The sequence below is a fragment of the Camellia sinensis genome, chromosome 4 (genome assembly GCF_055761805.1).
Source record: "Camellia sinensis isolate YWXY chromosome 4, ASM5576180v1, whole genome shotgun sequence".
Taxonomy (NCBI): Eukaryota; Viridiplantae; Streptophyta; class Magnoliopsida; order Ericales; family Theaceae; genus Camellia; species Camellia sinensis.
This window is the reverse complement of record NC_138964.1, coordinates 145,375,698-145,447,786: the sequence shown is the minus strand read 5'-3', so window position 1 is coordinate 145,447,786 and position 72,089 is coordinate 145,375,698. Positions and strand designations below refer to the sequence as shown.

The following is a 72,089-nucleotide window of genomic DNA, read 5'->3' as shown; positions in this document are numbered from 1 at the left end:
CGAAGATATGGGACTCCCGTGGTGGTACTTACAGAAAATAATTACTTATGAAATCATTGTCAAATAATTATAAAGATTTAAACATACATATCCATGGGTTTCATTTTAAGCAAATAGAGTTCAAAAAATAATCAACGTAATTGAAATATCAATATAATTTATAAAACACAATTTGCGTAAAATAAATTATGGTAACTCAAAACATACGTAAAATATATTATGGTGACTCGAGGTATAATATAACTCACCTTAATTTTAACCCTTACTAGTTTCTTTTTCCCAATCCCTCCGAGTTCCCCCTTACTTTTACTTTTTTTTCTTCTTCTTTGTTTTTACTGCTTCCCTCCTTCGTTTTTCACCTTTCCCCTTTATATACTTAAGCCTTACACTCCTTAATGAGAATGATTCACTCCCCCTACACACAGTGACTCGCTCCTTAATAATCATTATCATGGATGATTCACTCCCCCTACCTAATAGGCATAACAGGTAGCTCTCCCTTAGTGTGCCAACGAATAGTCCACCTTTCTCATATTTCCTTTGTGGCCCCACTTTTATCTTAATTCCGTAATAGTGTTATATTGGCCCCAAACCATATATTAATCTCACTTTTATAACCCAATGCCGAATTCAATTACATGCTTAGCATGTATAATTATGTAATTAGATATATCATTCATATATTTATTTATATTATTATTATTATTATTATTATTATTATTATTATTATTATTATTAATGATCCCTAATTATAAATTAAATTGCATTTTAACACCTACACTTGTAAAAATATTCTTTTCCAAGTATTAATTTAACTATTTTATATTAATTTAGCTTAAAGTATTCAAAAATAGGGATGTTACAGCAACTGAGAGGGAGATTTATAATCTGGCTTTAGGCCGTGGAGGAAGTCGGACTGGATAGGGCCGAGCACGTTTGGGCCGAGCTAATTTGGGCCTGTTCCGAGTGGGTTTCACTCGGTCGTGGCTCGGGCCCCCTGTTTAGGCCGAGCTAACTGGGGGTTCCCTGGAGTTGATCATGCTCGGTCAAGGCCCAGGCCCGAGGTCCAGATCCCATGTTTGGACCGAGCTTACTTGGCCAAGATGACCACCTGCCAACCCGGGTTCCATGGGTCGCACGCGTAGCTCGGCGGGAAATGTCTTTTGTTCACCGGCCGACCTGTCTTGAGCTCGGCTCTGTCGGAATGCTACCGAGCTCGGCCGTTATGGGGCTCAGCGAGTTAAGAACTCAGGCACGTTACGCAGCACGGTCGTGGAAGGCCGAGGTAATGCCGTCGGGCTGCCGAGTTCCCGCTAATGTTGTCTGACGGTTTGCTTATGTGGTGTTCGCTAGATTTGTGCTGACAGATGGGAGAGCAGCTCCACGTGTCGAGAGACTAATGGGTGCAGAGTTGAGCGCAGAAAGTATATAAGCATGACTGCGCCCCCCATCCTAAGGATGAAACATTATTTGGTGAGAAACACTCATTGTGATATATCTCTCTCTTCTTATCTCTCTCCCTGAATGTGTGTGCTAACTTGACCGTCGGAGGGGTTTTTCGACCACACACCACCAGGTAGCTTACCGCCGTTGTGCTCGTAGGTCGATCGGATAGACAAGGAGCTTGGACGAAAGGAGTACAGGCTCCGCGAAATATTTGTTCCCCATACAATTGGCGCTGTCTGTGAGAAACTTGATAGACAAAACCTTGTCTTCTAAGCTCATCTGATCACCTTCCATGGCGAACAACGATGAAACACCGTTGTCTGCCATCGACAGTGTTACCCCGTAGTCAGCCAGACGGAGAGACGGACTCCCCGCCATTCCAAACATGGCGAACCTGGAGACTTCCCCAGGTGGACATTCAAGAGACGCCCGTGATAAGCGCGCTAGAAGTTTTGGTCACTCGCGGAGCCCAAACGGACACCATCGGCGAAGAGAATCGCACGCTAGACGTCTGGAGCACAAGTTAAGGGACCAAGACACCGTCATCCGGAGAATGGCGGCGAAGATGAAAGCTCTCAAACAGCATGTCAAAGGGAAGGGTGTTGCTGGAGTGGGAGACCACAGTGAGCGCACCCAACCACGCTGTTTAGGCAGTCAGAGCCAGCGACACACTCCCTCCCTTTCTATCACCAGAAGTTACAAGGTTGGAGATTCTGACGCGCCTGTAGAGGAGTCTAGCGCGCAAGATAGTACCTATCAACCCTTACGTCCGGCGACGACGTCAAGATATTCCTACTCCACTCGCTCAGAGGACTTGCCGGTAGTCTTGAAGGAGCTGGCTCGCCGGCGAGAGACTCAAAGGGTGCCGGTGCTCCAGCGGCTATCTTACGGGGGTCACGCTAGTGAAGAGGTCATAATGCCACCACCCCGCCCAGTCGTGCCTCTCCTTCTAGACACAAATTTGGCGAGGCTGAACGCCACCCCCTTCTCTCTTGAGATAGAAACCACACCGCTCCCCACGGACTTTCACCAGTCCAAGTTTACGCTCTACAACGGAAAGACCGACCCATACATGCATGTAAGCCACTTCCGGCAAGTCATGGCCGGACATAGGCACAATGACGCTCTTATGTGCCTTATCTTCCCGTCGAGTTTGGGCGAGCCGGGCTTAAAATGGTTTGAGAGGCTGCCGGAGGGAAACATCGAAAGGTGGCAGCAGTTGGCGGAAGCCTTTGTGACTCGTTTCAAGACCAACACTAAAACGCCAAAGGAGGTGGACCACCTTCTCAGTGTCAAAATGGAGTCGAGCGACACACTCAAGGCATACAACTCCAGATACTGGGAAACCTTCAATGAGATTTTAGATTGCCCGATCAACCTAGCAATCACCCAATATAAGCGCGGTCTCCTGATCGAACATAGGCTGCAGGACTCGCTTACCATGAACCAACCGACATCCATGGGCCAACTAATGCAGCGCATCAATGAGCACATCTGAGTAGAGGATGATGCAGCGGCGTCCACCGCAAAGACAACTCCAGTGGTAACAGACAAGAGGTCGGCTAGCAAGGTACACGCGGTCGGACAGGAGACTAACCGTCTAAATGATCGCGCCGATGAATCTGACCGTGGGTCAAATCATCGAAATCGGGAAAGGGGTCGTCGGAATGACCGAGCTGAAAACTCCCGCGATGATGTAGCTGATGCTAACAGAAGGTTAAAAGCTCGGACGGGCATCGCCACGGTCTTTAAGATTCCAATCTATCGCATACTTAGTGAAATCCGTGACGAGGATTACGTCTGGTTTCCTGCTAAATTAGGCGACGCGCAAAAGGACTTCAATCTGCGGTACCGCTGCACATATCACCAGGAGCGAGGACACCGGATAGAGGACTGTTTGCCTCTGAAGCAACACTTGGAGGAGTTAGTCGCAGCCGGACACTTAGATTGAAGGCCGCACATCCCGCCCCGGCTGATCCGCATGGACCGGATGACTTGGAGGGGCCCCCTCAAGGAGTGGTTAATGTGATCCACGGCATCGTGGAGCCGGTGCATGTATGCAAGCTCCGAGGAATGATCAAAAAGACAGAACACATAAGGAAAGTTTTGTCAATCCAGCCCGCGATCAAAAGAGAGAAGACCGAGGAAAAAGACGTGATTGGTTTCTCCACAAGGAACCTAGAGCGCATTCAAACGCCACACAACGACGCCCTAATGGTCACCCTCCGCGTCAAAGAGTTCGATGTCAAGCGCATCTTGATTGACCAGGGAAGCTCGATTGAAATTATGTATTACAATGCGTTCAAACAACTCAAACTCCGAGATACTGAATTGGCTACGGTAACTTCGCCACTAGTAGCTTTCAACTCGCAACCGGAGTGGCCTTTGGGAAAAATAATTTTACCAGTCAAAGCCGGATCCGTGGTCAAGCAGGTGGAGTTCTAGGTATTCCAGGTGTCGTCTACATACAATCTGATCCTCGGTAGGGGCTGGCTTCACGCTATGCAGGCTGTAGCGTCGACTTACCACCAAGTTATGAGATTCCCCTCAGCTATGGGGGAAATTGAGGAAATTTGGGGCAATCAAGTCATGTCGAAACAATGCTTCGTGGCAGTGAACGGGAGCCGACCAAAGGCTTCGTGCAAATGATTGAAGGCCCAGTAGACCAGAGTGTTCTTGATGATGTGGGCACTAGAGCCAAGGACAAAGCTGTTGAAAAATTGATAGAAGTACGGATCGACACGGAAAGTCCAAACAAGTTCTTTTTGCTCAGATCAAGCCTGACCGCTCAAGAAATGACCGAGATGGTAAAGTTCTTGATGGCAAATATTGAAGTCTTCGCATGGTCGCCCTACAACATGCCTGGCATCGATCCAAGTTTTATTTGCCACCAACTCAATGTTTTCCCTGATGCATAGCCAGTCATTCAGAGAGCAAGGAGATCGGCTCTTCATCACGCTGAGGTAGTCGCAGAGAAGGTAAGGAACTTGCTTGAAGCACGGGCTATTCAGGAAGTGCACTACCCTCGGTAGATTTCAAACACGGTCGTAGTACCCAAGAAGAATAGGAAGTGACGAGTTTGCGTCGACTACAAGATCGTCAACCGAGCTTGCCCAAAAGACAGTTTTCCTCTGCCCAGAATAGGCCAGCTGGTGGATTTAACGGCCAGAAATAAAAGGCTCAGTTTCTTGGATGCCTACCGCGGTTATCATCAGATTGCCATGCACGACCACGAGATAACCTCTTTCACCACTCCAAGGGGACTCTTTTGCTATCGCGTCATGCTTTTTGGTTTGAAGAATGCCGGGACAACTTTCCAAAGGATGGTAACCAAAATGTTTGCCCCTCTGCTAGGCCGGACGATGGAGGCTTACATCGATGACATGGTGGTCAAAAGCAGGCATCGGGCAGACCACTCATCTGACCTAGCCGAGATGTTCGCCATTCTCAAACAGCACAAGCTACGCCTGAATGCATCAAAGTGTGCCTTCGGCGTGGGATCCAGAAAATTCCTAGGCTTCCTAGTCACAAACCGAGGCATCGAGGCAGACCACACACAAATCAAAGCCATACAAGAATTAAAGCAGCCCAACTCGACGAAGGACGTGCAGTATCTGGTCGGAATGGCCGCCGCACTTAATCGATTCATAAGCCGGTCATCAGATCGTTATAGCCCTTTCTTTCGAGCCCTGAAATCCAAGTTTTCGTGGGATGAGGAATGTAACAGGGCTTTAGCCGAGCTAAAGGCGTATCTGTCTTCTGCTCCATTATTGGTGACACCAAAGCCCGGCGAAGAACTCTACCTTTATCTGGCCATTTCTCAGCATGCAATTAGCGCAGTGTTTGTCCGGTCAGAAGGAATCCAACACTTCCCCATCTTCTACGTGAGTAAAACCTTGCTATCGGCAGAGTCGAGATACTTGCCGCTGGAAAAACTTGCCTTGGCGTTGATGATGGCCTCCAGGAAATTGACGCACTATTTTCATGCTCACACAATCATCGTTTTGACCGAGTTGCCGCTCAAAGCCTTGTTCGAGCGGGCTGATTTCTCTGGTCGAATCCTTAAGTGGGTGGTCGAATTGGGACAATTCGACGTCAAGTTCCAACCCTAAACTGCCATAAAAGCACAGACATTGGCCGATTTCGTTGCTGAATTCTCACCTAGAATTCATCCAATATGCCCGGTGGATCTTGCCACAGCAGCCGAGGAGGTGAATGCAGGCTCGCCAGAAATTGCACAGCAGGGCAATGTTGGCGACGCGGAACTCACGCGGCCCGCCATAGAACCTCCAGCCAGCATAGTACTGCAGCCCGACGATGCGACACCGGACTTAGGCATAGCAGATTAACCTGTTGGGTCCGGTGCTGCATCGTCAAGGGGGGATAAAATAGAACCAAACAGCAGCGAACCAGAAATCGAACAGCCGAGCGACCGTGATCCCATCGACCTTCAAGCCTCCCAGGACCCCTCAGAGTGTTGGAAGCTCTTTGTCGGTGAAATATGAAAACTTTTTGTAGATGGAGCCTCAAATCGTCACGGTGTTGGGCTGGGCATAGTTTTGATCTCCCCAGATGGTCTGACCATCGAACACTCTATCATACTTGGATTCCCTGCGTCAAACAATAAGGCTAAGTATGAGGTGCTGCTGGCCGGACTTAAGAGCGCGCTCCAGTTACGTGTATCCAAGTTGATGGTTTACAACGATTCCCAACTTGTTGTCAACCAAGTGTCTGGGGTCTACGAAGCTAAAGATGACAGAATGGCAAAGTACCAAGCTCTGGTAAGAGACCACATCAAGCGATTCCAGGCGATAAGGGTCCAACAAATTGGACGAGAAGAAAACGGCTGCGTGGATGAGTTAGCCGATCTGGCTTCCATGGTCGACAGAACATCTCCCAGTCCTCTCCTGATTGAGTTTCTTCCAAGGCCTAGTATTGAGGAACCCGAGCAGACAGAAGTATTTTGCACCGAGCTTGGCCTTTCTTAGATGGACCCTATTATCCTCTTCCTAAAAAAGTGGACCCTTCCGGCCGATAAAAAGGAAGCGCATAAAGTCCAGGTGAAGTCAGAGCGGTTTTGGCTCTCTCCATCTGGCGCTTTGTGCAAGAAGTCTTTCACCGGTCCGTACCTCAAGTGTGTACACCCAAACAGCGTGAAAGGTTTCCTGTGCGAGATTCATGAAGGCAAATGCGGCAGTCACATCGGAGAAAGATCTTTGGCCTACCGTGCTATCTCGCAAGGATATTGGTGGTCGTGCTTGCAAGCGGACGCTCAGAAATATGTTCACAAATGTGAGAAGTGCCAGAAGTTCGCCCACCAAATTCACCAGCCAGCCAGAGAACTTCTTCCCCTCACAAGCCTTTGGTATTTTACGATGTGGGGGCTGGACATACTGGGACCACTCCCAACGGCACCAGGCAATCGGAAGTTTTTCATCGCGGCTACAGACTACTTCACCAAATGGGTTGAAGCTGAGCCCTTAGCAACTATCAAGGAGAAAGATGTCAAACGGTTTGTCTGGCAGAATGTGGTAACACGATTTGGCGTCCCCAAGATTCTAATTTCTGATAATGGCACCCAATTTAACGGGCGCTTATTCAGAGAAATTTTTGAAGAATTGAAAATTGAATTCTACAACTCCACCCCGGCTCACCCACAGTCTAACGGCCAAGCCGAAGCATCAAATAAGACCATTCTTAATGGATTGAATAAAAGACTTGAGAAAACCAAAGGAAAATGGGCCGAGGAACTCCCAAGTGTCCTTTGGGCATATCGAACGACCTCGAGGCGATCTACCGGGGAAACTCCTTTTGCCCTGGCGTACAGCATGGAGGCGATTATCCCATTGAAAATCGGCATGCCCACCATCCGTAGTGAAAATTTTGAGCCCGAGTTGAATTCTGAAGTAGTCGCCCTGGAATTGGACCTAGCGGAAGTGCGTCGAGAAAAAGCTTTGATTTACGTGGCTGCATATTAACAAGAATTGTCCAGGAAATACAACAAAACCGTGCACCCCAGATCGTTCAAAGTGGGCGACTGGGTTCCAAGGAAGGTTATGGGCAACACATGGTGCCGGGCGAAGGTAAGCTAGGGGCAAACTGGAAAGAGCCTTACAAAATAACCGGTCTGGCGGGCAAAAGGGCATATCACTTGGAAGATTTGGAAGGAAAGGGCATACCCCAGCCATGGAATGCGGCTAACCTCAAACTGTACTATTTTTAGTTTTCATAGTTTTTATGTGATTCTTTTGAGGAAGGATTTATTTGCCTTACACTTCTAAATGTAATACTCTTTTTGTCAATATAATAGAAGTGACTTATCTTTGCTGAAACATTCTGTTGTTTTCGATGCTTACTTTGAGGTGATAACCGAGATATTTTATTCCAGTTAAACGAGTTGATGATTTACTCAACTGTGTTTTCAACCGAGATGTTTTACTCTGGTTGAATGAGTTGATGATCTACTCAACTTTGAGATTCCAACCGAGATGTTTTACTCTAGTTAAATGAGTTGATGATTTGCTCAACTCTGTGATTTCAACCGAGATGTTTTACTCCAGTTAACTGAGTTGATGATTTGCTCAACTCTGTGATTTCAACCGAGATATTTTATTCCGGTTAAATGAGTTGATGGTTTACTCAACTATGGTTTCAACCGAGATGGTTTATCTCGGCTAGATGAGTTGATGATTTCCTCAGGGCTTTTGCTGAGATGTTTTGTCCCGGCTAATGGGGTTGATAATTTGCACAACTCAAAAGGTTTAGCCGAGGTGCTTTACCCTGGCTAAAATAGTTGACATTTTTTTAAAAGTTTTTGCCGAGATGATGAAACACAGTACAACATGTAGTACAACAGTTAACGAAATCAGAGCTTTTCATTGATGTGAAACAGAATTACATACGGTGGGACTAGCAACCCGGTTACATTCTTAAAAACAAAAAAGAAAAAAAAAACTAAACTAAGGGAGATAGGTCGGCGAAGTCATCCCCGGTTGTAGTTGTCTCCAGGTTGACCGTGGTTGTGGTTTCTTGGACATCGATCTCAACTAGGTCGGCCTGCTTTGGGTGGTTATCTCCCTCGGCATTTTTCTCGGTTTCCTCTGTGCTTTCTTCCTCGGCCTTAGCCTACAATGCGCTGAAGACATCGTTGGCGTATGGCACCATGTACGTCGGCAAGAAGGCAGCTGGAGGAGAGGCAAACACGTCGGTTCCAGATCCTTGGCCGAGCTGTTCGCAAGCACCCTTCCAGCCGGCCTTGAAGAAAATGTCTTGGATGGCATGAACTTGCTTGGTGTAGTTTTCCTCGGCCTTCTTGAAACCTTCGTTGTTTGCCTCATCCAGCGCATCCTTCCTTGCTTGTTTCAACGCTTCTAACTCGGTCCGGAGAGTGTCTCTTTCTTGTTCGGTGGCTCTAAGTTGGCCGAGCAATTTGGAGTTGTCTGAGTTCGCAATCTCCAAAGAAGCTTTCGACCAACCCAGCTCGGTCTGAAAGTGCTCAACCTGGCCGGCAGCGTCCGTCGCCTTTTGCCGAAGTCTATAAATCCGCTTCATCACCAGATGTTGTTTCTAGATGGCTTGCAAGAAGAGAGTTTGATTAGAGAAAGGAAACCGAGCAAACACTTGGAAAAATTTGAATAAAGCCTGCGAAATTCTTACTCGGGTCATAAACTTGGCTGAGGACTTCACGAGCCAGGTGTCCGGCACGTGGTCGCTGCCGGTCACATCGCTTGGCAGAAGTAGGGCTTTGGTTAGATCGAAGGCGAGGAGGTGTTCTTTGTCCCCTTTGATCGAAGCATTGGCCGGGATCTCTTTTCCCTGGTGCTTCAGTTGGGGCTTCCATGGAGGTGTTGGGTTAGTTGTGACCGTTGGTTGCTCGGTGTTCAGCTCCGCTACGAGCTCGGCTGAGGGATCGGCGGTGCGAGGCCTTTTACCAGCGCGGCAGCTTTCCTTGCTTGTCTGCACCGCGGCGGTTGACGCCAACGTGACCATAGCCCCACTTGATTGACCGGAAATGGCTGTGCAGGAGGGGATGCTCGGTAGCTCGGTGGATGTGGCAGAGATTAGATTTTTGATGCGGCTTCGTTTCGCCATCTCCCCTGCTTCAGTCAACCGGATAAGGGGCACGTCCAGTAGTGTTGGGTTAGGAGATAGGGACGGCGCTCGGAGAAAGTCTGTCACTCTACTCCAGCGGGGAGTGGAGTATCTGTAGGTCGGTACGTAACCGAGAAGTTCATGGCAATCCGGGTTACTGTACTGAAGCACGGTTTTGATGGCTGATTCGTTGGGATTGTAGTAGTGGGCTTGCAAAGCTTCAATGGCTGCAAAGAGAAAAGAATAAAAGATATTAAGTACAGAATAATGAAGGAAAGTAATTTGACCGAGCAGTTAGCAGGCTTACATGTTGAACCGAAGTTCTTGCTGATATACCACCCTGGCACGTCGGCTGTTTCATAATTACCGGACACCCATAAAAAGTCATCGTCGTGCATGTCTTTATCTGGGGTGCCGGTTACTATCTTCTCCTTGCCCGGTCTGATTTTTAAATACTAGTTGAGACCATCGCCGGTATGCCCTAGGGTGTACTGGCGAAGTATCTCGGCAAGTCCTAGACTCAGGCCTAGCCGGTTGTTCAGCTCGGCTATCCCGTTAATCATCCTATAAGTGTTGGTTGAAACTTGGGTTGGTGCTAGCCCGGTGCGCCTCTAGAACTCGCACATTAAAAGGTTGACCGAGAAGCGAAGGTCGCCTTCGATAATGGAAAGCACGGTGAAAGGGCACTAGTCTAGTCTGCCCTAAGGGGTTGTGTCCTCAGCACCGAGCTCTAGATATACGTCGGAGGGGACACCGTATTCTTCCCGGAACGCGGCTAGTGCGACCGGCGTGTCAACCAGGAAGCGGTAGCACCCCATGTGTAGCCTGCTGGTTTTAGCACGGCTGTGTTGGTTTGGCAAATTTCTCGGTTGATGGCTGCTCGGCCTTAGAGAGCCTTAGTATTGGTGCGTGGTCCCCTTGGACTTTGTAGTAAAAGGAAGTTTAAGTGTAAGCGGGAGCGCGGTTGCGCAAAACGAGCTTGACTTTAGCTCGGTCAGATGGAGTGCCTAACCATCTTGGTCACAAGGGTAAACCCAGAAGCTCGGTTGCTCAAGCGGGCCAGATTTTAGCCGGTTGAGCGGTCCAGCACTTTGTTACCTCGGTTCATACGCAAGTTTTGAAAACCTACAACTTGCTCGGTGTTGGTGTTTTTTGGGATCAAACGAAGACCTGAAGCCTGGTTCGCCCCAGATCCTAGTGTGTTCATCACTGAGGTTGAAGAACAGTAAAGAGAGCAGGGGTAAAGGAGGGTTTCGGGGGGTTATATCCTAAAACCAATGGTTCGTGCCCAAAAATGTGAAATCCCAAATGAAAAAAGCAATAAAGGGGTTCGAAGAACTTACCAGAATGGGGCAGAAGTCGAGTCTTCAAGCACGAACGCGGTAGAAAGCAAGAATGGAGCTTGAAAAAGCAATGGAAGGCACTGCAAGTCGTCTGGAATGAAAGAGAGACAGTAAGAAGAAAATGAAGGGGGATGTAGCGTGTTTATAGGAGAAAAGAATCGCCTAAATTTGAATCTGAAGAGACGGCTGGGTTGGCTGCTCGAGGCCAATAAATGATCGACACGTGTCCCCATTGACGACAGCGTCAGTATTGAAGAGACAGGAAGGCGAGTTGAGACGTCAACCGAGAAAATCAAGAAACCGAGCTTAGGGATTAGCGTGGTTAACGTTTTGCGAACTAAGAACCGAGGGAGAATCTACCCCGGTCGGATCAGGTAATCCCAGACAAGCTTGCGCGAACGGAATTAATGGGCAATTGAGAGGGAGATTTATAATCTGGCTTTGGGCCATGGAGCAAGTCGAACTAGATAGGGCCGAGCACGTTTGGGCCGAGCTAATTTGGGCCTGTTCCGAGTGGGTTTCACTCGGTCGTGGCTCGGGCCCCCTGTTTAGGCCAAGCTAACTGGGGCTTCCCTGGAGTTGATCTTGCTCGGTCGAGGCCTAGGCCCGAGGTCCAGGTCCCATATTTGGACCGAGCTTACTTGGCTGAGATGACCGCTTGCCAACCCGGGTTCCATGGGTCGCACGCGTAGCTCGCGCGAGAAATGCCTTCTGTTCACCGGCTGACCTGTCTTGAGCTCAGCTCTACCGGAATGCTACAGAGCTCGGCCGTTATGGGGCTCGGCGAGTGGAGCACTCAGGCACGTTACGCAGCACGGTCGTGGAAGGCCGAGGTAATGTCGCTGGGCTGCCGAGTTCCCGCTAATGTTGTCTAACGGTTTGGTTAGGTGGTGTTCACTAGATTTATGCTGACAGATGGGAGAGGAGCTCTACGTATCAAGAGACTAATGGGTGCAGAGTTGAGCGCAGAAAGTATATAAGCATGACTGCGCCCCCCATGCTAGGGATATGGAACATCATTTGGTGAGAAACACTCATTGTGATATATTTCTCTCTTCCTCTCTCTCTCCCTGAATGTGTGTGCTAACTTGACCGTCGGAGGGGTTTTCTAGCCACACACCGCCGGGTAGCTCACCGCCGTTGTGCTCGCAGGTCGATCGGATAGACAAGGAGCTTGGACGAAAGGAGTATGGGCTCCGTGGAATATTTGCTCCCCGTACAGCAACTGAAGCCGAAACCCTAAGTGGTGCTGAATAGTTCTTCACAGCCCTTTCATAGTGAATTTTCTGAACCCTTCTTTAGCTTTGATCCAAAAAGTAGAGAACCCATAAAAGGTTTAGGATTATTATGGGTTTTGGGTAAAGTGGGGTTGCAATTGGAGCCTTGGATTCCATTGGAAAGTTTGCTGACTTGTACCATTTCTTCATTCTTCTTCTTTTTTCTCTCTCTCTCTTTCTCTGTTCCTCTCTCTAGATTGATATGTTACTATGATAAGAATGAAGAGAAAGAGAACAAAATCAAAATCATTACATTTCCCCTACGGTAAATGTGATGATTTATTTTGTGCTTGGAAATGTGATGATTTTGTGACTGGAAATGTGATGATTTTGTGTAAATTGATGAACTTAGAAAATGTGATTGAAACTCTTCTCAAATGTACAGTTCAATGAGAAATGGTAAATAAGGGTTATATATAAGGGTAAAATAGTCTTTTTACTTCTGCTGTTAACGGTGTTAGCTGTGCACTTCAATCCATTAACCACATGAGGGTTATGTGGTGATATTCGAATGTTAGGGGGGTAATCCGCACCCGCCCAAACCACAGAGGGATAAAGTAAAGTTTGCCCTAAAATAAATCTAAAAGGATCTCATGGAATATCTTTTGAAAACAATAGGACTTATGTGATCATAAGAAAAAAAATAGGACTCATGAGTATCCAAGATTCTGAGACAGGACTTTTGAATAAATTTCCCAACAATGTATAATAAATTAGTGTCGAGTTCCTCTTATATTTACATCTCAATATGAGAGAATTTGAGAGGCCTCACCACATATCCCATTTCGATAATCCAAACCGTTCATTTTTTAAGGCTCGCAATGTATCATTTATGAAAAATATTAGTTTGATTCGATAACTATAAATTTTTCATTTTATCACATTTGTCTATGAAAAAATAAGTAACAAATATATTTTTGAAAATAAAGCATTTATTTTTTAGAGACAAATATGATAAAATGAAGAGGCTACAATAATCAGATCGACCTAATTTTTTTCATGAATAATATACATTGAGGGTCCAATAAAATGAACGGTTCGGATCATTGAAGTGGGACCTATGATGGATTCTACAGACTTCTCATATTGATATGTGAACAAGAGAAACCTAACTCAATAAATTAGTATGCTTATCGATGTCAAATTAAACTAATTTTTTACATATATATACTTTTCTTCCAAACCAACAAGATAAATGGTTTAAATTACATGAGACCCACAAAATGGAGTCTTAAGAATTATGGAGAGGGGAACTACTCTCCATATTTATCATATTCATTCCTACCATGCCATATGTTCTTTTATGTCTTCAATTTTTAAAAAATTTCTTGACAAATATTTTATTTTTTTGAATACACCTAGATTAGATGTATTTAAAAAAAAAAAAATTGATCAAACTATTAAAAAATTTCACTAAAAATATATATATATATATAAATTAAAAACTCAAAATCTGATTTTAAAAATTCAAACCCAAACAATTTTGTACTTTCTCTTAACTTTTATAAAATTGATGATAAATATGATTTTAAATTAAAATCGTCACTTTATAAAGTAAATTATGATAAGTTGGTATGCTTATTGATGTCAAACGTGAAATACTCATCATGATGTGGTTAAAGAGCTGAGCCTTATATTTTGAAGGTGTGACAAATCAAAAATTAACATTGATTATATTACATCAATAAATAAAATTAAGTGGCTATTTAGGATTTTTTTGACTTTTTATATATAAAAAAAAAAAAGATGTGCAAGAAAATGAAGAAAGTGATGTGATAACTTGTATAGATTTTTTGCTTTTTAATTTTTTTAGGAGCTCTCCAAACTATCCCTAAATTTTATTTTTTTTAAAGAGTCTCAAATATTTTTCAAATTAAACTAAGCGACTCAATCTCCTTTATGGCTTCAATTTTTTAGTTTTAAGTAAAATAAAAAAAAAATAATGCGTTTGGAATTATTTTTTGGATTTGATTTTTTTCATATCACATCTCAGCATAAGGGAATTTGAAGAGTTCATAAGGCCCACCAAAGTCCTATTTCGATGATCCAAATCATACATTTTGAGATTTGGGATAGCTGTTGTGCTGGAACATAACAACTACTGTTGTGCAGTCAAATTAGCCCATTTTTAGGCTCATTTTGATGATCTGAACTATTCGCATTTTAGAGTATATCGAGTAGAATATACCTGTAAAAAATCAAATTAATTAGATATCGCTAACTCTTTCATTCACTCACATTTACATTTACAAAAACAAATGATATTTGTGATTTAAAAATATAAATGAATATAAATGTGAGTAGATGATCGGAATCTAAATGTTACATATTTAGCCAATTAAAATACATTTTATTGGTCTATTTATTTATATATTTTGAGTATATATATATATATATATTAATATAAATAATAAATTTTAAATATTTTATATGTTGTTATATTATAAAATACACAACAATTTACTGTACACTTTATGAAAAATTGCAACCACCCCACCACCTCATGTTTGTTTGTTCGCAGTTCTTTTTTCTTTTTCTTTTTTTAACTACAAGGTCCCGTTTATTTTTAGAGGTAGAATGAAAGGGATTCATAGTTAGAGAATTGTTAGTGAGGGGATTAAATAAAATTGTATTTGTTTTGATGATAGTTATTAGTGTAGAAATTGTTAAATTATTTTTATATAAAATAATAATACAAATAAAAAAATATAAAAAATTAAACATTAATATTTAAAAAAAATTCTCAATATATAAAAAATAAAAAAAAAATAAAAAATTCTAATTCCCTCACTATTTTTCTAATACCATCTCCACCTCCTCCATCTCAATCCCCCTTCCAACCTCCATCTATATCACCTCCTCCATCCTAATCCCCTCCTCAACTCTACAAACAAACACAACACTAAGGGCCTGTTTGGTAACGTTCACATTTTCAGTTTATATTTACAAAAATTTTATAAACTGATTTTGTTTATTTTTTGTTTATTTTTAGAAAAACATAAACTACAAACGCGTTTGGTTTAGACAAAATGTTTTAAAAAATTTAAAAATATAAAAAAGAGTGAGAAATGGTAAGTGGTGGCGGGTGGTGGGTGGAGACGAGTGGTGGCGGCGGAAGACGGTGGTGGAAAATGATAGCAGGTGGTGGTGGCGGAAATCAGTAGTGGAAAATGGTAGCGAGTGGGTGGTGGTGGGTGGTGGTGGCAGGTGGGTGGCGGATGGCGGTTGGTGGTGGGTGGTGGTGGTAGGTGAGTGGCAAATGGCGGGTGGTGGCGGGTGGGTGGTGATAGCGGGTAGGTGGTGGTGAGCGAGTGGGCGACGGTGGCGGGTGGTGGGTGGTAGCGAGTGAGTGGTGGTAGTGGTGGTGGTGGCGAGTGGTAGGTGGTGGTGGTAGGTGGGTGACGGATGGCGGGTGGTGGCGGGTAGGTAGTGGTGGGTGAGTGGGTGACGGTGGCGGGTAGTGGGTGGTGGTGGGGGTGGTGGCGGTGGCGGGTGGTGGATAGTGGTGGCAGGTGGGTGGCGGATGGCGGGCGGTAGTGGGTAGTGACTGGTGGGTGGTGGTGGCAGGTAGGCGACGAGTGGTGGTGGTAGATGGGTGGGTGACAGTGGCGGGTGGCGGATGCTAGCGAGTGGGTGGTGGTGGTGGTGGTGGCGGGGGGTGGGTGGTAGGTGATGGTGGTGGTGGTAGTGGTGGTGGTGGCGAGGGGTGGGCGGTAGTAAAAGGGGGTGGCAGGTGGGTGGTAGTGGCGGGTGGTGGGTGGTGGTGGCGGGTGGGTGGGTGGTGAGTGGTGGTGGCAGGCTATGGTGAGTGGTGGTGGCAGGTGGTGGTGAGTGGTGGTGGCGGAAGACAGTGGTGGAAAATGGTGACGGGTGGTGGCTAGTGTTGGGTGGTAAAAAAAAAAAAAACTGAAAACTGAAAACATAAACTCATTTTTTGAGTTTACATTTTTTGGCCAAATTTATAAACTGAGACCATTGATTTATAAATCAAAAATTTACCAAACAAGTTTTTATTTGAGTTTTTTAAATTTTTGTAAATATAAACTGAAAACTGAAAACGTAAGTGTTATCAAATGGCACCTAAATAACCCTACCTTCATCCTAATCCCCTCTCATCTATTTAACCCCAAAACAAACGGGGCTAAAGAAAGCCAAGGCAGCAAGCAGAAAAGGGAAACAGCAGGCCAAAGGAAAGAATAGGGAAAAGAAAAAAAAATAAAAAGAACAGGAAAGTTATATAGACATGAGAAATTTTTTTTTTTAAATATATTTAGTATTTTTAGTTTCGATTTAATTTGAATAAATTATATAATTTTTAGATTTTTTTTGTGTAACAAATATTTTACTCAAATCACATTATATAATTGTTTTCGCTATTGTGTATTGAAATTATTAGACGAGTCATACCTAATGAGACGAGTCGTGCATCAATCATAGTTTACTATAATTTAGTGGTGATAATCCGTGCTTAGTGAAAATGGTTCATAACTTTCGAATTTTAATATATAAATCCTCTTGATGATTCATTTTTGATCAACTTACATTATATTATCCAAATTAATGACTTTCTGAAAACTAATATAATAATCCCTGATTATAAGGTTAGTAGTGGATTCAAAATTTGATATATTTCTTATTTTATTTTATTTATTTTATGTTTTATTATTTTCAAAATCAATCTTTTTAAATTGAGGCACTTTTTCATAAATCCTTTTTTACTTACTTATGTTCCATTTAGTCGATATTATTTTCTTATATTCCAATAAGTTCTATGAGTGATATAGTTATCAAAATACCCTTAATAATATTCACATTTACAATGTGAATGTTCCGTTATGTGAATGTTCATACCGTCAATGTGAACATTGTCAATGTAAATGTTCACACTATCAATGTGAACATTCACACGTCAATGTAAATATTCACATTGTAAAATATAAATGTTTGCATCACCAAATTGCTAACCTTTCAAAAAATATTTGTAAATGTAGAAATATCCATAAAATACGTTAAATATGAGAATTAGGATTTGATAAATCAAATATTCAAATAATAAGACTTACTGAAATATAAGAATATCTTATAAACTAATTGTGATACAAATACTTAAAAAAAGATTTTATAATAAATCTCCCTTTTAAATTACTTTAATTGTTATTTCTGAAGCAACACAACTCAATTAGTTCCGGAGGATTGACACCTAACTTTAACCACTATACTTCAGAGTCGTAGTTATTACTTAGTTTTAAATAGAATATTTTGGTGCATAAACGTTCATACTAGTAGACGAAAGTGTTAATGATATCAGATTAATTTAATTTTTTACAGATATGTTCTTCTTGATATAATTTAAAATGTGAACAGTTCGAATTATCAAAACGCACCCCAAAATGAGCTCATAGAGCTGCACATTAGTGGCTGTAGTGTCCCCCAACACAACAACCACCCAAAATCCTTCATTTGTAGTATTTTCAACGTATGTCATCTATTAAAAAAAATTAGGTCGATTCTATAATCGTAACAGTTTTATTTTATTGTGTTTGTCTCTCAAAAAATAAATGGTCTATTTTTAAAATATATTTATTGTTCATTTTTTTTTTGAGACAAATGTAATAAAATGAAAAGGTTAAGATTATCATATCAAACTATTTTTTTTTTTTATGGATTACATACATTGAAAGTCCCACAAAATGAACAATTTAAATTATCGAAACGTGACTCATGATGAGCCTTACGAGTCTAAAAAATTCTCTCATGTTAAGACATAAACATAAGAGAAGTTCAACCTTTTTTTTTTTTAGTTACATGAATATAAAAAAAAAAAAAATTGGTGACTTTTTAATTTTTTAAACCATCTTTGTTAGGAATTTGCTATTTTAGTTAGTTTTTAAATTTTTTACAAAAAGTAGAAAGAATGATATAGTGTGTTTGATTTCAATTTTCTGAAAATTGATTTTTTTTGTTTTTTCTTTTTTTTTTTTGTTTTTAGTAAATATTTTTAAAATTTCAAGGAATTTTTTTTTTACTTTTTTAGATGCATCTTACTTACATGTATCTAAAAAATAAAATATTTATAAAAAATATTTTAAAAAATAATAAATACACAAGAATATAAAAAAAAGTACTGAATTCTCGTATTTTTTTAATATATTTTTTGTATTTAGTGAATTTTTTAAAGATTTTTTCTTATAAATATTATACTTTTTAAGTGTATTTATGTTAGGTGTATCTAAAAGGTAAAAAAATTGTTTAGAATATTAAAAAAATGCAGTGAAAACAAAAAAAATACAAAAAATAAAAAAAATTAATTTTTTAAAATGTGAATCCTAAAAATTAAAACCAAACAAGTTGATAATAACTTATAGTAACCTTTTTGTTATAAATTTATAGTAACCTTTTTGTTATAAATCTAATTTTCCAAACAAAACCTAAATATTTAATCCAGTAGATAATAACTTATGGTAACCTTTTTATTATAAATCTAATTTTCCAAACAAGACCTATAAAGTTGATAATAACTTATAGTAACCTTTTTATTATAAATCTAATTTTCCAAACAAAACCGAAATATTTAGGGATGGTTTGGAATGATTTAAATAAGTGTATTTTTAACTTTTTATGAAATATGAGTTGGTTTGAAGTGATGTAGTAGAGAGGTCGGGATTGTTTGGGGTGTCCTAAATAAGTGTACTTTTTGTCTTTCTGAACTAAAAAGTTGAAAAAAAATATATGGATGTTTGGGCTAACTTTTTGTTTTTTTATGAAAAAATGTGTAATAAAAAATTGTATAAATACGGCTGCCCAGCTATGATCAGGAGGTTTTACGAAGAAAATAATTGCCTCATTCGGGGCAAAGTGTTTGGACAGTGATAGTCGGTCCGTGGGGGCTACCATGGGTTCCATTTTAATAATCTGAACCGTGCAATGTGTACAACTCGTCGAGTATTATATGCCTGTAAAAAATCATGTTGATCAGATATCGATAGCTATAAGATCAAATTAGTTTTTTTTTTCAACAGTTAACTATCACACCATCCGTTTTGTTTATACAAAATTGATTTGAACATATAGTTAATGATATCCGATCAACGTGATTTTTTACAAGAATATATTAATCGACGAGTTCTACATGTTGAACGGTTCGGATTATCAAAAGGAAGTCCTTAGTGGCTCCCATGGACCCAACATTTTTGTGACTTTATATATAGAAATTTTTTTTTACCCCAAACAAAGTGTGTAACGCCTGTCGCTATTACAAGTACGGCTGAGAACAGCTGCTCAGTCCATTTGTAGTATTGTAATATATAAAATATTTTTTTAATATTTTTTATTTGTGAATAGTAATGTCTTTTTTGCTTTTTGTGTAACTTTTTGCTTTTTAGATTATTTTTGAGTTGTCAAACCAACCCTTAAATAGGATAGTGACTTTTTAATTTTTTTAAATTATGACAAATAAAGCCTTAATCTTTTAATATTTTTCAAATGAAAGAACAAGTTTCTAATACCAATAATATATCGAGGGACATTACTGATCCAGAATAATATTTCCAAAAGTATTGGCATGTGATTTCATTTTACATATAAATTTTATAATACATAATTTCAATCTTCACCACATAATTCATCCTTCAAGGACCTTAAAACTAGACTTAGGCCTTGTTTGGCAAGTGACTGTTTTAGCATAAAAGTTAAAAAGTTATTAAAAAAATAAAAAAGGTCAATCACTTATACCAAAAAGTTAAATATTTCATTTTCTCTCTACTTTTTGCACATCTTTTTGTATAAAGTCAAAAAGTCATCCCAAACATACTAGTTTTTTTTACCTCATATTTTAACCAAAAAATCAAAAGGTTACTAAAATAGTTTGTTCCCAAACGAGGCCTTACTCATAACTTACCCCTAAAAATGGGATTTAGGAAAAAAATTTATTGATTGATCTAAGGACACCACAATTATATTCTAACTAATCACAAATTACCATGTCTCTTATATTTTTTAATCACTTAAGTTAAGTTTGACATCTCCAAAAAAAGACAAAAAGTTCAAAAATTACTATCCTATTTAAGTTATATCATGTCAAATCATCTTTCTATTACATTACTTCAAACTTAACTCATATTTCATAAAAAATTAAAAAATATACTTATTTAAAACATACCAAACAATCCCTTAATATAAAATTAAGAATCTCCTTTTTTTCTACTAATCAATCATGATACATGTGAAGCCCCGCATGATCTTGTCCCTTTCCAACTAGGGATGGCAATGGATAACCTACTCTGTGGGTATCCATGGAGACCCAACCCAAATATATGGGTTTTCACATTTTTTTCTTATCCATTGGGTAGGATAAGTGATATTCTTTAAATATCCAGAGGGGATGGGTTGGGGATAGATACCCACTAATTTCCTCAAATTTTTTTAAATTTTTTTTTTAAATTTTTTTTTATTTAAGGATTCACAACCAAAACTAAATATACATTCAATATTTTTTCTTTTATTTATTTATTTATTTATTTATTCAGGTTCACAGCCAACTTTTTTTTTTTTTAAGATCCACGACCAAAGCTAAATATACATCAAATCTTTTTTTTTTATTTTTTTTTTATTTTTAAGGTTCACAACCATTTTTTTTTTAATTTTTAAGATTCACAACCAAAGCTAAAAATACATTCAATGTTTTTTTTTTTTTTTTTTTTTTTAAAGGATTCACAACCAAAGCTAGATATACATTCAATCTTATTTTATTTTATTTGGCTCAACAATAAAATCAAATACACATTAATTAATATTGTTACATTATTCTTGTCAAATTTTAGACATATCTAGAATTTTTTAAATTTATTTAAAAAAATTAAGGACACTATCTAGTGCAGGTTTCGATTTGCTTTTCTATGTTATTTTATTTTGTTATGTATTGTAATTTTCAGAATGGTTTGCTTGTTATTTTATTTTGTTATGGTTTGCTTGTTCTCCATGATACCCACAGGGTAGGTTATCCATTGTTATCCCTAAGTATGAATATATTTGTTTTATGTTATCACACAATTTATACAAAATATATATATATATATATATATATCTATACTATATATATAACCAAATGTAGTTGTTAGGTCAAAAGACTCCAAAACTTGAATCCTAAATCCTCATAATTTTGGAAAAATAAAATAAATAGGTGGCACATCTCTTTACCCCTCTTCTCACTATTCAAATATTCTCACTTCCTCTCCCAATTGTGTTATCTAAAAAAATATTTTAAAAAATCAAATAATATCTTTCATTGGAGTTATGGATATACATATGTATATAGAACCCCACATGTTTATCACCGTATCACATAAATTTAAATAATAATAATAAAAAAGAACTCACAACTCTCACGACTCTTATTCCCATTTATTTTATATATATATAAAAATAAAATAAAATGTTAGCATTTATCTGATGTAATTGTTAGGTCAAAAGACTCCAAAACTTGAATCCTAAATCCTCATAATTTTGGAAAAATAAAATAAATAGGTGGCACATCTCTTTACCCCTCTTCTCACTATTCAAGTATTCTTACTTCCTCTCCCAATTGTGTTATCTAAAAAAATATTTTAAAAAATCAAATAATATCTTTCATCGGAGTTATGGATATACATATGTATATAGAACCCCACATGTTTATCACCGTATCACATAAATTTAAATAATAATAATAAAAAAGAACTCACAACTCTCACGACTCTTATTCCCATTTATTTTTTATATATATATATAAATAAAATAAAATGTTAGCATTTATCTGATTCACGTTTTCTTTTAAAAAATAAAATAATTTCATAGCCTATAGATAATATCAAGATTTCAAAGTTGAAATTTTATTTAATTTATTCTATTTTCTCATGTTTATATTATTTTATCTTTAAATTTGAACTTAAAATTTTACTTTCTTCAGAACTTCCTATCTCTTGGAGTTTATCTTCTATTTGAACTTGATTGTTGTAGATTTTCATATATCCCAACTTAATCTTTTCAAAATTTATCTCCAAATTGAACTTTATTTATCTTTAAAAATCGTCAATTAATTATCCATATAAATTTTAAATATGATATAATTCCAAATATATCTTTTGTCTAAGTTTAATCTTTTGCAATATAAAAATAAGTGCTTGAAAAAGGAACCATGAACATGACATTGAAAAGAAAAAAATATATATACAATCAATATTGTGCCCTTTTCGACTCTCCTTCACGGTGCCTAAAAAATTTTGCTTTAAATTTCAAGTCACAAGTGATTGTTTTGTTTTTTCAATTGTATCAACTTTACATTTGAAATGTGTACTTACATGAGTTTTTGCCTTTGTGGGAAAGGGAGTTTATGTAAATGAATATTATTATTTTAATTTTGCTGTAAATTCTATTTATGTTTTTGTTTCTGTTTCTTTTTTCTACAATCTGTATTTTTTTATTTCTTTCTTTTTTGGCTAATAATGTGTCATTTAATTGAGATTTCATTCTATCTTTGAAGTGCTACTATTAATTTGTGACTCTTCCACTTATTGACCATTTGTGTTTAATTATTTTGGGTGCAGATGTTATATTGGAAGCGAAGAGATCATCAAAATTTATTTGGATATAGATTTATGTTTTAAATTTAATTATCAATTATATTTGGTTGTTGATTGCCATGTTGAAATAACTTATGATTAAATTAATTTTCAAGATCTCAATTCTTTTAAGACCTAAACCACAAATTTCTTCTTTTTTTAAATATCTTTTTATGCAGATTCAAAGCCTGAGCAAAAGTAACCGATCTCATATTTAAAATGTTAGGTTTTTTTGAATAATTTAAATATTTCTATTCATTATGTTTGTCCATTCAATTTTACTGCATTTTCAAACCTATTTATGTTTAGTGAATCAACATAAAATTAAAGAAAAAAAATTATTTTATTTTAATTCATTATATTGTGTGGGATAATTAACATAATATCTCCTATTGATTGAAAAAAAATGAAAAAATAGCATTCTTTTATTTAATGTTAGTCATTTTGATTAATTATAATTTTAGTATGCTTTTGTTACTCCACTTTTGGTTGTCTTAACTAACTTATTATCTATTTGTTATGCGATGATTTAAGATGAAAAAGATCAAAAATAATAAATAAACAACAAGATAAGTGTTCGCATTTATAAGATAAATGTTTGCTAATAAAATAATTGATTTGTATTTTTTTTTTAAATGTGATGTTAAAATTTTAAAATTAAATTTTCTATGATATCTTTAGCTCCTTATCTTTATCAAAAAAATTAAATTTGAATTCAAACACTAAACCTCCAAAACACATTATCTTTAAATTAAGTTTTCATATAAATTTGAACAACCACCAACAAAATCCAACATTGGAAACAAACCCTCAACAACATCCTTTTTTTTTTTTCCTCTTAACGCAGTGGTGGTCATAAAAATTTCTTTAAGGTATTAATATTTTATATCTCCTAACTCCAATAATTTATTTATTTTTCATCTCTAGGGAAGATTATAATATACATAGAGCTTTACAAGCAATATCTCGAGGTTAATCATTTTTTTAATTGAAATCTATTTGAAGTCATAAAATTTCATGTAATTTTTTTTTCATCTTTATTCTATTGTATTATTTAATGATATATCTTTTCAAGTAACATGTTCAAATTCATATAAATTTACATAGGGTCTATATATGGTTTTACATAAAATCTACTTAGGTCTATCAACTTTTTCATGCAATTAGCATAATTTTTTTTTTTAAAATTTATTATGTTCACTTTGTAAAATCCCGTGCATCGCACGGGTGACTACTAGTATATATATATATATGAATGTATTTGAAAATAAAGAAATTGTAAAGAATCAAAATAAGCATGAGTCGTGATTGGTTAGAAAGCATGGGTACAAAGATTTATTTGCTGGAAAAACAAATAGGGAATACAAAATCTTACTAAATAATTTTTTTTAAAATAATTTTTTTTCTTAGTTATGAATAGATTTAATTGAAATCAGCTTGTTTCCTAATGTTATGCTTCATTTATTTAGATAGAAATTTTTTTTTAATGAAAAATATATATTATAAAAAAAATTAAAAATATATATTTTTTTATATTTGGTGGTGGTGGTGATGGAACAAAGGTGAAAGTAGAGATTGTGACATAGTGGTGGGATAATGGTGGCAGTGATGGTGGTAGTGGCTATGGTGATGGTAGTGTGATAGTGAAAGTGAGAATAGTGGTGATGGTGTTGTGAAAATAGTAAAAATTTAATTGAAAAAATATTTTTTGTTTTTTAAAAGTAACAAACAACAAAATTCGTGGGGACTAAAGGAAGAAGATGGAGGATGGATTGGGTGTGGTAAGGCATAGATATCTTAAAATGAGTGGTTCAGATTTGTTAAAAGGTATAATTAGATTTTGGATAAATTCAAATGAATGGTTCAAATTTGCTAAGAGAAAGATGGTTTAATGTCTAAAATGTCCGCGACTAAGAAATCAACAAACAATTTCTAGTTTATGCCCTGATACAATTTAATATGGGTCTTATAACACTTTCTTCAGACAGGTTCTTTCACATTTTATTTCTTCAAAATGGCTCTTATAACATTGTAAACATGTTCTTATAACATGTAGGGGAGAGAGTGAAAATGAGAGTGTGAGAGAGAGAGATGATTGTAATTTTTTTTTAATCTTCCACGTTCTTCCACATTTTCTTTTTCAATTACTAAAATTTATTTGATTGTCTCAAAATTATATATTTGATTATTGTAAAACAAACTCTTTAATTAATTAATTAATTAATGTGTATTTGATTTTGTTGTTGAACCAAATAAAATAAAATAAGATTGAATGTATATTTAGTTTTTGTTGTGAACCTTAAAAAAAATAAAAATAAAATAAAATAAAAAAATAAGTTGTTAACATTAAATATATTAAAAAAGAAAGAAAAAAGATTGAAGGTATATTTATCTAAAACCTTTAAAAAAAATTTGTTAACATTAAATATATTAAAAAAGAAAGGAAAAAGATTAAAGGTATATTTAGCTTTTGTTGTGAATCTTAAAAAAAAAAGAAGTTATTAACATTAAATATATTAAAAAAGAAAGAAAAAAGATTGAAGGTATATTTAGTTTTTGTTGTGAACTTAAAAAAAAAAATTGTTAACATTAAATATATTAAAAAAGAAAGAAAAAAGATTGAAGGTATATTTAATTTTTGTTGTGAATTTTTTTTAAAAAAATTGTTAACATTAAATATATTAAAAAAGAAAGAAAAAAGATTGAAAGTATATTTAACTTTTATTGTGAACCTAAAAAAAAGATGATTGTTAACATTAAATATAAAAAATAAGAATGAAACAAAAATGAAGATTAAAGTGGGTTGAGAAAAATCCAAACCCATTAACAAATAAGGAAGATGATAACCATAGGAAATGGGAAATGAAAAATAAAAAAAAATTATTATAAAAGAATAGGGATGAAAAATTAACATCTACCCCCGTCAACCCAATTGCCATCCCTATTCCCAACCAATAACTCCCTCATCCATGGGTGGGTTCCGTGCGAGAACAGCGATGGCACGCCATGCTTCCATCAAATCGCCAATAGCGAAAGCTTCATCGCCAAGTTTCCATCAAATCGCCATTGACAAAAGCTTCAGTGTCCATGATGATCTTGCCGATTCCAGTAACTCTTCTCAATACGGAAACTCACACCAACCCAAATTTGTAAAACATTGGATTCTATAAAATGCCACGATACAGCTGTCTCCAGCTGTCATTTCCCCACTAAAGTTCCGTGTCGTTTTGGGTCACCTATAAAATAGCTCTGCTTTTCACACTAGACTCCTTTGTTAACTTGGATTTCTTTTAAATTGCCTTTCCTTTTCAACCATGGGCATTGGGTTAGTGTTGAATGGAAGAAGCAAGGGTTTTGCTTCTTGAGGAACAATTGCTCAAAATTAATCATTTTTTTTTGGTTCTCTTCTATTCTCAATCTTCAAGATTCAAAATATTTGAGTGTCATCTTAGGATTGAAGAGGTAAGAGGCCTAATTTTTTATTTTTCTTTGTTTATGGATTTGGGGAGTGTTTGATTTGAGTTCATGTTGTTTGATGGTTGGTTATAAGTTTTATGTTGTGTCTATTTTTCTGCTTTTGGAGTGTTTTGTGAATTTGATCTACTGTTTTTTTTTTATTATTATTGTTCTTGTGTGGTTGTTTCTTTTTGAAGTGAACAGCTCACTGGTATAATGCTTATGTAGCTTTTCATGTTGGGCTGCTGATTTATTTCTCAGTATACTTTTTGGATGCTAGGGTTGCATTGAAGCTGTTGATTGGTATTTTTCAATCAAAAATAAATTAGTAAGATCAACCGCTAATTCGGTAGAATAGCGGCAAGTTTAGGTATCCATAGGGACTATTGGATTCAATCGAGTTATTTGAAATGACATTTCTAAGATTAATATGGAGAAGATCTTAGGGGTTTGATTCCACCGCTAGTTACGCAAATGGAATTCATGTATTAAGTTATGGAACATCGTTGATTTGAAGCAAATAATGTTTCACAACTACAAGTTTGAAAATGTTGGCAAGAAGATCGATGTATTCAAATCACGGGCACGAATCATCTTCAGTCGGCATCAAGGTTGTTAAAATCAAGATCCTACGTAGGATCGGTGAGAGCGTCTCGTGGATCAGATAGTAGAATCAAATCGACAATCGCAAGATCCTACTTTCTATTAAAAATAAGATAAAAATATAAATTAAAATGATACATATTAAAAATAAGATGAAAAATCACAAAATCTACGATCCTACTACGATCCCATACGACCTTGCACAATCCCGTACCATTTTACTTGTAATCTTGTTATAACACTGATCCTACAACGATCTAGATCGTTTTAGCAATGTAGATCCTACGATCTGGATCGCAATTTTATAACCATGGTCGGCATGAATCATCTAAACTAGGATTGCGGCACAACTCGTATCCCCCTAGCATGATTTGTCTCAAGATTTTAGCGCATACAACAATTATAATAGTTGTGTAATGTGTATTCTCAATCACAGAAAGAAGAACACAATGTTGAAGTAAAACATTCTTGAATAAAACTCCTAACATTTACAACTTCTTAAAATCAATAACAAATCGAAAACCCTATCACATGATCCTAGTTGTTTGGTTTTAGGGTATCTCAACACTAACGAAGGCGCCTAATTGCTTATGGAGATGAAGGAATCTGCCAAGGTAGAAGAGAATGCCATGGAAAACTCATGGGAATCACCTCTCTAACTGTTGTCATTGTTTGGTAAAAGTTGGAACCCTATTTCAATCTTCAAAACTTGTATTTATACTCTCTTGAACACTTGTTTACTTTAAACAGGTCACACGTGTTTTGAGGCACTTTCACTCGTGCGGCCCAAAATGCGAAACTTAGAAGACTATTGGAGGATTGGGGAGCTTTTGTTCTTGCAGAGGCCAAATCTTCTCATGCAGAAGAATGGCAACACATGTGGTGTTTAGACAATAGCCTTTTCCAATCCATGAGTATAATTTGCTCGTGCGATGCAACTTTTGCTCATGTGGAAGTGTTCTAGGGCTTGGTCTTTATTCTCATTGAATTCCACTCTTTTTATTGGCAAAGCTTGATTAACTTGTGTAACAAGAAACAACACCTTATTTAGCCAAGTATTATAGTTTGAAAGTCTAAAAGTGCACATTGGAGGACGTCAATGTGGTACATATCAGCTCTAATCACTATATTTATGTGGGTACTTGTATATGCTTGACACGTGGCAAGCCCTATGGCCGTCACGTGATCACCGTCACACATCCACGTGGTAGACCTCTAAGGCACTACGACGAGTTGGGGTTGTATGCCTAGCCTAAGCAGGGGCATGCACACCACGCACACCACCAAACACAAAGCTAGTAGTAAGTACTTAAAGGCAAATGAGTCAAAGTATGAAGCAGCACTATGGCTCATCTAGAGCTCTCCGTGAACCATGCCTCATAAGAGAATGTATTCTTTGGCCACTCGCTCTAGCGCAATGGCAACATAGTTGAACCCTTGGCTCACCTATGTTCACTTGGCTGCTTAAGATGAGTCCCTGGCTCACCCATGTACTCACTCACTTTACTTAGTCACTTGGCTGCCCAGGTTGGGAGTAGGACATAGACACTTCTGCTTGGGATCATTGGAGGATTGTGGATTGGAGGCTAAGACCTTGGGATCGTCAAGGTCATGTAGCTATCTCTATGTAGTGAAAGCTCCACCTTGACCAAGCTTAGAAAGAGGGGACGTTGACCTTACACTCACATCTATTGCATATATTACACACCTCCCGAGATATCATAACTACGCTTGCAGCTCCTATGATGCAATCTTCCTAAGGACCTGAATCATAGGACACAACTAGTAGGGCTGATATCAACCTCCCGTCGAGTTTTATTGACAATTGGTTGGATGTTTGATTTACTTTAAGAGTTCCTTGGATTTGAGCAAGAGGTTTTGACTTAGAGTTTGTATTGGGTGATAATTAATTCAATCATGCAATAGAGGCTAGTTTGCTCTTAGCCTTTGGTCACAAGTTAGAACAACATGGAGAAAGATTTTTTCTAACTACATAATTTAGAATGCTCAAAATGTAATATGTTTTTTCTTTTTATTTTTATATATTAATTGTAGTTATTTCTTGTGCTTTCTTTCCCCCCTTATTTGTTGTTTGAAGCAATTTACTTGTTGCTAAGTAAAAAATGTGGGTTGGAAACTTTTGTTAAAAGAAGTACGAACACTTCTATGGAGATGGCGCGTGTTTTGTCATGTTGGACATGGTTACTTTGTGTACTCCTAAAAGTGTGTCCAACACTTCTTTAACGTATCTTAATTAAAAAATTTTGTTCATAATATCTGACATTTTATCGACACTTCGCACACCTCGGCGACACTTCGCACAACCCTCTAACACGACCTATGTAATGAATCGTTTCATAGTAACAATGTTTTGCATTATTTGGAATGCAACTTGTGCACTTTAAATATGTTTAGAAACATTTATTTCGTTTTGGAACTAAAAAAAAATGAGGGCCTCGTACTCGGCCTTAATTGTTAGAAAAATTGAACTAAACAAATGCTAATACCCTGGCAATTTACATTTTGGAAATCAAAACACATTACGAAACAAGGTACACTTTCATTTTACAACGATAAATTTTGTGATCTAAAGTGATCCCAAATTTAGATATGAATCTCCTTTATTTAACTAACAAAATGGCCTTGGATAGAGTCTAGTAGAGAAGAAGGATTCATGCAGTCGACCCCATTTGATGGAACTCTTGGTTTGGTTTGGTTTGGTTTGGTTAGGTTAGGTTGTGTGTGGGTGCCATGAATGAGTATATCTCATTCCCAGTAATATGATATTTGGGTAATCTCATTTGAGTGTTTGGGTAATTTAGGAATCTTGTCTAGAGAAAAAAATATGGGGTATAACCAAAAATAAATCAACCTAGCTTAGGAATTTGACGTTAGTGTGGGGGTGGGGGAGTGGGAGTGAGAGTGGTGAAATTACATTTCCCCCAATCTAGGAAACTAACTATAGTTGGATTGAGAAATTGGGAATCACATTCCATTCCAATTTCATCCAAATGGTGGAATCACAGGAATCACATTCTCATTAACCCCCTTGACATTCGTGTCATCCAAACTTAGCCTAAAAATTTTCTTAGGAGGGGAAAATTCAAATACAATGAACTAAAACTTAAGGAGAGTGGATTTTTGGCAAGAAAAACTTAAAAAATGGGTCATAATGCTTATACATATGTTTTATTACATGATTAATTTGAAGAAAAAAAAAAAGAAAAATTATTTTATTGGATGTCTAATTGCTACCTTATATTCTCATGGTGTAATCTATAGTAGTCTATCCTTCTCATATTATATTTTAGAGCATGTGGTGTACTGGATTTCCATTTTGTTTCATGTACCTAAATGATCCACTTTCCAAGTAGCATAGCATTTAGATAAGTCTCTCTATAATAATAGATAAAAGCCCCTTGTGCCACTGCTTGTACATGTCTCTTGATCATATGAGGTAGAATTCCTCCTATAAAGAATGGTGATTGTGCTCTCCGTTATAGTGATGGTAACTCATTATGCATGAGGGAACATCATCCCCATTTTTTTCTTGTGGAGTGTGAAGAATCGAAGCAAGTCATCTGAGATAGAAACTAGGTGCCCTTATTGTTGAGGTAGGCAAGTGAGGCTCTACCTAGAAAGGAAGCCTATGTCAGCTTCTCCTCTACCTAGGAAGGAAGCCTATGTCAGCTTCTCCATTTACCATGAAATAGCATCACCGTCAACTATGAGGGGAGCATAAGTGTCGCACCACCCTCAACTATGAGGGGAGTAGAAGTATTTCTCCACCTTCAACTATGGAGAAGAGTAAAATAAGATGGCTCGACCTTGGAGAGGAGCATAAGTATCGCTCCACCTTCAATTACGAAGAGGAGTAAGATACCGTGGCTCTACCCCAGAGGGCAACATTAGAATTGCTTTACCCTCAGCTATGGTGGGGAGCGAGATAAGATGGCTCATCCTTGAAGGAGAGTGTAAGCATAGCTTTACCTTCAACTTATCTACAGAACATACATAACATCTGGAGAATATCTACAATATTCTCACACCTTTATCTAGAAAGGGTGGTTGTGGTGCTTTGGGCCATACCTCGGGAAGCATGCTTTAACTCGTCTACTTGGTGCATTGGCATGCAACAAAGGCAATCCTCCACATATTAGAAGCTCTCCTCTCCAACTACCACTCTCTTTTAAGGCTACCTCAACAGTCTCCCTTTGATACAAAACATAAGAAACTCAAGGAAAAGCAAACTCAAAGAAGTGGTGATATTTGGAAATTGACATGATTTCAAGGAAAAACTAATAGGAACCATTCATAATAATGTTTCTAGTATTATTAGGGTCTTATTTTATAATTTTATTTATATTTTCTAGGATTTTAAGCTTAGGGATATTTTGGTAATTTGTAGAAGTTCTAAATATGGGTTTTGTGGGTCGCCCATAGGTTGCCTTATGGGTCAAGTTATATAATTAGTAGGTGTGATGCCTAGACCTATCTTCTTCTCTTCTTTCTTCTTCTTTTCTGTTTTAATTTATTATTCTTGGATTACTATTCACTGCCCTCTAAAAGTGCACTTTTCAACCTCAAAACCCTATCCATTCATCCCCAAAGCGACCCTAATCGGTTTTTGAAGGAAGTGATGATCCTATGGTGTTCTCTAATTGGCTTGTTTCAATTGAGAAATATTTTGATTGCTATGATTGGGCAGTTGATTGGAAAGCAAGATTTGCTAAGATGAAACTTGTAGGCTTGGCACGACTTTGGTGGTATCATGTTGAAGAAAATATAAGAAGATTGGAATTGCCACCAATAAATATATGGCAAGAGATGAAAGCTAAGCTTCAAGGGAAGTATATGCCTTCAAATAATCCTGTAGAGTCACATGAGCAACTTGTTAGTTCAAGACATGGCTACACTTTCTTTGAAGAATATATGCAAAGATTCAAGGCACTTGACACGCGAAATCAAGTTGTGGAAGGCACACGCCAAAGACTTGCTGGATTTAAACATGGTTTAAGGCCTATTATTAAGCAAGAAGTACCAAGTCAATTGAGATATAGCATAGAGCATGCACAAGAAGTCACACCAAAGCTAAAACCTATTGGAGAAAACCGCAATTGAAGTTACAAGCGAAGAAGAACAATCACAATCTGCACAAGATGCAAGATAATCAGATTATGAAGGTTGAGAAGTCTCCAATCAAAACTGCATCTATCATCCTTGAAGCACAAAAAGTTGAAAGTAAGGAATTGAGTGATATTTGTGCCAAGGTAACTACACTATTCAAAAGTTCCACTGCTAGTCCTGCATCTAATATGCACCTGGAGGTGGCTAACTTGGTACGGCCTCGTTTGGCAAGTGGCTTTTTTAGCCAAAAAGTCAAAAAATCACTAAAAAAATCAAAAAACCAACAATCTATGCCAAAAAGTCAAAGATTCTCTTTTCTCTCTACTTTTTGTACATCTTTTCATAAAAAGCCAAAAAGTCATCCCAAGCATACTAGTTTTTTTTAGCTCATATTTTAGTTAAATAACCAAAAAGTTACTATAAATTAGCCTATTCCCAAACGAGGCCATGAACCATTAAAGGGAATGAATGTTGTTGGACATCAAAGCTCTAAGCCGTTAGAGTTACAAGTGGAGGAAGAGAATGGAAATCAAGCCAAAGTGATTAATGACGAGGTTAATGAGGATGAAAGGGCTCTTCTTGATGATTCAAAAGCAGCCCAAGAAGATCTAATTGTTACTCGAGAAGAGGATGAGGTCCAAATAGAAGACTCAAATGTCACACAAGCTGTAAGGAGTGAAGAATTAATGCATCCTGTTGCTGTTTCAGAACTTATTTTGCCTTTAAAGGTCATGATATTGCAACCCGAGGTCTCCGAGATAGTGCCTACAAAGTCACCTACTGAATTTGCTCCAATCATAATCAATGAAGTGGCTGGCCAATAGTGAATCAAAAGATGGCCTTGTGCTAGGAAAAGTGGCTAAAAAGAAAAGAATCGAAGTTGTTGGGAATGTTGAAGAAAGCCTTATGAAAACTGATTTGGATGAATTCAAAGATTTGATTTCTATGCCAATTGACTTTGTTATTCCAGAAAAATTTAGTGACATGATTGAAAAGATCAATCCTAAGAAGCATGGACGCGGTCACGTGACACTACACGAACACGCCGACACGTTAATTTTCAAAAACTACAGGACACAACACATGGGGAACACGCATGAAATATATAATTTCATATATTTATTATATGTTGTATATATAAATATATCATTTAAAGATAATAAAACATGCAATATGACACTAATTTCTATAAATTTATATAATTTTTGTTTTATTATTGTATCTTAAGTTGTTTTATTCAAACTTATAATTAGTTTCACATGTGTTTAATCGATAGATACGTGTGTTTAAGCGATTGACATGTGTGCCCTCCAAGTGTCCAAAGAGTGTCCGGGTCTTTAAAAAAATTTAAAAAATATGACACATTTTGAAGAGTGTCGAACAAGTGTCCTAAGAGTGTCCAAAGAGTGTCGGTGTCCGACACAAACACGACACGGATACGTCACCTTCTTAGAAGTGTCTGTGCTTCTTAAGATCAATCTCTCATTATTTTTTTTGCAATTTCCAATGAAGAAAAGGCAACGTGAACTTGTACATGTTAATGTGAAGCCATAGATTCAAAACTTATGGATTCTTATACTCCAACACTTCAAAACTCGAGGTCGAGTTTTTTTCCAACCAAGGGAGAATGATATAGAACATAAGGAGCTCAAGGAAAAGTAAACTCAAAGAAGTGGCGATATTTGAAAATTGGCATAATTTCAAAAAAAAAAAAAAACTAATAGGAACCATTCATAATCATATTTCTAGTATTATTAGAGTCTTATTTTATAATTATATTTATGTTTTCTAGGATTTAAGCTCAGCGGTATTTTGGTAATTTGTAGAAGTTCTAAATATGGGTTTTGTGGGTCTCCCATGGGTTGTCTTATGGGTCAAGTTATTTAATTAGTTTTTAGGGATGTTTCTTATTTGGTCTTAAATTAGTTTTGGAAGTCTAAAATATTATAGTAGTTTCTTTTTTTCTTTCGAGTTGGTTTAGGAAGTCTCTAAAATCTATACAAAGTCATGTAATGTTTCTAATTCAAAAGAATTGATATTTTATAAAAATTTGAGAGTTTTGAAGTTTCTTTATGGATTGTGTGATGCAATCCCTAAGTGTGATGCTTATGGAATCTAGGTGTGATGCCTAGACCTATCTTCTTCTCTTCTTTATTCTTCTTTTCTGTTTCAATTTATTATTCTCGGATTACTATTCACAGCCCTCTAAAAGTGTACTTTTCAACCTCAAAACCCTATCTATTCATCCCCAAAGCAACCCTAATCTCTTCCTCTACCTAGTAGCCTTTAATTTCACCCTTAAAACCCTAAAGTACACACTGTTTAGGCCGTCAAATAGCCTCTATTTTGCAAATCCACTACTTTTCCTGCATCACCTCTCTACCTTTGGCGGTCTTGTATCATTAAAGTGTCCACCATCTTTCCAGAAGGCTATAATCAACCACCTCACTAGCCAATACCCACGACTAATATCATCTTTGCAAGAAGAACCCACTTAACGATTTTCACTATTTTGTTAATGATTAGGGATATTGATTAACTTGCTTGCTTCTTGATGTATTTGGTTCAGTTATTTTATGACTCATTTTCTTTGTGCTATTTGACCTACTTTTTTATGTTTTAATTCCTTTTTAGTGCTTAAAAATGAGCTCTACAAACGTTGTTGACTTATGTAGCAATGATGAACTTGGAGAAGTGATGTGAAAGCCATTAAACTGGAGCTGGATTTGGTTGGGAGCTCGACGCAGCAAAAGGTGTACCAAAAAGCTGATTTAGCCCAGCATCAGAAGTCAAAGGTCCATTCCACCAGACAAGAACCTGGACAGAATGGAAGTTCATATATTTTAAGTTGTAATCAAAGTAGCACCAGTATCATGGATCAACAGCTGTCTCCAACCAATGATGCAATCTTTTCTTCTACATTGCCTCAATCTTCAATACCCATCTGTCGTCAATTTTGGAAAGCGGGAAACTATGAAGATGGGCTCGCTTTTAAACCTACACTAAAAAGTATTTTCCTATCAAGAATTTCATCTTGATCTTGAATGGACTTTTGCATGATGTTTAGTGACTTGATGTTTTGGATTACATGAGCATCTCATAAATAGGCTCTAAAAACTGTGAAATTAACCAGGAAATGCTCGACCTAGTGTTGCAACCAATCAGCAAGTATTGGCTGTGCTGATTTTGAAGTTTGATCTTCTCAGTCGGATGTTTGCAACCATCTTGACCCTGACATCTTATTTTCTTGGTGTACAGATGGAAGTTATCTACATATTCACCCCAAGTTCCTTCATTCAAATGCCACTTCACATAAATGGGCTTTCGGTGGTGTGTCCAGCTTACATGATTCACTAGTTTAACCTAGTATTATATTTAACCCTCAATTTCTAGCGACTTGAATTTGTTGCATTTTGCTACTGTTACAATCTCTAATACCACATTTATTTTTGGCCTTGTGTTTGCAGCCATAGCAGAACTGCTTGATAATGCTGTTGATGAGGTAACTTTTTGTCCAAAAACTAAAAATTATTCTAGTACTCTTGGCGATTTCTGTTGATACAGTTTTGCAAATGATCTGTATAAGAATTGCAGTAATTTTTGGCAAATTTCTGGGGATGAATTATCACATTTTTTATTCTACTTCTAAGAATATTGGGTTTCAGAGTCCTTTCTTGGTATTGCTACTAGAAATTCAAAGCTTGATATAGAAAGAAAATATTAATTGGATTTAGTTTAAAATTATATATACATATGTATATGTGTTCAAAATTTTCTATTTTGAACCCTTGAAAAATTGGAAGGGTGTTTTTAGAAAGAATATGTTTTTGAGCAAACATAAACTAAGGGACCAGTTAGAATGCACAAGAGTTGAATATTAGGGTTAGGGTTATATAGAAAGAGCAAGAGAAGAGAAGATGGTTTGACTAATTGGTTTAGAGTTGTGGAAATCAACCCTACTTCAGCAGGATATATGTCTATGAAGACATATTACAATATGACCATAGTACTCTCAACTAATAAAATAATAACATAATAACATATGACTATACTAACACTCCCTCTCAAGCTGGAGTATAGAGATCAAACATGCCTAGTTTGGTAGATAAGTGATGAAAGGAAGACTGAGCCAAGGGTTTGGTGAGGATATTAGCTAATTGATCTTCAGAACGAACATAAGGAGTCACAAGTTGCTTTCTCAGTAAGAGGTTGCAAATAAAATGATAATCAACTTCAATATGCTTTATATGTTCATGAAATACGAGATTATTGGCAATAAAGATAGCAGCCTGATTATCACAACACATACTCATAGGAGTGGGAACAAGAATACCAAAATCCTGTAGAAGAGAGTGAACCCACAACAGCTCAGAAGCAGTATGGGCCATGGCACAATACTCAGCCTTGGCACTCGAATAAGCAATAACTGTCTGCTTCTTGCTACGCCATATAACAAGATTTTCGCCAACGAAGGTGCAATAGCCTGAGGTAGAACGACGATTAATCTGACTGCTAGCCCAATCAACATCACTAAAACCAGTGACAAACAAGGAAGAAGATAGATGATAGAGTAGACCACAACCTGGGACACTCTTCAGATAATGCAAGATACAACAAACAACTTCAAAATGAGGGTTACAAGGAGCATGCATAAACTGACTAAACACACTGATGGCATATGTAATATCAGGATGAGTGACAGTGAGATAAATTAATTTCCCAACTAAACAACGATAACAGCCAATATCAAGAAATAAGTTCGTAGTATCACCATCCAGTTTAACACAGGAGTCCATAGGAGTATCACTCGGACGAGAACCCAAGAGGCCAGTCTCAAAGAGAAGATCAAGCACATACTTGCGTTGCGAAAGAAACAACCCCTGAGAAGACCAAGCAACCTCAATCTCAAGAAAATAACGAAGATGGCCCAAGTCCTTAATGTGAAAGTGCTGACCTAAAGACCGTTTTAAATCAGCAATACCGGTGGAGTCACTGCCAGAAATGATGATGTTATCCACATAGACAAGGAGAACAATACTCCCAGTAGACGAGTGGTGAACAAAAATAGAATGATTAGAAGTGGAATGGCAGAATCCACATGAAAGCGCAATTGTACTAAAGCGATCAAACTAAGCACATGGAGATTGGTTGAGACCATATAAGGCCTTCCGCAATCGACAAATCATATGCGCACTTTTGGGAACAACATAGCCAAGCGACTAATCTATATAGACTTCCTCTTGGCGATGGCCATGAAGAAAAGCATTCTTTATATCAAGCTGATATAAAGGTGAAGATTGACTAATGGCAACAGAGAGGAGAATCCGAACAGAGTTAAGGCGAGCCACAGGGGAGAAGGTGTCCAGATAATCAACACCATAAGTTTGTGTACAGCTTTTGGCCACCAAGCGGGCCTTAAGCTGCTCAACGGTACCATCAGGAAGATACTTGACAGTATAAATCCAACAACAACCAACACTAGGTTTCCCAGAAGGCAATGGAGTAAGGTCCCAAGTCTGATTCTGATGAAGAGCACTCATTTCCTCAGCCATAGCATGTTTCCAACCCGACATGGACATAGCCTGCTCATAAGAAGAGGCAATGGAAACACAAGACAAGCTACAAGCAAAGGAGTGAAGACTAGTGGAATGACGATCATAAGAAACAAAATGGGCAATAGGATGTTGGGTACAAGCACATTTACCTCGGTGCAAAGCAATGGGAAGATCATCAGAGTCCAGAACAGTAGGAGGGACAGGAGCCTCTGACAAAAAAGATGAACTGTTCGGGCCATAAGAAACAAGGCAAAAATTTTGGGACCACTGATAAACTTGGAAAGGTGATGGAGGTGAAGAAGAGGAATCTACATTGGTGGAGAGGAGGAGGAGGAGGAGGAGGAGGAGGCACAAGGCACTGGAAAAGTAGGTGTGGGAGAAGCTGGCTCCCCCTTACGACAAGATATAAGATTGACTGACAATTGCTGCCTAGATGAAGAAAAAAATGTGGTGGACTCAAAAAAGGCAACATCACCACTGAAAAAGAACCCGACGAGACTCAGGGTGATAACATCGATAACTTTTTTGAATACGAGAATAACCTAAAAGCACACTTACGAGCATGAGGAGATAACTTATCCAAGCCCAGATCAAGGACATGGACAAAAGTTAGACAACCAAAAATATGAGAAGAAAGAGGAAACAGGGAACAATCATGGTATAACTGAGAGAAGGGAGACTGGCTGTGTAACACAACCGAGGGCATGCAGTTAATAAGAGAGCAAGCAGTGAGCACAACATCACCCCAAAACTGTTTGGGAACATGCATGTTAAACAACAATGTGCAAACAACATCTAATAAATGGCGGTGTTTTTTCTCAGCAACACCATTTTGGGGTGATGTGTGAACACAACTAATCTGATGAATAATACCACGATTAGCACAAAAAAGATCTACAATAGACTGCATATATTCTAAGGCATTATCAGACCGGAATATTTTAATATGTTTCCCAAACTGAGTAAAGATTTCATTATAAAACTTAGAAATTATTTGAGGTAATTCAGACCGTTGCTTTAGTAAAAATAACCAAGTCATCCGAGAGTAATCATCCACAAAAATAACAAAATAAAGAAAGCCATTAACAGTGGGAGTCCGAGATGGACCCCATATGTCTGTATGGACTACATCAAAAGATGCGGACACACGACTAACACCACGACTATGAAAGGAACTACGATGGTGCTTGCCAAGCTGACAAGCATCACACTCAAGTTTAGACACATGACTCAAGCCATGAATGGCTAACTTAAGCTTGGCTAAAGACGGATGACCCAAGCAAAAATGCCATTGCAGAGGAAATATGGTTGCACTCAAAACAGCAGAAGTAGAACGAGATGGGCTATCAATGTCTAGAAAATGTAAGCCATCCTTCTCATTCTCCGAACCAATCATCCTCTTGATCTGGAGGTCCTGCAAAACACACAAAGTGGGAGAAAAGGTTATAGAACAGTGAAAAGCTTTAGTCAATTGACTAACAAAAAGTAAATTAAATAGAAAAGTAGGAACATAAAGACTAGAGGGTAAGGAGAGAGATGGAGTGGGTTGAAGAATACCCTTGCCGCTAACAGGTCGGGAGGATCCATTAGCTAGTATAATATTATGTGTAACAGGATGAATAGTATGGAAAGGAGATGAATTACTGGAGATATAGGAACTAGCACCAGAGTCTATGAGCGAAGGTTAGGGAGATTGAGACACACAAGCAAGATTACCTAAACCAGCCATTGTAGCTATGGAGGATGAAGGGAGACTGGACGAGCTCAGTAAGCTTGCTAAGTTGATTATTGAGTACGTCATGAGAATCAGCTGGGGAAGCAATTGTGCCAAAGGGAAATGTGTCGACTGAGAGGATGGAGAATCCATAACCTGTTCACATGATCAGGTTTACCGTACTTCTACCAACACCAAGGCTCAGAATGAACCACAGTGAGTACACTTCCGATCACCATGGGACGCAGAACCATTTCCACGCCTATCACCATGATGAGAACCATGAGAAGAACGACCACTGTAGGAACCACGAAAACCAGTATGCGAGCCACGGTGACTAGAGTGGCCTTGAAAACTTCCACGGGAAGACCCATGGTCACCACTACTAGAGATCAATGTAGAAGAGGCCAAAGGTTGAGAGGCGGAACTAGATGAAGATGAACCCTGTCCCAAAGAAGAACGCAATAGCCGATAATAGGCATTAGCAACGGAAGGTAATGTCTCACTAGTAAGGATCTGATCTTTGAAACCCCGTAAATCAGAATCTAAGCCCACAAGTAAAGAGGCCATCATAAACTCCTCCCAATTCTGCTTTTGTTGTGCTAAATTAATAGTAAAGGTTGGTGTTGTAATAACTGATCCCACAAATTCTTAAGGCCATTGTAATAATCCAAAAGAGAACGACCAAACTGTCGAGTAGCAAAAATTTGCTCATATAACTCAGACTCGGGAGACACTACTTTGATTCGAAAATGAATCAACAAGGGAGTTCCAAATTTCCTTCAAGGTGTCACAAAATTCCACAGTAGTAGCAACATAAGGTTCCAAGTTATGCCTAGAGCCGTCCCATAACACAAGAATCCTCACTATACTAGTCATCATAGGTTTTATCATCAACAGCGGGAGGAAGTTCATTAAGAAAACGAGATTTTTGCTTACCCGAAAAAAGATTTTAATAGCATGAGCCCAAGCCGGATAATTTAAGCCATTAAGTTTCTTGGCAGTGATAGACTTAGGCAACTCATCGTCTTTAACCACAAGAGGTTTGGTTTCATCCATGGAAAACACACAGCAGACAAAAAAAACACAAAAACAAAAACAAAAAAAAAAATTTGTGACCAAACCAAACAGAAAACAGCCAAAGTAAGAGAAGTCTGTGACCAAACCAGCAGAAAACAGCCAAATAACACAGCCAAAGCAGCCAAATAACAGCAGAAAACACCAAACAGAGAAGTCTGTGACCAAACCCAAAGATGCCGAACTGGGAAGGAGGCAAAAAAGTACCAAAAATCCAACAAAACAGTACTAAATCTCAAAACAAACCTCAAGGAAGACCTCTTGGAAGATTTTCGGCCCCTATAGAGATGAGCCCACTAGGTAGAACTCGCACAAGTAGAGCAGAAGCAGCTTTTTGATTGTTCACCAAAAATATTCAAAAATCATTCAAAAATATAAAACTTACATCAAATGGCTCTAAAAAATTCCGCAAAAATCACCATTGAACTCAAAAGGAAGAATCTATCCTTGACAGCAATGTGCTGATATCATCCGTACGATGACATCAGCGTTCAACTTGTCCATACGGATGATGATGTCACGCTGATGTCATCGTACGGATGATATCAGCACATTGCTGTCACCTCACAATCATCTCTAGATTCTGATGAACACTCGAGAAGGCAGGAACTCTGCTCTGATACCAAGTTAGAATGCACAAGAGTTGAATATTAGGGTTAGGGTTAGAGGGGAAGAGAGAGAGAAGAGAAGATGGTTTGACTAATTGGTTTAGAGTTGTGAAAATCAACCCTACTCCAGCGGTATATATTTCTATGAAGACGTATTATAATATGACCATAGTACCCTCAACTAATAAAATAATAACGTATGACTATTCTAACAGGACCAATTGACATGATGCTTACTATGAAAGAACACTAAACTAGTGTGATCAAAATTTGGAACGTTGTGGCATGTTGGAAGCCTTTTAGGCGGTTGGATTTGCCTTATAAATTTCTTAACTAAATAAAGGTGTTACTGCGCACTCTAATCGCTTGCTCCTTCTGTGCCATCTATTCCTTTACTCAAAAAAAAATTTGTGACACCAAAGGATTGTCAAGTTCGGTTGAGTCTTACAACATAAAATTGCCTTTGTAGGTGCCATTGTTAGGGTCAATATATGCCTTTATTGTTTATCAATGGTTCTTTACCTCCTTTGCTTCATGTTAAGTATGATAACTTTTTTATGTTTTACAACCCATGATTAACTATTTGATAGATACAAAATGGGGCCACCCTTGTCATTGTAGATAAAACCTCAAATCCCAGGGATGGAAGTCCAGCATTGTTAATTCAAGGTACCTTATTTCTTGCACCTATAAAATTTTAAAAGAATGGTAGTTAATATGATTTTGGATCTTCAAATTGACATTATCACCCGTTTTAATTTTTTTTTATCTAAATCGTGTCATTCGAATCTTGATACTTAACAATCAGATGATGGTGGTGGAATGGACCCAGACGCAATGCGGCGTTGTTTGAGTTTTGGATTTTCTGATAAGAAGTCAAAATCAGCAATTGGACAGTGTATGGATCCTGTGGGCTCATTTTTCAATTTTGCTTATTTTTCCTTTATATATTAATTGGTTGACTTGTAACTTTTCAGATGGCAATGGCTTCAAGACCAGCTCTATGAGACTTGGGGCAGATGTTATTGTCTTCAGCCGTCATTTGAAGGGAAGGTTTGTGTCCAACAATGAAGTCATTTTGTTGTACATTAAATTTCAGTTTTTGCTGTTTTGCTGGCATGTTTATATTTTTTCTGTTTTGCCGTTGTGTTCTGTAGTTGATTTGTAATACTATCATGCTATTCTGCATTTCTATGTGTGCATGTATATGATTTGCATGCACACTCAGGATAATTTTCCAATACTAGGAAGCACAAAGATGTATTCTAGGATGAAATATGCTATATGCAAGAGGGCTGCATATTGAGGCAATATATTGTAGCTAGTATGTGAAACTCAAATGAAATATGCTGTGCAAAAATGCTACGGTGGCTACTTCTCTTTCTTCATTATACAACCCCCCTTCCCACTCCCACCCAACAACCCCAACCCATTTGGGTAACATGATCCTTCAAAAATTGTTTGTAATTCTATTGGAATGATAATTAAGAAACTTTACCATGCCAGCATTTTATAAGTTCGCTAATTGAAATGTTTTGTGTAGTTCAAGCATGAATTCCTTCTATTTTGTCCAAATAACATAACTATCCTTCTCATATTGTTGTTTATTTAATCCTTTCATCTCCTTATTATTATTACATGATCAGGAAGTTCACCCAAAGCATTGGTCTTCTGTCGTATACATTTCTGACACAAACAGGACATGACAGAATAGTAGTTCCCATGGTGAGTATTATTACATTGTTCTGCCTTGCTGTTACAGTTGCTCCATGCATATAGACTGCTTTTTTAATGTTAATTTGCTTTAACTGAATGACCTATGTCTGTTTGTGGGAGAAGGGTTAGGAAACTGGGAGACAATAACCGTCATTTAGGGTTGTGTACAACAATTTTTGTAAGCCTATGAAGCGCAAATACTTCTAGAAGGGAGTTCTATCCATATTGGTTACTGTTACTCCTTGGATATGTATCTGATCCTTCCTAAACATATCCATAATTTTCTTTAATTTTGAGAATTATCAAATACTATACTCTTGGTCACACATGTGAGCAATTTTGAATTTGATGATCGTAATATTTATTGCATAGTAGTAGAGTATAATTGTTAGGATAAATAAAAAAGCTCCATACATTGCTTATTTTTTAGAGAAGAAGAAAATTGTGAGATTAAAGTAATTAATACCTTGCTTTTGTAGAATTTATTGAATTGACATATCCTGAATGTGTCATACATGTTATTCCATATTGATATCCACGCTTCATAGAAAGTAAGGATAAATGATAAAATATATCAATACTAAATCGGATCTCAACAAAACAAACAAAAAAGTTGCATACAATAATTTTGCATATGACACTTTAGCGGGAAAGTAGAAAGTATGGAGGCCGTATATACAATTTAGACTTGATGTTGAAATGAAAGTTCTATATTGTAGGTTTAGAGAAAAGAAAGAGTTAGGGAATGAGTTAGACTTCATTTCCTTTTATATTGATAATTCTCTGCAATTACAGGAGTGCCATAAGGCATAATATATAGTCCAGCCATTACACCAATCAAGGGACCAAATAAGAATACAATCAATTATTTCCTATTCTACTTTTTCCTATTTTAACACTGCTCCTCAAGCTGGTGCGAAGATATCTCTCGTGCCCAGCTTATTGAGAATGCCATGAAAAGGTTTGCTCTCTAGTCCCTTGGTGAGAACATCAGCTAGTTAGTCCCTAGTCTTCACAAATGGAATACAAATGGTGCCACTAATGAGTTTTTCTTTAATGAAGTACCTATCAATCTCCACATGCTTAGTTCTATCATGCTCAATTGAATTATGAGCTATGTTGATTGCTACCTTATCGTCACAGTATAGTCGCATGGAGTCAGTCTAATGGATTCTCAAGTCTCCGAACAATAGTTTAATCCATAGTAACTCACATACACCCTGAGCTATAGCCTTGAATTCTACCTCAGCACTAGATCGAGCAACCACATTCTATTTCTTACTTCGCCATGTGACTAGGTTGCCACTAACAAATGTGCAGTACCCAGAAGTTAAGCGTCTGTTAGTGACGGAGCTAGCCCAATCTGCATCAGTAAATGCCTCCACATTGAGATGGCCATGCTTTGAGAAATAGAGACTCTTTCCAGGAGAAGACTTCAGGTATCTCAGGATTCTCATAATGGTCTCGAAGTGGAAGTTCTAGGAGTATGTGTAAACTGGCTCACCATGCTCACGGCAATGGCAATGTTTGGACGAGAGTGGGATAAGTATATGAGCTTGCCCACTAATCTCTGGCATCTCTTCCTATCCATTGGCTCTCCTTCTTGATCTTCACTGGGCCTCGTTTGGCAACATGCCGGTTTAGCCAAAAAGTTAAACAGTTACTAAAAAAGCCAAAAAAACCAACCCATACCAAAAAGTCAAAGATTATCTTTTCTTTCTACTTTTTGCACATCTTTTTATAAAAAGTCAAAAGTCATCCCAAACATACTAGTTTTTTTTAGCTCATATTTTAGCCAAATAGCCAAAAAGTTACTAAATTAGTCTGTTCTCAAACGAGGCCTGAGTTTCTGACCTGGTTCTAGAGGTGTATCACATGGCCTTCCTCTTAGCATTCCAGTTTGCTTTAGCAAGTCAAGTACATACTTTCTCTGACATATGAAGATGCCATCCTTGCTCCTAGCTACTTCAATGCCTAAGAAATACTTCAAATTACCCAAGTCTTTGATTTCGAACTCCTTGGCTAAGTATTCCTTCAACCGAGGGATCTCCTCAATGTCATCCCCTGTCAGAACAATATCATCAACATAAACAATGAGAGTTCTGGTTTTACCATGTGAAGAGTGTTTCACAAACAAGATGTGATCAGCTTGACTCTGCTTGAACCCATATTTCAGCATAGCTTGAGCAAACCTTTCAAACCACGCCCTAGGAGATTACTTTAGTCCATAAAGCAACTTTTAGAGCCTGCATACGTTATCTTTAGACTTAGCATCCGCAAAACTAGGGGGAATATCCATATAGACCTCTTCGGCTAGGTTTCCATGAAGAAAGGCATTCTTCACATCAAACTGATGAAGCGGCCAAGATTTGCAACAAGAGAGAGTAGAATTCTCACAGAGTTCATCTTTGTAACCGGTGCAAATGTCTTCTGGTAATCTGCCCCATAAGTCTGAGTGAAGCCCTTAGCAACCAATCGTGCTTTGTACCGTCCTATAGAATCATCTGTTTTGTGTTTAACTGTGTACACCCACTTACACCCAACTGGATGTTTATTTCTAGGTAACTCCACTAACTCTCAAGTGCCACTTTTGCTTAGAGCTCTCATTTCTTCTATCATGGCATGTTTCCATTTTGGAATAGAGAGAGCATCCTGAAAATTGATTGGTAGGCTCACAGAAGACACCTTAGACAGAAAGGCTTTATATGTGGAAGACAGATTAGAAAGAGCGACATGATTAGTAATAGGATGCTGAATACAAGACCTAACTCCCTTTCTACTAGCAATAGGAACATCAAGATCTGAAACATTAGGAATAGGAGTACGAGAATTAGAATTACCTGGATTCTCAGGAGATAAGGTTGACTCTAGATACTCATTCGGGGAAGAAGTTGGCAGAAGTAGGGAGAGAGTAGGCTCTTGCATCCTGGTGACTTGCTGTCTGTCCTTGTCCCTGATATAAACTTTGCCTATTTCCTTTTCTCTAACAACTATTGGCTCATTATCCTCTATCTGTTCAACCACTGACAGAAGTGAAACAAGAATCTCTTCACACCAAGATTCCCCCTGAAGGGATGACGGTGAGACCGTGGAGGTCGGAAAGTAAGATTGAAACTCGAAGAAAGTGATATCCATGGAGACAAATCATTTGTGAGTTGGAGGATGGTAACACTTATAACCCTTTTTGGTGGCAGAATAACCTAGAAAGACACACTTAAGAGACCTAGGATCCAATTTATCACGAGTGGGAGAATGATGATGGACAAAGCAAATACAGTCAAAGGTCTTAGAAGAAATGGAAAGCCCGGTAGAGGGAGACCCGAACAAAACATGAAGAGGGGTTTGTTTTTGAAGGACTTGGGTAGGAAGGAGAATAATCAAATAAGTGGTAGTGAGAACCGCTTCCCCTCAATAGGATTGAGGAACCCGCATCTCAAAGGATAAACAACAGGCAAGATCAAGGAGATGGTGATTTTTTCGTTTTGCAACACCATTTTGTTGAGGGGTATTAGTACAGGAAGTCTGGTGAATAATGCCATGAGTGACGAAGTAAGTGGTAAGATCAGAGTCAATATATTCCCCCCCATTATCAGAACGTAAAATTTTTACAACCGCCCTAAACTGAGTACAAACCATTTTATGGAAGTTTTGAAACACAGAAAACACCTCACTTTTTATCTTTCATCAAATATACCCAAGTGGCCTAGGAATAATCATCTATGAAGGTAACAAACCATTTGTGACCCGTTAAAGACACAAAACGGGAGAGACCTTATACATCAGAATGAATCAAAGAAAATGAAACTGAACTTTTATTAATAGAAGGAGCAAAAAAGGCTCTGTGTTGTTTTCCAAGTTGACAAGACTCACATTGAAAATCTGACATTATTTTTCTCAAAAAGAGAAGGAAATAAATGCTTAAGTAATAAAAATGAGGGGTATCCTAAGCAACGGTGCCACAGCCAAATGTCTTCCTTGGTGGATGATAACAGAATAGATGAATGAGCCAGTTTGTCTGTCTGATCTAGAATGTAGAGACCATGATCCTCTCTACCACTGCCGATCCTCTCTACCACTGCCGATCCTCTTCTTCGTGATAAGATCCTGAAAAAGACAATGATAAGAAAAAAAACGTCACACTACAATTTAAGTTACGGGTAATACGACTTAAAGATAAAAGATTAACATTGAAATTGGGAACATAGAGGACAAAAGACAAAGGAAGGGAAGAGGTGGCACGAATTAAATCTTTCCCTGACACAGACGAAATGGTATCATCAGCAGTACGCACTTTTTCCTGACTTGAGAAGGGGTTATACTCTGAAAATAAATTAGAGGAGCCAGACATATGATCGGAAGCACCAGGATCAATAATCCATGGTACAGTCGTATGAGATAGCAATACACATAGGGAGGAAGCCAAGTTACCTGAATTGGCAAAGGAAGAAGAGGGTGCACTTGTAGCAGAGGTGGAGGCTCGATGGTCTAGCAAGTGGCGAAGAGCAATCTCAAAATCCAAGGCAGATAACCCCGAAACATTAGCAGCGGAGGAGACAACTGGAGATGAAGATGGTGGCTCAACAATGTCTGAAAGATATGCTGGCGCATTGGCCCCTCGGTCTCTAGACTGACCATACCTACCCCCTTGACTACTAGGACGGTCTCCTTGGCCACCAGAGGGGGTTCCATGCAAGCTTCCAACAAGTCTCTCGTGTGTGGCAAGGTCGACGACAGTAGTCACAGTAAAGATTATCCTTCTTAGAGGAAAAACAAGAACCATGAGTCACATGGTCGCCATCGCGAGAGGGTGCAGAACTCAAGGCTGAGCGATCAGTAGTAGCAGAAGGAAGCATCGCAGAGCGGCGACTCTCCTCATTCTGCACAAAAGTGAAGGCTTCCTAGAGAGAAGAAAGCACATCCATACCAAGTACTCTGCTCCGAACTGGATCATACTCTACGTTTAAGTCTTCCAAGAGCTTGAACACCCGCTCTTGTACCACAAACTTCCAGTAACCAACATAATCTGTCGGACAGACAGGCTTGTAGTTCTGAAGGTGATCAAGTCGCTTCCACTTATTGCTAAGGAAGGTAAAATACTGAAGAATAATCATCTCACCTTGGACTGACCTTTCAATGGAGCGACGTAACTCAAAAGTCTGGGAGAAGTTCTCCTTCCTGGAGTAAGTAGTAGTGACAGCCTTCCAAATATCCTGGGTAGTGTCCATAGACAGGTAGCCTTCGCCGATCTCTAGAACCATAGAATGGATCAACCAACTCATAATCAGAGAATTGGTGATCTCCCACTAGTCATAATGGGGGTTTGCGATACTGGTGTGAGAATAATATTAGTATGAACTAAAAAAAACGTAGTATCAGATAGAGAAGTACTTTTATAAAAGGTAAGGTTGTTATTTTGGCAAGTTTACACCCCCGACATTCAGTAAGTTCACTAGGAGAAACTTTACCCAATATACCTGACTGAGCTAAAGACCGTAAATAATAGACAAATGCTCTATTCTAGAATGCCACAAGTAGAAAGGAGTGGACAAAGAATCTAATTGAAAAGAGGAAAAAGCAGTTGGAGAAGTTGTCATAGGCAGATGCAAGCTCTCCACCACATAGAGGTCTCCAACTCTACGGCTAGTCCCAATCTGCTGCTTGGACATTTGATCCTGCACAGAACAAATAGAAGAAGATAACATCAAAATCGGAGACATCAAGCTGACTGATAGATGATAAACTGACAGATAACTGAGGAATATAAAGAACAGATGGAATAGAGACAACAGACATAGTAGACAGTAAGACAGACGCAACAGATGTAACAGACATACCAGACCCATTAGCAGCATTAACAGTAATAGAAAAAGGAGGGGGAGTTCAATTTTGAAGTAAGAAGAGATGGGGAGTCATAAGATGAGAGGTTACAGAGTCAAAAATCTAGACAGACGAAGAGATATTTGAAGAAGACTCAAGCAAACCTGAATGAAGAGAGGAAACAATGGAGGCAGACGGGGATGGCTGAGAGGTAGACAGTGTATGCTGAAGCTGACTAATCTAAGCACTCAAGGAAGCCAAGTCAGGATTAGGAGCTAAAGCAATGCAATAGAACTGGCGGAAGCCTGAAAATTACTCGGAGAAGAAGGGCAAAACTGAGTTCGAGACTGCTGAGAATACGAGCCAGACAGACATCCCTTCTTGGGACAGTGATACTTTCAATGGCCCCTTTGATGGCAGAAGGCACACTCATTTGGAGCTAGAGACATCATAATAACCAGAAAGCTAAGGGGTTGAAACCAACCAGAGAACCAGAAGTTGAAGTAAAGTCCAACAAGTCGAAGCAGAGAACCAGAGACCAATGATGAAGAGCTTTGATTGACATAGCCGGAGAGAGAGAGAACCAAAAGTCTAGCGAGAAGAACAAGGTCAGATAGAGGTGTGAGAGAGAGAAAGACCTTCCCCAAAACAAGAGAGAGAAAGATCCCTCGCACGAACCGGATGGATCAAACCTAAACTAATCCTAAATAGGAAACAAGAATAAACCTAGACCAATCCTAAATAGGAAACAAATAAACCTAAACCAATCCTAAATAGGAAATAATATTCACATAATATATACTATACTAATATTATTCTCACACCTCTGCTCAAACTCAAGATGTTTGGGCAGAAAACACTGAGTGTTTGCGAAGAAGAAACTGAAACCGAGCAGTGGTGTGAGTCTTGGTAAAAAAGTTAGTAAGCTACAGAGCCGAAGAGACGAAAGGAAGCGAGATAGAGCTAGACTGCAGATGTTGACGAATAAAGTGACAATCAATCTCAATATGCTTGGTCTGCTCATGGAAGACAGTGTTATGCACAATCTGAATAGCATTGCGGTTGTCATAATAGAGGGAGGTCGGAGAAGACTGAAGGACACCTAAGTTAGAGAGAAGACAACGAAGCCAGACAACTTCAGCAGTAGCATGAGCCATAGCATGTTACTCAGCTTCGGCAGTAGAGTGAGTAATGACAATTTGTTTTTTGCTTTTCCAAGAGATCAAGGAATTGCCAAGAAACATACAAAAACCAGATGTGGACTTGCGATGATGAACTGCGATGACTAGACAAACTAGACGAAAAGACCAGACGAAGTGCCCAACTCAGATGGGTCGACTTCGTGAGACTAGAGTTTAGAATCAGAGATGGCTGCTAGGGTTTCGAGTCCTTTAGGTTTTGAACCAAGCTCTGATACCATGTTAGTTTTCTGAATAAAACTGTATATTCAATTATTTTAATACAATGTGTACTGTTAAAACCTACACCTACTACACCCACTACCACCTACCACACACACTCACCTACTTCACCTACTCCCCACCTACTCCTCACCTACTCCCAAATCCTCTCCTATATAATAGGAATCCTTGTACTAGTAATATACACAATACAGATATATCAATAACATCTCATTTATTCACTTGCTCTCTCTCTTTCTGTATACATAAAATCTTACATGGTATCAGAGCAGGTTTAGAACCTAGTATTCACGCTTCACCGGCGGGCGGCAACCTCACCTTAGCCGTCCGCCGGACCTCAACATAGTCCGCTTATTTTCTACACATATCTTCCCATCATTGCCCAAATCCTCTCTCCCTCGGATGTGTAACCATTAATTTGCTCAACATCTTTGGCATCTGCTTCTAATGCCTTTCTCCTTGCAACATTGACGTAGTGGTCTCTGTGTGTAATTGACACTGGCCTAACCCTTTCAACAGTAGCTCCAAGGGCTTCAAGTATTTGAGATTTCTCAATAGCAACGTCATCTGGGATAACCACACGGCATTTGCATCCATAGGTCGGAGCCACAGTTGCACGACTGATAACTGTGCTCCCAGCACTCCCCTCTGTAACTACTCCACCTTGAGCCATCTCATCATGATTCTGATCAAAGGAGTGTTGCCAATGGCGTCGATGAGCCCATTTCTTGGTTTCTTCTTCGGTGTGGTTGTAGCTGCGGCCTCCATCGCCACCGTACTCCCCAGTTGGGACATTAGAATTTCTGTTGGCATATTATAATCACCGAAAGTCACTTAGTATTTTATTAGCCGAAAGGCACTATGGTCTGTAATCATTGTTATGCCCTCAGGGATCATCTTGTAATTGTCTTGTTTGTAAACCCTAATCTTCATTTATAAATAAGGGGTGATATCTCATCATACCCTAAGCTGATTATTCAAGCTTCATGGTATCAGAGCTGAACCTATAGGGTTTCGGTTCACCCTCGTTGGTAGACCTTTTCACCAACAACACTCTAGGGTTCGAAGCTTACCTGGGTGGATCTTCCTCAGCCGTCTTCCTCAGTCGATCTTCCTCAGTCGATCTCCTCAGCCGTCTTCCTCAGTCGATCTCCTCATCCCCTCAGCTCGTCTTCCTCAGCCGTCTTCCTCGTCGACCTCCTCTGTCGATCGTCACTCGGCCGACAGCACCGCAGCTCGGCGACCTCCTCCAGCCATTTCGTCGCTCGTCTTTTTCGTCGTCCTCAGCCTCTGATCTCACTGTGGTATATAAATATATATATATACCTATATATCCTGATATATATATATATAAATAGAGCCGGATATATATATAGTTATATATAAAGACATGTATAAATAAATCAACTTAAAAAAATAAATAAATAAATAAATAAATAAAAATGAAATAAAAAAAAATATATATATATATATTCAAAAAAAAAAAAAAAAAAATCATTTCTTAATTTTTTTTGTTATGTCTTTATAGTGGTCATTGTGCCTGTTATCTCACTACCACCTTCCGGGTTTGTGATTTCTACTAGTTTGTTGTGGGTTTGGTAGTATTGTATCCATGACAGATTCCACTAGTGTGTCCTCTTCGTCTCAAACACCAAAGAGTGAGAGTCTCATTCTACCTACTACCATGACTGAGAATCCCAACCCTAGTCTGAAAATCACCACCTCTCTATTTAATGGTCAGAACTACCTAGCATGGTCTCAAAGTTTGACTTTGTTTTTGAAAAGCAGAGGAAAGATGGGGTATGTTGATGGCAGGATACAGGCACCTAGTACCACTGACTCAGGTTATGACTAATGGGAGATTACCAACTCTTTGATTATGAGTTGGCTTATCCATTCGATGGTTCCAGAACTTGGTGAGGGCTACTTGTCTATGGAGACTGCCCAGGACATTTGGGAGGCTGTGGCTATTACCTATTCCCGCAAAGGAAATTTTTCACAGGCATTTGAGTTGCGTCGCTCTATTGAGAGCACACTTCAGGGGGAGCAGACTGTTCTTCAGTACTTCACTTTCCTCACCAACGGCTGGAAACGCCTTGACCACCTGGAAGACTATAAGCCCGTTTGCCCTACTGATTCTGTCGGGTACAAGAAGTTCATTGCTCGGGAACGGGTCTTTAAATTTTTGGCCGGCCTAAATATGGAGTATGATCCAGTTAGGGGTCGAGTTCTGAGTATGGACACCCTTCCTTCACTACAGGAGGCACTTGCCTATGTACAAAATGAGGAGAGTCGTCGGTCAGCTATGATGTCCCCTGTCTCTACTGACCGTTCCGCATTACTGTCTACTCCTCGAGATGGCCTCAGCCTGCCTCCTCCGTCTGCTGCTAAGGAGTCTGTATTCTGTGATTATTGCAAGAAGCCGCGGCATACTCGTGAGACATGTTGGAAGCTTCATGGGACTCCATCTGGGGGTCGAGGTGATCGGTCAGGTTCTCGAGGAGGTCGGTCAGGCCACTCTCGAGGACGTGGTTCCTATTCCCGGGCTCATCAGTCTAGTGCCGTTGATACCCTTGATTCTAATTCTACTTCTGTTACCCAAGCTTCTGATACTGAGCTGGAGGATGCTTTGCGCCAATTGTTGGACCGCCGATCTTCTACTGCTCTCAGTACCGCTTCCTCGTCCTTTGCCCGCTCAGGTAACTTAGCATCTGTTCCTTGTGCTTTCCTGTGTCATACATCTTTGCCTTGGATTATTGATTCTGGTGCCTCAGATCATATGTCTGGCTCCTCTGATCTTTTCTCTGCCTATAAGCCCTCTTCAGGTCAGGACAAAGTTAGGATTGCCGATGGAACTGTTTCTTCCATTTCTGGAAAAGGTTTAGTCCAAGTCACTCCTACCATGCATCTATCTTCTGTTCTCCATGTTCCCAAGTTTTCTGTTAATCTGTTATCCTTAAGTCGTCTTACCCAGGATTTGAATTGTTGTGTGACGTTTTTTCCTGATCATTGTCTTTTTCAGGACCTTGTCACGGGGAGGACGATTGGCAGTGGTAGTGCAGAAAATGGTCTCTACTTCCTAGATCAACCGGACAAACTTGCTTATTCTTCCACCACGTCTTCTACTACCCCCGCTGATGTATGGTTGTGGCATCGGCGTCTTGGGCATCCCTCATTTCATTTACTTAAGCATTTATTTCCTTCTAGTTTCGCAAATCATCATGTGTCTGACTTTCTTTGTGAGTCTTGTCAACTTGGAAAACAACATAGAGCTTCTTTTGCTCCCAGTTTGAATAAAAGCTTAGTTCCTTTTTCATTAATACATTCTGATGTTTGGGGTCCCTCTCGTGTTCTGTCTGTGAAAGGTCATCGCTGGTTTGTTACATTTATTGATGATTTTTCTCGTGCTACTTGGGTGTATCTCATGAAAGATAAGAGTGAAGTTTTCTCTGTGTTTCGCACTTTTCATAAAATGATTTGTACTCAGTTTGGGGCCACTATCAAAATATTTCGTTCTGATAATGGCAGGGAATACATAGATTCTGGGTTAGGACAATATTTCTCTACTCATGGCATTATCCATCAGACCTCTTGCACCAATACCCCTCAACAAAATGGGGTGGCCGAACGCAAGAATCGGCATCTTCTTGACATGGCTCGGTGCATGTGTTTTTTTATGAACGTGCCTCAACCCTATTGGGGCGACGCTGTTCTCACCGTTGCCCATCTTATTAATCGTCTCCCTACCCAGGTCTTGGACAAACAGGTTCCGCTTCACGTCCTCCTCGGTTCTCATTCCTTGTTTTCTATTCCTCCCAAAATATTTGGTTGTGTCTGTTTTGTCCATAATCACTCTCCCTCTCGTGGTAAGTTGGACCCTCGCTCCCTCAAGTGTGTTTTCCTTGGTTATTCTCTTACTCAAAAGGGGTATAAATGTTACCACCCTTCTTCTCGTAAGTGGTTTGTATCCATGGATGTCACTTTCTTTGAGTCCCAGTCCTATTTCTTTGAGTCCCAGTCCTCTCCGGTGTCACCGTCCTCATTTCCGGGGGAACCTTGGTGTGAAGTGAGTCCTGTGTCTCCTATGGTAGAAGTGAGTCCTGTGCCTCCTATGGTAGAACCAGTTGTTCTTGCACCCCCCTCTTCTACTGGAACTATAGAACCCACTGTCACCACCAAGAATAAGGATGGGCATGTTTATGTCCGGGACATCGACAGAAAACAAGTTAACTGGATACAAGGGACCGTTTCTGCTACTCCACTGCCATCTCCTGCTTCTGATGAGAGTCTAGGTAACTTTGAATCTCGTGAGTCCATTGATCTTGATGTTCCTATTGCCAAAAGGAAGGGTGTGAGATCTTGTACTCAACATCCTATCTCACAGTTTGTATCATACTCTCATTTGTCATCCTCATATAGAGCGTTTGTGTCCAATATTTCCTCTGTTAGCATTCCTAACCATTTTCAGGATGCTCTTGCTATCTCTGAGTGGAAACTAGCCATGATTGAGGAAATGAAAGCACTTAGGAAGAATGGCACTTGGGAATTGACTGAGTTACCTACGGGCAAACGACCTGTGGGCTGTAAATGGGTATATACTGTGAAACACCAAGCAGATGGGTCTATTGAGCGTTACAAGGCAAGACTTGTGGCAAAAGGGTTTACTCAGACATATGGCATTGATTATCAGGAGACCTTCGCACCCGTGGCTAAAATGAATTCAGTCAGAGTACTTCTCTCTCTAGCAGCTAATCTAGATTGGCCGCTTTATCAGTTTGATGTCAAGAATGCTTTTCTCCATGGTGACCTCGAAGAAGAAGTATATATGGACATTCCTCTGGGTTTTGAGGATCATCAAACAGAAGGGAAAGTATGCAAACTTCAGAAGTCATTATATGGTCTCAAACAGTCTCCAAGGGCTTGGTTTGAAAGATTCACTCAGGCTATGTTTAAATATGGTTTCAAACAAAGTCAGGCAGATCACACATTGTTTGTGAAACATTCCTCATGCGGTAAGACTACAGCACTTATTGTTTATGTAGATGACATAGTTCTTACAGGCAATGATAGTGGGGAAATACCTCTGTTGAAGAAATACTTAGCCAAAGAGTTTGAAATCAAAGACTTGGGAAACTTGAAGTATTTTCTGGGAATTGAAGTTGCTCGCTCTAAGGATGGGATATTTATCTCACAGAGAAAATATGTGCTTGACCTGTTGAAGGAAACTGGGATGCTTGGCTGCAAGGCATGTGCCACCCCACTGGAACCCAATAAAAAATTGGGAGATGATGAAGGAGGAGATGATGAAGGAGGAGAAGTTGTGGATAGGGGGAGCTATCAACGATTAGTGGGTAAGCTCATTTACCTATCTCACTCCCGTCCTGATATTGCTGTTGCTGTCAGTGTAGTTAGTCAGTTTATGCATGCTCCTCATCAGATTCACTTTGAGGCTGTCATGAGAATCTTGAGGTATTTGAAGTCTGCTCCTGGTAAGGGTCTGTATTTTTCAAAGTATGATCACCTTCGTGTAGAAGCCTATACAGATGCTGACTGGGCTGGGTCAGTAACTGATAGGAGATCAACTTCAGGGTATTGCACATTTGTCGGCGGCAACCTAGTTACTTGGAGGAGTAAGAAACAAAATGTGGTTGCCAGGTCAAGTGCAGAAGCTGAGTTTAGAGCTATGGCACAAGGTGTGTGTGAACTTTTATGGATCAAATTATTGTTGAGTGATCTAGGTATTGTTCAGACGGACTCTATGCGGTTATATTGTGATAATAAGGCCGCCATCAACATTGCTCACAATCCAGTTCAACATGACAGGACAAAACATGTTGAGATTGATCGCCACTTCATTAAGGAGAAACTCACTAGTGGTACCATTTGTACTCCTTTTGTTCAGTCTGGTGAACAACTTGCTGACATTCTCACCAAGGGAATTGGGAATAAACCGTTTCATGACATATTAGGCAAGCTGGGCATGAGAGATATCTTCGCACCAGCTTGAGGGGGAGTGTTGGCATATTATAATCACCGAAAGTCACTTAGTATTTTATTAGCCGAAAGGCACTATGGTCTGTAATCATTGTTATGCCCTCAGGGATCATCTTGTAATTGTCTTGTTTGTAAACCCTAATCTTCATTTATAAATAAAGGGTGATATCTCATCATACCCTAAGCTGATTATTCAAGCTTCAATTTCCACCGCTACATTTAAATCCCCATCTGCAGCTGCCACTGCAACTTCTACCTGTGTCCTTTCAAAACCCATTGCTACAAGATTTTGGATCTTTTCTTTTGAGACGACTGAGCCCTGATGGTGTGCAAGGACTCCAGCAGCTGTAGCTGTGGCACCATCGAATGCAGACTGCCTTCCATTTACAATCTGCTGGTCTGCACCAGTTGCTGTTGGATGGTTGGGGCTGCCACCATTATCCAACAGTCTAGCCTCTAGGCTTGAATCAGAACATACAGTGGAAACTCTCTCTCTCGAGGGAGTTGTTCTCTCTCCTGGCTGATGATCTGTTCTTGTTCAAAGTATTCATGCAGTGTGGTGTTGGGCTCTTCACCAAGACTGCTGCAGCGTATCAAAAGCGACAAGGAAATTTTTTTTTAAGGAGCTGGAATTTGTTTTTTTGCGGATGTGGTGATGGCCATTATTGCAGATTTCATTCTTGTCTACTTCCCTGCTCCTACTGTCTCTCTCCACTCAAGGACACCCTCATAAAATAACATAAAAACATATCAGCAGCAGAGGGAAAAGGGCCACCCACACACACACACAACACCCACGTGATTTCCCACTTTTCTTTTCTTTTAATATATATATATATATATATTTTTATTATAATATATTTCCCCCAATATATTTCCACCATCCTCTAGAATAATAATTCTTCACACACTCCCACTTTGACCCATTTTTTTTTCTTATTATTATTATTATTATTATTATTATTATTATTATATATATTTTTTTTCTTTTTCATCCCACCGTTTCAGAACCCATTAACAGTCTGTTCCCCACTCCCACCTTTATTATTTTTCTTCATCATTATATATTCATCATCCCCATGCTCATCATTTCATCACCAGCCCCTTATTTATTTATTTATTTATTTATTTATTTTCGATTCCCTTCTTTTCAAAAAAAAAAAAAAAAAAAATTTCCAACTTTGCACAACAACCCATATTTTATTTCTCTCAGGGATCCACCCCGATCACAATTTTACACCAAAAAAAAAAAAAAAAAAAAACACAACACCATAAGCTTTGTTTTCTTTTCTGCAGACGGCCACCCTCCGACATCACTTCTTCGCCTATTCCGCCGGTCTTTTCTTCTTGCCTCCGTCCTGGGCGGCCTTTGACGATGCTGCCTCCGTGTTTCCCACACCACCGAGCACGTTCACTCCCCCCTGCTCCTCCACTACAGCATATGGCGGCCCTCCAAATCGGAACATAACGGTGGCCTTCCGCTTCAGCTCCTTGTTTTCCGCCTTTAGCACACTTATCTCTGCTCGCGCATCCTTATACATGCGTTGGAGCAGAGCCAGTTGGGCGTTTAACTGTTGCACCTCATTTGTCCTACTCTGCAGCCGGTTCGACAAATTTGTAACCGCAGTCATGGTTTCCACACATGACTTCAATGTATACTGATTGGCCTCCACATCCGACTGCACTGCCATTCTTTGCTCCACAGACCGCATAGGAAAGTTCAACGGAGCAAACTCCGAGGCGCTTGGTTGAGGTTCCCGTGCCACCGCACCAGTTATCTCTCTTGTTGACTCGTTGAAGTCTGGAAAGAGCGTGAGCAGACCACGGGAAGAGGAGGCCATGTTCTGGGTCGCTGGACGGGAAGAAGAGGCCATGTTTTTGGGTTGCTGTGTGTTTCAGTGAAGCAGCGATTTCCGACTGGTACTTTCAGAGAAGGATTGGCAACAAAGTGTTACAAAGTATCTCTCTCAGAACACAAAGGGTTTTTCAAAGGATTTTCGCAGGTTTTTCTGTCTCAGCTTCAGCCTCAGCCTCAGCCTCCGTCTTGGTTAAATAGCCGAGGCAGCCACGCGTATCGCGCGCCACTTGACGCCAGACGACAAGCGGGCGCGCCAGCCAAGGCACTCACGTGCCTCGCCATCATATCTGGCTCGCCTTTTTATGGATTGGGCACGCCTTTTGATGGCACGCCTTTTTGAAAAATTAGGCACACCTTTTGAGGGTGCGACTTTTTAAGGGTCCGACAAGACTCTGTAAACTGTCCCGACATTGATTCCGGTTAGTTTCTACATGGGTCCGACAAGACTCTGTAAATTGTCCCGACATTGATTCCGGTTAGCTCCTTTAAGGGTCCGACAAGACTCTGTAAACTGTCCCGACATTGATTCCGGTTAGTTTCTACAAGGGTCCAGCAAGACTCCGTAAACTGTCACAACATTGTCTGCTACAACGGTCCGACATGACCCCATAAACTGTCTTCTACATCGGTCTGACACAATCATCCAGTGTCCTCTACAATGTTATGACACCACCATACAGTGTCTTCACCATCGGTCTGACACGACCATACAGTGTCTCCTATCCTCTTTTATTTTTATGTATTTTCTTGTTTTGTTACTCTCTCCAAACTCAAATTGGTTAGTTCCTATCCCCCTTGAGTTTGCGGGGGCTGTTAAAACCTACACCTACTACACCCACTACCACCTACCACACACACTCACCTACTTCACCTACTCCCCACCTACTCCTCACCTACTCCCAAATCCTCTCCTATATAATAGGAATCCTTGTACTTGTAATATACACAATACAGATATATCAATAACATCTCATTTATTCACTTGCTCTCTCTCTCTTTCTGTATACATAAAATCTTACATGTACATCTGATATATATAACAATTCTAGACCTAATCCTAAATAGGAAACAAGAATAAACCTAAATTAATCCTAAATAGGAAACAAGAATATACCTAGACCAATCCTAAATTGGAAACAAATAAACCTAAACCAATCCTAAATAGGAAACAATATTCACATAATATATACTATACTAATAAACCAATCCTAAATAAGAAACAAATGAACCCAAACCAATCCTAAACAGGAAATAATATTCATATAATATATACTATACTAATATTATTCTCACAACTGGGTGCCTGGATCCTCCCATCAACATATCCCTTTGCTCTTCAAGAAAATAGTCAGACTCTGTAACCACGCTAGGTAATTCTAACCGTTAAATAGAGAGGTGGTGATTTTAAGGCCAGAGTTGAGGTTATCAGTCATAGTGGAAGAGATAATAGAACTCTCGCTCTAAGATGGCTGAGAGGTATGAGATTCACTGGTCAAATCTACCATGGAGACTCCACTAACTATGCCTCAAACACGATGCCAATCACAAACCCGGAAGATGAGTGGAAGGAAAGACACAACTTCTCCTATGAAAACATAAAGAAGAAAGAAAAGAACCTTTTTTTTTCTTTTTCTATTTTTTTTACTGCATTTTTTTTTTTTAATTTAAAAAATGTAAACAGTCCAAACAGGACAAAAGGCAATCACGACAAGGATGACCACCCACGACAAAGACCAGAAACGACCAAGATCAGACCAGGGCCATTCATGAGGCTAGCCGACCACCCAGAGAGGACCCAAGGCCCTAGGCGACCGGCGAGGAGGCCACGATGGCCCTAGTCGAACACCCAGGAGCAAGCGACAGCCACCAAAGGGCCTAGGCGACCCACCAATTGACCACGACGGCTTTCTGGGAGCAAGCGATAGCCACTAAAGGGCCTGGGTGACCCACCAGGAGACCACGACGGCTTTCTACAAATAGGAAAAGGCCACCAGGAGACCACGACGGCTCTTTACAATTAGGAGAGGGCTGCCGACTATCCCAGGCAAGGGTTTGGGTGGCCTGGGTAGTCTTGCGGTGGAAGAGAAGGAGGTTGTGATTGACTTTAGGTACCTCCTAATGAGGCTCTAATACCATGTAGGTTTAGAGAAAAGAAAGAGTTAAGAAATGAGTTAGACTTCATTCCCTTTTATATTGATAATTCTCTGCAATTACAGGAGTGCCATAAGGCATAATATATGGTCCAGCCATTACACCAATCAAGGGACTAAATAAGAATACAATCAATTATTTTTTATTCTACTATTTCTTATTTTAACATATAGGACCTATTGAAAATTACACAGTAAACTGGCTACTAGCTCTTAAACTAGTATCTAGTTCGTAAAGAATGGTGTAAACTGGCTACTGGCTTGTAAACTAATATCTAATTTCTAAGGAATGATTTCTCACCATTATTTGAGCTTATGTGTATTAATACTAAAAAATTATAAATATATATTTTGTGAACTTATCTAGCCACACACATATCTGGTCTCACACATATCCTATTTTTTTAGGTTTTGTCACATCAACATATCCGTATTGTATCGTATTAATATGCTGTGTCCATATTCATGTTCCATAGTTGCTTGCTAATGAACTGTATGTGTGTATTGTTACATGTACATGCCATAGATGCCATCTTGGGGCTCTGCCTTGGAGATCAAAAGTTGAGCCGATTCTTTAGTTGCTACATATATACATGTTATTTATTTGGGTTTCCCACATTTTGATAATCCATTGAAACAATAAGAACCAATTTGGGCAATTATGTTTAGCCACATATTAAGTGGTTGGGGGGCATAATAAAAAATTAGGTTGTTAACCCCTGGCACTGTGCTGTAGTTTTCTGTTTTGTGGATTGTTATCTGCTATCGGCCATTGGATTTTGATTTTATGTTTGCAGCTGCAGGATATATATTCCTAATATCCTAAGTTGATTACCATACATTACATGCATTAAACCCCAAACTTCTTGTATAAATTGCAGGTGGATTATGAGGTTAATATATGTACTGGCAAATTGGAAACTTTAGACCGTTGTGGTAAAGAACATTTCATGTCTAATCTTTCCATGCTATTGCAGTGGTCTCCATATTCAACAGAAGCAGAACTTCTGCAACAAGTAAGCCTCTGCTTTGTTGTTATTTATTTGTTTATATATTACTCTAATGGTTTTTTTAATGATAGTATACCATAAAGAATTGCACTCGACAGGAAATTTTGATAACCGCTTACTAAGCAAGACAATATTTTTCTCTACAATATGCCCCAAAACAAGAGCCCCTATACACTTAGGGAGAGAAATCACATCCCAATTAATCAAATGGTTCTTTTCACTTCACCACTTCCTTCCCACTACATTCCCACAAAAAATCTCTCATTAGTTTCTCAATTTTATTTGCCGCACTCACTGGAACTCTAAATAGCAACACATAATTAAATTGGTATCCTGGACTAAAGTTTGTCATATGATCTTATGGATTAAATCTTTATTTATCAAAAAAAGAAAAGGAAAGATATCACTTGAAAGTTCCTTTTTCTGGTCTTTCAACAGCTCCATGGGGAAAGGACATCTCTTTTGTAACATTCTATTAACTGAACAAGAGATTCGTAGTGAACTTGATGCAAGCTTTAACCGGCAATGCACTGGACCAAACAACCTTGCAATCACAAAAGCACATGTGCACATGCAAGTGACTGAGACTTTGTAGTTGAACGAGACCAATCGAGACTAATGTTTTGGCAAGAGAGTAAAGATTAATGGACAAAGTCAATGAAGTTGTTTCCTTGATGTGGGCCTTATGGCCTTTGAACTAGGAGTGATCTGGGACTGTAATTGAATCTTCAAATTCATCTGTTGATCTCTCCATTTGTCTTTATGTTTTTTGTGACTTGAGTTCTTCTTGGCTATTTGATCAAATCCAAAACTTTGTTCTGAAAAGATTTGAGAAGTTGCCATGGACATGGAACTTTTATTGAGAAACAGGACAGCAACCATTGCAATGCATTGTAAATACGTAAATGCCAAATGTAAAGACAAATGGAATATAGTGTGTGCATACATAAATGCAATGCATGTGCATGTGTGCATCTTGATTTTGATATTGATTTATGGAATAGTGTAAGACAGTTCCTTGGATGATTCTGCTGTATTGGTAGCATAAATATTTGATTTAATTTAATTAATAAATTTATTTTTTGATAACCGGGTATCTGGGGCCAGCTTATGCACGCCTCGACTAACTTGGGGCCTTGAAGTTAATGGCCGGGCAAAATATTAAATAGCTATCATTTCTTTTGTTAACTTTATTTCATGGGGTTTTCAATCCAATGTGCAGTTTGATGACATTGGGTACCGTGGCACAAAGGTCATCATCTACAATTTATGGTTAAACGGCGAGGGTACTATGGAGCTAGATTTTGACTCAGATCCTGTGGTTAGAATAATTTCCTTCTCCTGTCTGTTTCTTTTTTAAAATATATTTTGGATTGTACTAATTGTGAAATGATGGTTGCAGGATATTCGTTTAAGGGGGGATGCCAAACATATGGGGAAGGGTAACAATCGGTTGACAATGACTGAACAGCACATGGCTAACCAACTCCACTATTCCCTCCGTGTGAGTCTATGATTTAGAGCTTGTGTTTAATTATGCATGTGTTAAACTCTTGCTAAATTCCATCCTCTCACTGTTCGCAGGTATATTTGTCCATCTTATACTTGCGAGTACCTGAAAATTTCAGAATAGTATTGCGTGGTCAAGTTGTTCAGCTTCATAATATTGCCAGTGATCTCAAATTTCCAGAATTCATCTTGTACAGACCTCATAGTGGTGGATGTGTGGAGGTTGTTTTAAATTATTTGAATTCCTATTTAGTTGTGAACTGTCTTTATCCTCTTATTTACTTATCCAATTTTGGGAAAACTTTTTTTTTTTTTTGTGATCCTAAAAGTTCAATGTCACCTCCTTTTGGATCTCATCTTAATTGTCAAGTTGATTCGGAAATGTCTGTGATTTATGTTGTTTTTAAAGAATCACTCATTTAAAGATAGTCATGGCTGTATCAATGTCCATCTCAGTCACAATAATCCTTTTGAAGTCATCCATGGCATAACCTGAAGGTTAGAGTAATTTGATTCGTTTGTTTTGTTTTTTTTGTTTTTGTTTTTGTTTTTGTTTTTGTTTTTGTTTTTCCTCTTTTCAACTACATGACTAACATGAATTAGGTCACTAGGAACAGGTTGCACACTCCAGATTTCTGTTAGTATACAAAATATACTTGTCAAGCAAGACAACCGAATTAAGGTTTTATGCTAAAATTTTCATTTTTAGTAGTTTGACAATGTTTAGGTTTTTTCAAGGAGGAAGAGGAAGTTTAAATATGAAAAGGACGTGTGTGTGTGTGTGTGTGTGTGTGTGTGTGTGTGTGAGGTGAGAGAGAGAGAGAACACAATCTTTTGACCTGGAAGAGGAGACCTAAGCAAGGCACATCCAAGAACAAGAGAATACCTAGAGGGATAACAACCCAAAAAGAGAGAACCCTCAAAGAAGATGATTTTTGACCACTTGCTTGGGTTGAGACTCTTCTTGAGGGCGTCTAAGGGGCATGCTTTAATGTACCTATAAACTCTCTCCTTACTAGTTCTGTCAAACCTTGTGCTATCTCCCTCTTTATGTATGTCTTTTAGGATCTAGGTGTATGCAACTTGAAGCAAGTCTTTCTTTTACAATGGTTGGATGCTTATCCCAAATGCATGTATTGCAGATCTGTGATATTTATCATTCACCGTACTAATATTTGGTTTAACTGTGCAGGGTTCTGTGATCACAACAATAGGGTTTCTGAAGGAAGCTCCACATGTGAATGTCCATGGCTTCAATGTCTACCACAAGAACCGTTTAATACTGGTGACTAGTTTTGTTCTTTATTTATTTATTTTGGTGTGTTAGTACTTTAGTATTGGATTATGTTACTAGCATATGTTTACATCTGTTGCGCAATTCTTTCACTCATTGCCTTCTAAGATTAAAATGCAAAATGTGATTTGATGAATGTTGATCAGCGTAACTAGGAATCTGGATTAAGTCTTAGCCTACCTTGTCTGGATTTACATCTGTTGCAAAGTTCTTTTGCTCATTCTTCCTAAGATTAAAATGCAAAATGGGCTTTCCATTTATGATTTTCTTGAGAAGAAAGTTTTTGCCTGGCAGATTCTAGACTCTAAAGCTCTAAAAAAAATCCCACTTTCACTTTATTGTGCTCTTCTTTTTCTTTGCAGCCATTTTGGCATATTGTAAGCTACAATGACAAGAGATGCAGAGGGGTTGTTGGTGAGAAGCTTCTAAAGCACTTGTTATATTTTATCGATTTTGGTTTCAAATTATTGTTATGGTTGTTTGTTTCTTTCCTTCTTTTATGTACATATACATATTGAAAGGTTATTTCTATATAGTAATTAGAATTTTGGTGACTTCTGATTCTTTTAGGTGTACTGGAAGCAAATTTTATTGAGCCTACTCACAATAAGCAAGATTTTGAGAAAACTTCTGTTTTTCAAAAGCTTGAAAACCGCTTGAAGGAAATGACATGGGAATACTGGTAAGCTATATGTTCGGCATGTTATCACATTTAAAGGATTTTTATGTATGTGCAATTATGGAGTCTTATAATAGCTAAATCAGTTTGGGACTGTTGGCCTTCCATTTTTTCTTGTTTAATCAAAATAGCATCTTAGTTCATGTATTGCATTTGTATAATTTGATTGAAGTTTATTTCATTGTTCTGTAGAATTATTCTCTGGAGCTTTTCTTTCTTTCTTTCTTCTTCAACTTAAAATTATTGATCTTTAAGTAGAATTCCATTTCTGGTGATGACTCCTTTCTGTTTTATTTTTATTTATTTTTCATTTTTTTAAACTTGTTTTAATTCGTGCTTGCACCTTCGAAGTATGCGGAGGAAAAAATTCAGAGAGTTTATTTTAGGATACATAATAAAGAGATGATGTTCGTTGATGAACTTTGCAGGGATTACCATTGTGGACTCATTGGGTACCAGGTTAAGAAAAAGCCTCGAGAACCAATGCCTTCTATGTTGTCAGCTGATGGTAGACCACACAACGGTTTGCACCAACCTGTTGTGTTGAACAGTACCTCATCTGTAGGTGATGCTACAAGAGCAGCACCAGCAGGCCTAGCTCGTCGGTATCCAGGAGCTGTTTCCTCGAGTTTCTTAAAAGGAAGCCCCGGACAATCGTTACCCAACTTTCAAAGAAATTCCCATCAAGGTAAATGTTGTAATAAGGGTAACTTACACTGACCTCCCTTGAGGTTTCAAAAAAATACAAGAAGGCCCATAGTTTTGGCAAAATTACGCCGACTTCCTTTTTAGTAGATGGTGTAAAGACACCATGATAAACAAGGAAAAATATACATTTCAGTGTAAAAGAGATTAACAATTTCGTTTTTCCATCCATATGACCAATGAATTATTGATGAAAAGGGAACCAAGTGTTACATGAACTAAAACCTTAAGGAAACTCAATGTAATTATGCCAAAATTGTGAGGCTTACTGTATTTGCTCAAAACCTCAGGGGAGGTCAGTGTAATAAAGCCTTGAAATGAAGTAGAATATTTGTTCTGTAAGTCACCAACCTTTCCAATCTTTCTACCATACAATTCTTTTGTACCTGCACAGGAGAACAATTAAAGAGGAAAGAACATCATCATTTAGCGCAAGCTGAAAAGGTGAAAAGGAGGGCAGCAATCAACTTAATTGATACTGGGTCAGATCAGGAAATGGAGGTTTGTGTTTGGGAATCAGCGGTGTTCATTTCCTTGACAATGATCATTAGACTGCCACCTAAATATAAACTCATGAAAATTACGTGGAACCGAATCATTTATGATATGTGTTAAAACCTATCACCTACTTCACCCACTTAAACCTACTCCACTAAACCTAACCCACTACACCACTACCACCTCACCTACTCCACTAAACCTAACCCACTACACCACTACCACCTCCACTTCACATACTACTTACCTACTACACACTCACCCTCTTCTATATATAGGAATCATGAATCATTGTAACAAATAGAACATTATATCAATCAATAATACATAATTCATTCTCTCTATTTCTCTATACATCAAATTTCTACATGGTATCAGAGCTATAGGTTAAGCTCTTGGTGTTCTTCGCCTTCCGGCGGGCGGCAACCTTGCCTTGACCGCCCGCCGGATTTCATTTCCCTATACAAATCATAACCCTCTCAAGGCTTGTGCAGCCCGTGGAGTGTACTGTTCCACTGTGATCACAGCTGTCACTGCTCAGAACACCATTGGAGTTCAGGGTGTGAACATTGTGCCCGAGGATTTTGTTGCAGAGCAATTAAAGTCCGTGCTGTTTGACATGAATGTTGATATTGTGAAAACAGGCATGCTTCCTTCCATTGGCATAGTCAAGGTTCTTCATCACTGTCTCAAGCAGTTCCCAGTTAGAGCTTTAGTCGTTGACCCTGTAATGGTATCTACAAGTGGAGATGTACTGGCTGGACCTTCCACACTTATGGAATCTTTAGTGGGTTTTGATGAGGGCAGAACAGCATTGACATCTGAAGAAGGTGGAGTGCTTGCAGTGGTCGAAGTTCTGGAAAGTGGGTCTCTTCAAAGCCGTGAGCACGCAGTGGATGTGTGAGGCTTCCTCACCAGAGTGTTTCTCTCCATTGTTACTTGGAATCCAAAACAAACCAATACTTTGCCTTTCTTTCTTTTTCTCTTCCCTTTTCCAACCTTCTCCACTCATTTATTTTATTATTATTTTGTACAAATCCAACCCATCCTTTTTCTTTTTCATTCTTTCCACACACTCATGTTCCCCACTCAACTTTTTTACTCCATCTTTTGAAAAACAACCAACACACCCGCCCACAACTTTAAATCTCCCATTTCTTTTTTAATTTTTTATTACTTTCACATTCACACACTTCTCTTCAATTTTCTTTTCTTTAAAAAAAAAAACAAAAAAACAAAAAAAAAAAAAAAAAAAAAAAACAAAAACAAAAACAAAAAAAGACGCAGGAAGATCTGCACACCAAACTCATTTTATTCATGTCAGGGCTCACCCCGATCACCATGTTTTCACATACAAAAAAAAAAAAAAAAAAAAAAAAAAAAAAAAAAAAAAACAAACAAACAAACAAACAAACAAACACCCACATTCACAGGTGGGATTTTTCTTCTCTACTCTGCCGCCGGTCTTTTCTTCTTGCCTCCGTCCTGGGCGGCCCTTGACCGTGTTGCCTCCGTGTTTCCCACTCCACTGGGCACGATCACTCCACCATACTCCTCTACTGCAGCATATGGCGGACCTCCAAATCGGAACATCACGGTGGCCTTCCGCTTCAGCTCCTTATTTTCCGCCTTTAGCACACTTAACTCTGCTCGCGCATCCTTATACATGCGTTGGAGCAGAGCCAGTTGGGCGTTTAACTGCTGCACCTCATTTGCCCTACTCTGCAGCCGGTTCGACAAATTTGTAACCGCAGTCATGGTTTCCACACATGACTTCAGAGTATACTGATTGGCCTCAATATCAGTTTGCACCGCCATTTTTTGCTCCACCGACCGCATCGGAAAGTTCAAAGGAGCAAACCCAGAAGTGTTTAGTTGGGGTTCACTGGCCACCGCACCAGTTATTTCTCTTGTGGACTCGTTCAGTTCTGGAAAGAGCGTAAGCAGACCACGGGAAGAGGAGGCCATGTTCTGGGTAGCTGGACGGGAAGAAGAGGCCATGTTATGGTTGCTGAGTGTTTCAGAGATGGGTTGGTTACAGAGTGTTTACAGAGTGTTACCAGTGTATCTCTCTCAGCCCACGAAGAGTTTTTTCAGAGGTTTCAGACTGGTTTGATTTCCACATGTTCTCTCAGCCTCCGCCTTCATTTATATAGCACATGACGAAGAGGCCGACACGCGCACTGTCGATCACGTGCATCGCCGCGTGTCTGGCGCACCTTTTGATGGCACGTCTTTTTATGGATTGGGCACGCCTTTTGATGGCACGCCTTTTTATGGATTGGGCACGCCTTTTGATGGCACGCCTTTTTGAAAGATTGGGCACACCTTTTGAGGGTGCGACTTTTTAAGGGTCCGACAAGACTCTGTAAACTGTCCCGACATTGATTCCGGTTAGCTCCTTTATGGGTCCGACAAGACTTTGTAAACTGTCCCGACATTGATTCCGGTTAGCTCCTTTATGGGTCCGACAAGACTCTGTAAACTGTCCCGACATAGATTCCGGTTAGTTTCTACAAGGGTCCGACAAGACTCTGTAAACTGTCCCGACATTGATTCCGGTTAGTTTCTACAAGGGTCCGACAAGACTCTGTAAACTGTCCCGACATTGATTCCGGTTAGTTTCTACAAGGGTCCAGCAAGACTCCGTAAACTGTCACAACAACTGTCACAACAGTGTCTGTTACAACGGTCCGACATGACCCCGTAAACTGTCTTCTACATCGGTCCGACATGACCCCATAAACTGTCTTCTACATCGGTCTGACACGACCACACAGTGTCTGCTACAACGGTCCGACATGACCCCATAAACTGTCTTCTACATCGGTCTGACACCACCATACAGTGTCCTCTACAACGTTATGACACCCCCATACCGTGTCCTCTACAACGTTATGACACCACCATCCAGTGTCTTCACCAATGGTCTGACACGACCATACAGTGTCACCTATCCTCTTTTATTTTTATGTATTTTCTTGTTTTGTAACTCTCTCCAAACTCAAGTTGGTTAGTTCCTATCCCCCTTGAGTTTGCGGGGGGCTGTTAAAACCTATCACCTACTTCACCCACTTAAACCTACTCCACTAAACCTAACCCACTACACCACTACCACCTCACCTACTCCACTAAACCTAACCCACTACACCACTACCACCTCCACTTCACATACTACTTACCTACTACACACTCACCCTCTTCTATATATAGGAATCATGAATCATTGTAACAAATAGAACATTATATCAATCAATAATACATAATTCATTCTCTCTATTTCTCTATACATCAAATTTCTACAATATGGATGCCCGTGCTTGCATTTTAGTCTTGTTTTATGGTAACTGCTTTTTATGTGGAAGCTCCCCTGCCCCCAACCAAATTAAAAAAATAAAAAATAAAAAAAATTCTTATATCTTCAGACTCTGGATGCCCACTCCACTCATTTGTTGTAATTTATGTTGTCTCAAATTATTATTATGAAACAGTGCTGCTAAATTGTGCACTTCCTGGTTGTTTATTGTGTATTTGGGACAGCAAATTACCTCTTACTGCAAAGACACTATTGGCCTCGTTAATACAGTTTACTGTGGTATGAAGTGCATTGCGGCTCTTCAATTAACTTAATTGAAAAGGTCTTTGAAACTTTTTAAACTCTAATGAAGCTGAAAGCCAAGTACACTACCGTAACTCTTTCCTTCTTACTCAACCGAATAGGAGGAAAAAGAAACTTCCATTTCCATGGATACTTTTTCCATTTTTTCTTACCTTCTTTATTGCTTCATTGATCATATAGATGGAGCATTAAACTTCCCTCAATTTGCATCTTGGTATCAAATTTCTTGCACCCTATTACATTCTTCACCAAGAAAAATCTAATGCTGAAGTTATTTTCTTTGCATTATGTTATGATATGAAGCCATCTTCTGACCAAAAAAATTACTTTTACTTTCTTCAGCTTCAGGAGGCTGTCCATACTACTGGAAATCAGTTGGAAGATCCGGTGGCCAAAAACCTGATGCAAGAAACGAGGAGACTCCGAGCACAGTGAGTGTCTTAAAACTTAATTTTATGACGGTATTTTGGTTTTGCTTGACTATATGTGTTGTTTTCCATTTTTTGGCTGGGCATAGTTTTACTTGACCATGTAGTTTCCATAAATCATGTGGATAGTTTATTGATGTTTTGGTCATATTTTGGAAATTTTGTTACTTGTGTTTATTTATTTATTTTTTTTCTTCAGATGCTTGGAATATGAGAAGAGGGAGGAAGAACTTAATCTCAAGGTTACTTCAAACTAATCTGCACTAGTATATTGTAGAAGCCTGTAGTTGGTTGTTAATATTTACAATTCTTGAATTTTTTTAGTTATGATAGTAGTTAAAACATCTAGCATTTCACTTGATGTGTTGGAAGTGAGTGTCTGATCACTGTACCAATGATTGATGCTTCGACATTTCCTCCTGAAGCTTCGAAGGCAAAATTCGGTCTTTCAGAACAGAGTTGTTGAGAAGCAAAAGGTGAAGAATAAATTTAACGAGAAATGTTAATTTTGTTTGTGCAGGTGACAGGGCTTACAAGTGAACTACGAGAGGCACAACATGAGTATGCCCGGCTGTTGACTGAATTAAAATTGTTCGAAAATGTCAAGGGGGAAAATAAAGTAGTGATTTCTTTCATTTGCTTTTCTTCAAGTTACTGCATTTTGAAAGCGTGTGCGTTTAGAATTGTGTAAATTACAGTTATCACCCTATGTTATTAGAACCCTCTGTTATTAGAACATGAACCCCTTATTTGGAAACAAGAGCCATAGAATATGATGATGTCATGCTATAAAATTTTGAAATTCCTACTTTATCCTGCTTAAAAGTCATAATCAGTCAAAAGAATAAAATATGAAAGTCATTCCACCTTTCATATCATATGTGTCCAGACAAATAATTTTTTTGTCACCAACATTTTTCCTCGTTCTCTCTACTTTTACTGGACCTAACAGTTTCTATGACCACCACCATGATTGAACTCTCAATTACACCACTATCATCACCAAACAACCACCTCATGGAAACCTCCTCTCTTTTTGTGCCAAACTGAATGCCTCACTACCGCCCATAAGCACCACTTCTTTTCTCTCAACTATGCTAGGAAATAAGAAGATTTTCACATAATGGGACACATATGTGAGACAAAAGGGGTGAGACCCATCTTTTGTCTCACATCTGTGTGCTATTATGTGAAAATCTTCTATGCACTTGGGCTTTCCTCTGCCAACTTAAGCACCCCATCACCACCTCTCCTCTCCTCACCAACTAGATCTTGCAATTGGGTCATGTCTCTCTCTCTCTCCACCCACGAAACCCAACAATGATTTTTTTGCACACCAACACCAACTTTGTTGGACCTTCTAGGTATTGAGAATCCATTTGCTTGTGTGAATAAGTAGTTTAGAATAAAAAAATTGATTGGTCACAATGACGGACAAGGTCTAGTTTTACATTTTTTTTTTTAATTAATTTACTTTTTGGAGTTGCCTGTTGATGATATTCACGACCATTTTTTTGTGTAGGTTCGTTAGTTATCGCTGTGCATGCCTGCAAAGATGGAGAGAAATGCTGAATAGTCATGTTTTCTAGCAAAGAAGTAGGCAAAATGGATTTGGTGTGTGGATGAGGCCATGACATTGCTCAGAATGAAGCAAAGACTGATTATAACAAAGTGCAACCATGCCCGGCTTTTGTCTGAAGAAAAGCAGGCAAAAATATTTTGACGATGATATTGTCGGCTGTCACAGAAGAGGCAGCCATGCAAATTGTCCCGAGCAAGGAAATTCCAAAATCACTAGGAAGAATGTGACAGTGAAGGCATGTGAATTCAAGTGTAACTTTTCATGTTTCTGGTGTTACAAACTTGCCAGGGTCATGGTGAGGTGTTCATGAGCAGTGGTTTTTGTCTAGCCCTACTGGGGGTGTTTTTGTTGATATAGAAAGACAAAAATATATATATATATATATATGTAAAAATATGGAATTAAAGTGCACAAGTAAGCTCTCATCATGGTAAAATTAAAAAATAGTAACAATTAAAGTGCACAAGTTGATTACAAAGATTCTAGAAGCAGATGGTTTTACTAATAACTTTTGACAGTTGCGTTATTCAAATTTCAAATTTGTAATGTGTTTTATACTGTTTAAGCAATGAACTAATATGTATCCTAGTCTGTACAGCTTATCCAATTCAAAAAAAAAAATTATATAAGTAATATAATGCGTCCGGACATGTGTCGGGGGCTTTTTTCATATTAAGCCAAATTACTATCTTAATTCTCAAACTAGGCCTAGTCTGGACGGAATTTTCAAATTAGGCTAAAGCAGTATTACAAATCACGCTTTTACTGTTTGGAGTAGAAAATTTGATGAATAGTGAAAGCGTTATTACAAAAACACGTTTTTAATTAAGAAAACGTGGTTCCAAATCATGCTTTTAAGGTAAATTTGTTTTCCGAAGAAAATGTGGTTCCAAACCGCGCTTTCATTGTGCATATGA

The 72,089-nt window shown here is 38.7% G+C and overlaps 1 protein-coding gene across 1 annotated transcript; it reads left to right on the top strand.

Annotated features, from left to right (window-relative positions):
- Positions 1-34,581: 34,581 nt before the first annotated feature.
- Positions 34,582-71,718, top strand: LOC114263412 (protein MICRORCHIDIA 6). The gene is given in 21 exon segments (XM_082866428.1): positions 34,582-34,629; positions 34,632-34,947; positions 35,197-35,268; positions 35,406-35,440; positions 41,483-41,561; positions 41,701-41,790; positions 41,870-41,945; positions 42,539-42,617; positions 60,730-60,864; positions 62,081-62,179; positions 62,261-62,362; positions 62,443-62,589; positions 63,560-63,652; positions 64,024-64,075; positions 64,232-64,343; positions 64,769-65,028; positions 65,440-65,546; positions 69,505-69,593; positions 69,790-69,832; positions 70,111-70,209; positions 71,113-71,718. Coding segments are annotated over 21 exon segments (2,142 nt in total). The 3' UTR covers positions 71,122-71,718.
- The last annotated feature ends 371 nt before the right edge of the window (positions 71,719-72,089 follow it).